We start from the raw sequence: 72,089 nt of genomic DNA on the forward strand, positions 1-72,089 counted from the left end.
GGTCTCGTTCAGCAGATTCTAGTCCAGTCCATGATAATGTTTTCCTCTCTTTTCCCTCAAGTGTCAGAAGGAACACCGGCATTCACTTCCTGGATCTGACATCATAGGATCTCACATCTCACGGGGTTTCGATCGACAGGGGCAGAACAGTTGTGTAGACCCCTGTGTGCATCCCTCTCCTCTGCGTACTCATTCAGGCTCCACTTTATCATTTGAATGAAGAGATGGGTAGTGTTCCTTTCCTTAGAGATTCATAACTCACGAGTAGCCGATTTTATTTTAATCCCTCTATCCCTCTTTGTACATTTTATTATCGATGATAAGGGTATTTTAATCCATTTGGATTGCATTGCAATGAGTATACATTTTAGGATATTGTTGTTACATTTCTAATATGCATATACCGTACTCATTATTAAAGATTGGTAAATGTTTTTGCGAATTTGGATCCGCAGCAGATCGATCGGCAGTTCGTTTGATCCGCAGATTTCAGCGGATCAATGTCAAAAATGGCGATTTGCATTTTGCAGATTTTTTTCTTTTATCACTCAGTGAATTCCACAACCCATGGACGGATTTATACTACAGTATATATTCTACAAACTGTTGTATCCAATGGTGTAATTTGATGAATCTGCGTAGATTGAAACCGCTCAAATCCGTATGGGGATTTTACACCGTGAAACTGATTTTGGGGGCAACATCAGCGAAAATCTGGGAAATGGATTTGGGCAGATTCGTCAGTTTCTACTCATTATTGACATATGCTAAGAGCCAAAATATATACCTAACATAATGTTTGTTTTTTTATACTGTCGATTCATCATAGAAACTTCAATTTTGTTTTAGATGTGTAAGGTTAACAGATAAATCTGTAATTATTATGGATGTAATTTTGATAACAGTATTTTTGGAATTTTAGCATTATATTAAATGTTAATTAAATAGATCTTTATCTAGAGCAGGGGTCTCCAAACTCAGTCCTCAAAAGCCGCCAACAGGCCGGCTTTTATGGATATCCCTATTTCAGCACAGGTGGCTCAATCATTGGCTCAGTCTGTGACTGATCCACCTGTGCTGAAACAGGGATATCCCTAAAAGTCGACCTGTTGGCGGCTCTTGAGGACTGAGTTTGGAGACCCCTGATCTAGAGGGTATTTAAGGATTTAAATAATTTTGTCCATGTTTGTTTTAATATATCGTTGTTTGTCGATATAAAGTGTATCTAAATTTTTAATATTCTCTTTTTTAAATGTTACAAGAGAGAGAGAGAGAGTTCTGCCAACATAATGCAAACCGCACGGATAAGTAAGCACATACAATACAATACAATACAAAAGTGCTTTTGCAATTTATAAGTTTGTAATTTTTGATACTTTACCAGTTGCATTGGAAGTTAATGTATTTATTTTCTTGGAAACAAATTTTACAGGCCTTACAATGGTCACATTCAGAAAAGCCTTTTAGTTTCTCTGGTAACCAAGATATCTCACAAGTGATGTCCATTCTCTTTAAGACACTCAACACCAGGCTATCTTTCAAATTATGTGCTTTTGTAAAAGCAACTTGTGGCATCTCTGGCAGAAAAGGCTGATTGCCTTGAAAAAGCCTGTAGCGAAACGTACGTCGACATTTGGCGACATCTCAACACGATGACGTCACTCAGGGAAGCAATTGAGGCTATGGCAGCTTGTGTGATGACTAGCTTACCCGATGAAACTATGCCTTCCGAAATGCCTTTTTAACCCGCTGATTTTAAAACCTCTATATTTCTCTTTTGGTTCGGGAGGCTCCCGGTTAGCTAGCTATATTGATATGACATTATATTACATAGAACTATACTTATAATTAGCTCCTGGGTACCTACTGCCTCTGAAATTAAAGCTGCGCTTAAAGTGCCCTCGACAGCGACGCAATGTCACATCAAAACAAATGCATTGCCGCCGTCTTGTGCGCTTATAGTAAGCGCGACGCAAGGGAGCGACTGTTTGGTCACGATCGCTGGAAGTCAGCTCAATTTGAATTTTCCAGTGACGCAGCCTGATGTCACCATTACCATCGTGTAATGGTGCCGGCACTATAAGCGTAGCCTAAGTCCGTTGCTTCGGCGGCACTTATAACTTTGCTGTGTGCACGCTCCTATTGCTCATCTGACGGCAGCTCAAATATTCAGAACCGGCATGGCGCTACATTGACTTATAAATGTTTCCACATTGAGTGTCTTATTGGCGCCACGGGATTCTAGCCCCCGTCGGCATACTTACCGGTGCCCTATCTCTAGCTGGAGGGATCCACCTGCCGCTGTATTAGGCTTTCCTTGGTCCTGTCCCAGACCCTAGGAAACACTAACAGATCGTGGTTTGGCTGTGTGCTACTACATCTAAAGGGACATAGAACCACCCTGGTATATGCATGTAGAAGCACCCAGATATATACCTATACAGCCATTACATAGAGGCTTACCACTCTACCATACAGTACATCTCCCATGATAAGTGGCATGCTGACATAGGAGCATTACTGATTGAATTTGCCAAACGCTGACCTTGCTACAAAGGTGTAATATATTGGCAACATTGACCACAAGATAGTATTAATATCAGCAGAGACCTCAGCAGTCGATACAATTATATCCTCTCAAAACCAAATACTATTGAGGTTGATACATTACATATGGAGTTACTCTGTCTGCTGTAGTTTGACTAGATCTACAGACATGTTTAATTTTTTTCGCTTGCAATTTATAAGGTTAATTTAGATGTTTTTTTTAAGGGTATTAACCCTTTCACTCATTCATTGCGTTGGTTCTTTGCGGTTTGCATGTACTACATTTTATTTTTCAAACACAACTCTCAATAAAGTTGTTTTATAATATTATTCATGCTACTTTACATCCTTTCATTAACCTAGAGGAATTGAGTGCTCTCATAAGTTGGGATTTATTTCCCTTTCAGTTCATGTCAAGGAGTGGGTTTTAACTGTGACATACTGTAGAATGGAGAATCAAAATGGAGTTCACTTGAAATGAGGCTTTGTAGCACGTAATGTAGCTATGCTGAGACAAGCAAGAAAAAGCTGAAGTGCAACAAATGTCCCATTCAGAAAATTGAATATTGAAAATCCCTAAAGATGGCAAATGAAGTGTAGGTTGTGAGTAACCAGCTAGTAAAGTTATTAAAAGATGAGAAATACACTATGTCATTCCTGGAAAAAGTACATTTGGGGCACCATGACTATGAGTCATAATGTAGTGCACCCAGAACTGAGAGGTTGAAAAGTGACAAAATCGTAGTGGGACAACTCAGCTTTACCAGAAAATGTTTGCCTAAATGTCAGAGGGACTGAGTTGCTTGCCAGAGAAATAAAAAAGGCAAGAGTGCAGAAATGTAGCAAGGTGCTGAGTGGTGCAAAAGTTACAGTAGAAGAAATTCCAATAAATGGAAAAAATGCCAGCGAACTGCTTTCTCAAAAAAGGAAATGCTGGGACATACTGCACCGACACACTTTATTCGAGCAAATACCCAATATGTACCTGGCAGATACCTGAAATGCGCCGCTCCTCACCTCTGAAAAGCCCCGTTGCATTTGCCTTCCCAGCCTGGGTTCATGCCTGGCTGATGGGCGGCTGATCTGTTAAATGATAATGATTAGGATTTAATAGGCTGCAATGCTTCGCGTGTCTACCATATGGCATAAATTCATGAATTGTAATGCAGTATATATATATATATACTGTGCAGTATTGCAGCCAGCGGGAATAAAATGCTTCAATCCCTGCCTGGAAAATACCTCAATGCACTCGGGCAGAAAACAGTCACAAACCTCAATACACCCGGGCATACCCGAATTCGTGGGACTAGCCGAGCTCGAATAAAGTGTGTCGCCAGTGTAATGACCAAAAAATGTATTTGTTAAAAAACATAACACAAAGTACTGACACAGGCACACTTACACGTTTCACATGCTGGGTTGGGTGTTTATTCAACTTCGCCTGGAAGCACGCACAGTAGGAGATGGTCCAGCGGTTCCGTGAGTTTTACACAGCTATCAACATTATTGTGCTTTAAGTTTAGCCAGTTGCTGCTGTTACTTTGATTACTAGAGACTCTAATCGCAGGGTGACGGGGATGTATCAGGTTGCTGTGCCACAGGACTTCACGCACCCCTCTTTCACCAGACGTGAGTAACTCAAACATTGAGAGTTGTGTACACACTGAGACCGCTTATATACAGTATGGACTGTATTATGTTTCTACATTCCTCCTACTGACATCTCCAGAAGAATTTCATTACTATTGCTTTGGTATCTACACTATTCACATACACGAGGAGTTCTCTACAGCACCAGATTGGGAGCTTCTAATTGCTCGATTTGTTCAATATAGTGTGAAAATTAGAGCCATGCCCCTTAGACACTACCATGACAGTCTAATGAAGAAGGAACAAATTAGTTGCACCTATGGGTTTGGGGAGGGACAAAGTATCAAACACTCCCTGTCATGTGTGAAGTAACAGATTGAAGCAATGCATGTGAGACCAGTAATTTCAGCAAAACTTTTAGACTGGGACCAGTGCTGGAGAATCGTAGTCATGTTGTCTCATTATCACAAATTTGTGCTTTGTGCATTATGTCGGTGGCCAAACTGATTGAACTATCCCGGCTGCTATGACATCCTACTGTATCTCTCAATCGCTTGTTTTGTGCTTCTTGGGAAAATAGTTTGTACAGGCCATCTGTAACACCTGTGGGAGACCTGGCTGAGAGCTTATATGGTCAGCCCGCTGCCTCGTTGCAAGACTAAGCATCTACAGCCTATGTGGTCTGAGAGCAGAGTTTCAGCCTACTATGTTTTGTATTCCCTGGGACTGTGGAGGAGAAGGACATCTATGCTCAGTAGAAGACTACTGCTTCCCCTGGGACTGCAGAGGAGATGATCATCTTTGCCTAAGGGCTTGAGTTTAGTGATGGGCAAGAGCTGAACACCCCACCTGAGATTGTGGAGGGTGCCGTTACTGTGCTTCCTGAGGCGGAGATCAGGATTGCAGTCCCTGGATTGGGAACCTTCATGAGACAAGGACCTAATTGATCTGGTGGTGGAGGAAGAAATCAGTGACATCATGACTAAGGAATGGCAGTCATCCTTTACACCTCAGTCTTGATCCTTTACACCTCAGTCTTGCTCTATATGAATCGGTTGTGTCCTCAGTAGAATTTTGGAATATATCTCATCTGCTGGGACATCCTCCACTCTGCCAGCATCTCTAAATGCCAAAGAAGAGGAAAGATACTGTAAAGGGATCACCGTCTATCTAAGGTGAGAACCAGCTCCTTGCATTGAGGTCGGGAGCACACCCGGTTGTGGCAGTTGCACCTGGTTGGAAATCCCGTAAGGGGTCTCCAGCATTTGAATACTCTGGGCCCCTACTTTGGTATGATAAACCATTCACCAAGTGGGTGCCTCATTTGAATATGACCAAGATAGTCATCACTATGGACGATCGGCTGTACTTAAGAAAAACATGTTATATCATGTAATTCGTGTATTTACATGCTAAATATTCATGCTCTAATTTGTGGTTTCAAAGCACTGGTTCATGTACTGTATAGCCTGTGACCTCTTTACGCACAGATACAGAGAAAAAAAAGGAGAGTCCCCTGTCAGGGATACGTTAGAGCCCCAAACTTCCAGTATCAGCATAGGCTCAAAGATATTGCCATGCCCTGAAGAACTATAATAGTGGGTGACAGGTTGTGGTGCTGGTAGAGTTATGCAGCAGAGTACTCTAGTCCTAATCACAAAGTATGCTGCATCAACATAACAATTTCTATGGTTTTAGAATAATCCGATATAATAATTTGCCACAGTTCACTTAGTTACAGAGAAGCTATAAGTAGGAATCATGTGTGTCCTGAACAGTGAGACAACTGCTATATGCCCAGATTTGATATGGTACATTAGTTATCAGATAGGTTATATGATGGTACCTAATATGTACACAGTACTACATTCAGATAATATTAGTACAGTACTTACACTAACAATATATGTGCTTAGTGGAAAAAAAATGTACACAGGTTTTCTGAATGTATTGTATTTTGCAATGTACTGTATACTGTACCATGTTATAATATATCCAAATATATCCCTGGTATAGGCCCAAGATGTTAGTGACAAAATCTATACTCTGGGATAGTGTAACCCCCCTCTAGGACTGCCATATGCAGTTAGGGGGTTTAAGGGCCTAAAAATATGAACTACAGAGTAAAGCCCCTTCTATAGCATATTGCAAAGTAATTAGGAAGGGGCCTGATTACACCTTTTCTTCTGGAAGGTGTTGAGTTGGCCACCTGGTCCAGGGTGACTCAGGAAAGACTAAGCTTTGCCCCTTTCCTTCCTGGGGACAGGGAAGGAGATGAGAGGCTATAAATAAGATGTGGAAAGTGCAAGACCCTCAGATACCTGTAGGAGACACAGCAGAGTGGTCTCAACTTGTGTATATTAATGTAAATAAGTAGCACAGGGTCTACTGTATATCCCTTTCTTTGTTTTATTGGTAGGAACATGCCCTTTGATGTTAGGCTGCCTAGTATGAAGGAAACAGAGAAGTAAAGGCTCCCAGATGGGAGGCCTGTGTCCCCTAGAGGTTACTATTTCTACGAAATGTAAATAAAGACAATTCTGTTAAAAACTATAAAGTTCCTGGCGTCCATCCTTTCTACAGCATTACACAGTCACACGAAACAAGCACCCTGCCAAGAAAACACACTGAGTAAACCCATAGCGAATACTTTCGGTTATAAACTCCCTGGGAGCCAGGAAGGAAGGGTTACATACAGAATACAAATGATATAAAAACATAATAATAATGTGGTTGCAATACAATTCTGATTGACTGGCTGGATCTGGACTGTGGATTTGACAAATTGACCTGCCAGTGGTACCATACCACCCATTGCAGATATCACCGGGGGCCTAATGGGGATGTCTGGCCTAGTGTATGAGACACTGTCTCCTTACACATACTCACCCTCCCCTGTCTGTGACCCAGCTCCAACTGACTCGCATGGTCTGTGCACAACAATGTATCTTTCTCCAGCAGGAGAATCTTGCATTGTCTGCTGTGGCATCAGGTGTATCTCTGCCTCTAAGTTTCCTGGGACTTGTAGTCCAGTGCAGACCTCTTTTACATTTGGGTCGCATGCGCGATCGCTACTGCACATGTGCGATCCTGTAATTGCCGCCACTGCACTCCTCTGCACAGGCTCTATCTTTAATGGCCGCTGCTGACGCTTGAAATCCTGCGCATGCTCGAACACTTGTGCCAACCTCAATATGGTCGCCTTAACTCCTGGGGCTGTACTGCGTGTGCGCGAGCTCCTGCGCAACACACTATACATGGCGGTGCCCTGTTGTATATGCCACCGGGAGCCCCAGGTGATGCGATCGCCCCTGCAGCTCCCCGACATACCACAGGGTCCCCGTTCTCCTGCGGAGGTAATGGGGGCCAGAGGGAAGCCTGCTACATATGTAATTGTCTTTTTTTGTTTTTTTATTGTATTTATTTATTTTTATGTTTTTGATTGCCCATTTACTGCTAATGTATTAATCGGTTCCCCTTTAGGGTACAGGTACAGGCAGTGCATTTTTTGGCAAATGCTTGTTTACAATTGATTGTTATTTTTTCTATTTCTGTTTATTGTTTTCACTAAATTGTTTGGTATTTGGATGGCTTGTTTTAATTACATTTAGTATAACATAATTCTTATTCTTTTCCGGTTTTGGTGTTAGAATAATTTTATTGATTGGTAGTTGAGGCGTTGTAGTTATTTTATTGTTTTGGTGTATACTGTAGGTGCTTGTGTATTTCTTTAATTGTTGTATATTTTTCGCTACATGATTTTTTGTACAGCTTGGTCATCGACTGCTATAGTGGCTTATCGTGCCCAAATTATATGGTATGATGTACCACTGTGCCAATCAATGGGTAGAGGGTGGGGGTACTTGTGCCAGGGTGGGTGGTTAGGCCTCCCAGGTGGGAAGTGGGTGAGGGTGGGTTAATCCCTTAATTACTATAGCGGATATTAACTGCTAAAGTGATTAAGGGGTTAGGGGCCATTAGATTATATTTTTTTCTTGTACTCTTGCTGCCAATGGAGGACATGGACCTGGAGTATGGGGATGAGGACTCCCTTCATGATGGCAGGGGTAAGTAGAAGTTGTATTTACTTTATTTATGCTGGCTGGCTAATGTTTGATTTTGAATGGGCAAATGAGCTATTATCCATATGTGAATAATAGTAATGTTGCCCATTACTGTACTGTACAGTATTATTTATTTATTTATTTATAAAATATTTTACAAGGAAGTAATACATTGAGAGTTACCTCTCGTTTTCAAGTATGTCCTGGGCACAGAGTAAAACAAATAATACATGGTTACAAGTACAGTTACATAAATGAGCAGGGTATATATTATATACAAGACATTGCGTGCACAGTTAAAGAAAATATATATGGGGGCGTGGCCAGGACACTGAGCTGAGTAGACGCAGGTCTGATCAGCTCCATTACAAAGGGACACAATTAGGTGTTATTACCCCCTAAAAGAACACCCCTAGCAGCAGCAACACCAACAAAGTGGAGGAGAACTACCCACTGGATTGACCGTCCGATTCTCGGTCTTCCCTGCAACCGGCTCGCTGTTCGGTGGGACACGGGACAGCCAGCATCTGCCGAAACCCCCTTGAGGCTTCCAAGATGGCCGCCATCCGATAGAGTGACGGATCCTGAAAGCGCCCTGCAGAGCCTCAAAAAACAGCCTAAACGGGGGGAAAGTGCTACACAGGAGGGGGAGACTCACCGCGCACCCCGTGAAGTCTCTAGGAGGCGCGTAATAGCACCGGAGCCCCAGACCCACCCCCCCAGGAGTGAGGCGAGCGCCGTGCAGGAGAACTCCCCACCGGGTAAGCCTGCAGAGACATCCAGCCCGGCCCCGTGCTGCGGGAGGGCTGCAGCTGGTGTGGGGTCCCGGCGGTGTGTTGTGGGAGCCGCCGGCAGCGGCGGGAGAGCCCGATCACCGAAGGCTCTGTAGGAGCGGCCACGTGGGGAGCTGGGAGAAGAGCAGGTGGCCATCTTGCCACTGCAGCGTTCTGAGGCCCTGAAAAGTTAGGGGGGAATCGGGCCACAGTAGCAGCATAATAACGACCCCCTCTCCTCCCCTCCCCTCTACACAAGCTCACTGGGAGGGGTGTGGAAAAATCAGGGTTAAATAAAGCAACCAAATAAAGCAACCAGATCTCTGCATCCCCCCCCCCCCCCCCCCAGTACACCAAACTGCTGGCTCGGGGCTGCTGCAGAGAGGGGATAACCTGCAAACATCCCCTTGGCCAGCTGGCCTGACCCTCTGCTACAGGGTGCGGCGCAGGAACCACGAGTCACCCCTTCACCCCCAAAGGAGCCGTCCCTCAGCAGTGCGAGGTGGGGAGGTGCTGGACAGGAGAGGCTGTGGTCAGACTCCTGAAGGACAGCATAGAAGATCAGGAGAACCGGGACCGGAGGCAGAACCTCAGGATTCAGAATGTCCCGGAAACGGTTCCCCCTGAAGCAATAAAATCTTACGTGACTGACCTCATTAACACCCTGTGCAAGGACCTGGATAAAAGAGATCTAGAAATAGATCGCGCGCACCGCGCACTGGGCCCCCGCTCGAATGATCCAAAATGAAGGCGGGACATTATAGTACGCCTCCATGGCTACTCCACGAAGGAGAAGGTTATGGCGGCGAGCAGAGAGGCGAACAATTTAACTTTTCAAAATGAGCCGGTACAAATATTCAGTGACCTCGCCAAGATCACAATTGAGCGCCGCAGAGAACTCAAACCACTCACCCAAATACTGCGGGAAAACAACATACCCTACCGATGGGATTTCCATTCCGGCTTGTCGTAAGCAGAGGCGGGAAGCAGAGATCCATCAGACTGCCAGAAGAGATGCAGGGATTCGCCCGCGAACTAGGCCTGGCGCTGCCGCATGCACGGAACACCGCGCGGAGGGTCTCGCGTGAAGCAAGCCAGGAACGAAGACTCACAAGAGCATCGGAGAGATTGGCCGGCCAGCAGGAACAACAGACCAGATCGCCCAGAGGAGCAGCCCTGCGACCCAGAGCCCTTACCTCCCGATGGGAGACCATGGAGAAAACCAGCGTGTCTACGCAGTCCCGTTAGTTGTTGTTCTACCAACCAGTTGACCAAAGAGTCCCCAGCACACCATGGCTCGGTTTGTTGGAGCCAAGATGTGCACCCCCACAAGCAGCATAGGCGAGTTGAGAAGCGCGGAGGCAGGAGAGGGGAAACCTGATCCACCTGGTGGCCTTGACGGCCAAGCCCCGCTGGGAACTCCTCGACCTACCCGTGGACATCACCCAGACCAGGTTTGATTGCCCCCACTCCAGATAAATGTTATATCTGGTCCCGGTGAGAAATAGCTGCCCCCCCCCAATCAGACTGATACAGAACCCGTTACCCCTGTTGAGACTGTTAAGCGCTTTTTCCTGTGCTGCGGAACTTACCCTCCCCCCCCACCTTGTTTATGTGCAGCTTACATCCCTGTTGAAACCCAAGTTGTAGCTATGTTATAAAGCCCCTTAATGTCAACTACAATAGCCTATACGATGGAACAACACCCCCCCCTTCACCATCACCCCCTCCCCCCCCCTCACCATCACCCCCCCCCCCGTGCCCCCTCCCTCATCTTCATCCCACCCCCCCCCTTATTTGTCCTCCCTTCCCCCCCCCCTAACCCTCCCCCCCCAACTCGCGACGGCGAGCGCACAACAGAACACCTACCTATTACAATCTACACAACACCCCCAGTATCAAACAGCCAATCCCACACTGCTCCGGGTGTCCACTAGAGAGTCCCCTACCCCCCTCCCCCCCGCTTGCCCCCCCCCCCGCCCGCGATCTCTACAACAGTGGTTTCGCAATAATCCCCCAACGGACCTAACCACAATCACCCCTCCCCCCCCCCCATTACCCCACCCACCCCCCACACCCCTTCCCCAGCCTCCCCACCCCCGGATAGAACGAGGGGTTTGAACGTCACCAACAAGGCTCCCCACCTCACTGCACGCAAATAGAGCTGAGACCGTCACTTCATAACTGTCAATACGATTTACCAGCGTAAATAACGGTACACTTACCATACAAGTGACGCACAGCATTACACCAAAATACCTCCACTTGCCTCTTCCCCCCCTCCCCTTTCCCACAATCCCCATCACCCCTCCCCCCCGGATACCAAACCAAATACCCCCCCCCCACCCTATACCCTGACCCATCCCTCTCCCCTGCCCCCCCCCGGATATGATGAACCCCGGCCCCACCATAAAGGTTCCCAACCTCGCCGCAAGCAACTAAAGCTGAGACCACCCTGATGTAACGGTCTATTTGTATTGCCAATGTGTTCTACCAATGTGAATATCTGTGTATCTAATGTACATGTATATATGTATAGGTATATGTGATTCAAAGCTAGCTGCCAAAACACTCACCGCAACCTCACCCTGATGCCACCTATTCCACCTCCCCCACGTACCCCTTCCCCTCCCCCCTAAACCCCCCCCCCCTACAGAACCACCCAGCACCAAGATCACCTTACCTGTTACTCCGGAATCCCAAGACGCCACTCCCCTTACGACGTCACAATGAAAACAGCGAGCGGAACAGCACCCCGAGTTGGCCGCATAACCTCGAGAAACCGCTACGCAGCTCGCACTGAGCAAACCAATCCGCAGACCCTAAGGTGTGCACTTGCAGCCCTATAGAAACCCCACCATGACCCTACCCCTAACTACTCCCACCCATCCCCTCATACCACCTCTCCCCTCCCCCCCCCAGACACCATAGTGAACACGCACCCCTCCACTAAACCCCCCCCCCCCATATACAACCAAGACGCAGCTTATTATGGTTTAACTGTCCACATGGCCTATTTACATAATTAACTGACCACCTATTGTACAAACGATTACTGTATGTATAACCTACTGAAGTGAAGAATTGTATAACTACTGTGCAGGTGAACCAAACATAAGCAAGGCGCCACAATGCCTACCACTCTCCTTTCCATCGTCATCCCTCCCCCCCTCCACCCTCTCTCCCCACCCCCATCCTTTCCTCTCTCCTTTCCTCCCCACCCATATCACCCCTCCCCCCTCCCTCACCCCCCTCTTTTTCTCTCTCCCCCAAATCTCGTGCGCTCATAGCCCCTACAATATACAGAGGTACCAATTTACACACAGAAGAATCACCCCAAGTCCTATACGTTGCACAAAGAATACCAGCTCCCGATAATAAAGAACACTGATACATAAAAGACGGCATGATAATCTAATGTCAATAGCTACCTACATGCAGGGAATATACCCCCACATGTGACGCGGAAATGCGCTCTAGAATCTCTCTTCTGTCTGGCCCTCCTCCCCCCCCCTAAATCACCTTCTCCTCCCCCTCCCCCCCCTGCCCCCCCCACTTACAGCCTCCCCCTCCCCCTCTCCCCCCACCCCTTCCCGTATGAGAACAAAGGGAGTGAATGAGAATTCTGGAGGGGAAAAAAACACAAAGAACCAGAGGGTTCAGCCCCCCACCCCACACTGCCCACCAGATGCTGACACCGAAGTCCACCTCGATGGGCATTATCGCCCAAAAGCCGGTCGCCCAAGGACCAGGCAAATACCTGTTAGGTTCGTGCACGAACCTCATCTTCCTGCTCTCTCTACCGCTGATTCTGTCCCAGCGGTCCTACCCCCCATCCCCCCCACCCCCCCTTACCCCCCCTCCTCGGACCATTCAGTAAACCTTTCAAAACTACAAGCTACCTTACAATGTTTGCAAGGGCTAAGAACACTCTTGAGCCATAGAATCAGGGCCCCCCCAGATGGGAAGGGAGGGTTCTTAACTACCACAACCACAAAAGTCACATATGGCTTCTAACGCCCCAGTGAAGATAGTGTCGCTCAACGTCAAATGACTTCAAAATAATAGAAAAAGGAGGCTTGCCCTCCAAGACATGAAGCAGGCAGGGGGAGACATCGTATTCTTACAGGAAACCCACTTCACATCTCAAGACCCCCCAAATTTGTACAAAAAAGTGTTTCCAACATGCTTTTTCGCATCATTTAGTAGTAAAAAGCGGGGAGTGGCTATACTAATCAGACAAGGAACTCCATTCAATCATGTCAAAACGACCATGGATCCAGAGGGTAGATTCCTCGTGGTATATGGCTCCTTAGCGGGCTCGGCAATCGCTCTAATCAATGTATATGCCCCAAACAAAAATCAAACAGAATTTCTGAAAACAGTGCTTGAGGGCATAGACCCGGGATATCTGTCATCGATGATAGTGGGAGGAGACCTAAACATGGTTTTAACCCCACCGAGGACAGATCAACCACAGGGGGTCACCCCTGTTTTGGAACTTACTGATAACATCCTTAAACTTGAGCGATCCCATAAAGCTAACCCTGCAAAAAAAATCTATAAAGCCTTAACAATAGCCAGACAAAAGCTCAAGCAGACCCAACTGGAAAAAGTTGAAAAAGCCCTTAAATGGACTAATCAACATTATTATGATAAGTGTAACAAGGCGGACAAGCTTTTGGCCAGCAGATTAAGAGGCAACCAAAAAAGGTCCCAAATAACAGCGATTAAGAATGGGTCTGGCGAAACGCAATATAGCGACAAAAAAATAGCGGCGGAGTTCACAAAATATTATACAGAACTTTATCATTTACGACCTAAAAATGGTCGATCAGCACCAAAAGCATCAGAAGCGATCAAAAAATACTTAGATAAATGTCAACTCCCCACCCTGACTGAAGAGGACAATGAGGTCCTCAATGCAGAGATCACGAAAGAAGAATTGGAAGAAGCGGTAAAAGCACTAAAGATCTCCAAGTCTCCTGGCCCTGATGGCTTCACAAATGTCTATTATAAGAGATTCTTGCCCATACTATCCACGCATCTACTAAAAATGTTCAATCATTTTATGGAGGGAAATTCGATCCCCACCTCCATGTCCCTAGCCAACCTAGCCATAATTCATAAGGAAGGCAGAGACCCGATGCAATGTGGAAGCTACCGTCCAATCTCCCTTCTCAACAGTGACCTCAAATTATATAGCAAAATTTTGGCCAACAGATTAAACCCCATTCTACCGAGACTGATTAACATCGACCAAGTCGGATTTGTGGCAGGTCGACAAGCCTCGGACAACACACGTAAAATAATTAATATTATCGAGCATATCCACCTTACAGGCACCAAAGCAATATTACTCAGCCTAGACGCAGAGAAGGCGTTCGATAGAATTGACTGGCAATTTTTAGACCATACCATGCGTAAATTTGGCTTTCGAGATGCATATTTAGAAGGGGTCCGCAGACTTTACCAAGATCCATCCGCAACGGTAAAACTACCAGGAGGTAATGCCCAGAGCTTTGGCATTCAAAACGGCACGAGACAGGGGTGCCCCCTGTCCCCTCTCCTTTTCGCACTAACTATAGAACCCCTGGTGGCTACAATTCGAAACAACGTAGATATTCAAGGGATAGAAATTGGGCGTACGCATTACAAAATATCCCTCTTCGCGGATGATATAATACTAACGCTCTCAAGACCCCACATTTCCCTCCCAAACTTACAAAAAGAGCTTCTAGACTTCGGAGCTATATCAGGTTATAAAATTAATAACGATAAGTCCGAAGCCCTGAACCTCAACCTGCCAGAGCCAGAGATGAAACTCCTTAAACTAAATTTTAACTACCGATGGTGCTCCTCCCATATCAAATATCTGGGAGTAAAGATATCGGGGAACTACCATTCGCTATACCATCACAATTATCCGGCCCTATTTCGGAAAATAAAATTAGACCTAGAAAAATGGGGGGCATACCAAATTTCATGGATCGGGAGAATGATCTCGGTGAAAATAAACATACTCCCCAGATTACTATATCACTTCCAGACACTCCCGATCCACATCCCTGGCACAGAATTGAAAAATATCCAGAAACAAATTCTCCATTTCATCTGGCAGGGGAAAAAACCAAGAGTCGCAAGATCAGTTCTACTTGCTTCGAGGGGGAGAGGGGGCCTGGGGGTCCCCGACATTATGCGGTACTACCAGGCCACCCAGTTAAGGCAGGTAGTAGTATGGAACGCGGAACCCGGCCAATATTGCTGGCTAGACATAGAAATGCAATACGCCGGCACGCCTTCTCTGCCAGCATGCCTTTGGTCCCTGAGTAGGGAAGATTTGCAGAAAAACAAATTCCAATTAGGACCAATGAGACATACATGGGAGACCTGGACGAAATGCAAATTGAAATTCAAGCTCAACTCATACCAATTATCCAAAATCCCAAATTCGCACCAGGATGTGAGCCCAGGCAATTTGAGCAATTTACAACCAAAAACATAAGGGCGATTGCTGACTTCCTGAGCTTTGGGGAATTCCTGAGCTATCAAAGGCTACAAAGCAAATATGAAATACGGGGATTGAATGTCTTCAAATATCTCCAAATTCGGCACTATGTCCAATCAATATCACCAACGTTGGAATTTCCCCCTCTCACGAACTTCGAAAGACTGTGCACAGAGACAGCGCATCAAAAAGGTCTGATAACGCAAATATACTCAGAACTAGAAAGAGCAACAGATGCTCCAGTTCATGACTACATGTTCCATTGGGCAGCAGAATTGGGCATAGTAAAAGACCAAGAGGATTGGGAAAGTATTTAGGAATCAGCCTCAGGAACTTCCATATGTACCACAATCAAAGAAAATATTTACAAAATACTGTTTCGCTGGTATCTCACCCCAGTTAGAATAAATCAAATCTACCCTCTGGCTTCAGACCTATGTTGGAGAGGCTGCGGACAAAAGGGTGACATGGCCCACATATGGTGGTCATGTCCAGAAATTCAGAAATACTGGGAAACCATACAGACTTTAATCACAGAGGTCACAGACCTCACAATACCCATTGATCCGCTGACCTACTTGCTGGCCAGGCCAATCGAGAACATTGACCGCCCAACAAGTAAATTGATCTCCTTCATTCTCACGGCGGCTAGATGTGCGGTGGCGGCCTCGTGGAAGAAGGTGTCTCCCCCCCCTAGGCAAACTGTTAAAAACAGAATACAGGAAGTTATGTTAATGGAAAAGCTCTCGGCTTTTCTAAAAAGGAAAACGGAGCACTTTTACAATACATGGGAACCGTGGCTGTCCCGTATGACAGATTAGTGACGACCATCTCCCACATTAGAAGACAGCAGTAGTGGAAGAGTACAGTACAATGGTCAGAGGAGGAAGGGTCCTCCCTTCCCCAGACCCTGCCCCCTCCCTCCTCATTTCTCCATCACTACTTCTCCCCCTCCCCACCCTTTCTCTGTTTCAACCCTCACGCCAACCCTGCCGACCCACACTTGAAGGTCAGGGGAGCGTTGAGTCTTTCCCTCTTTCTGTCAATAAAACAAGAAAAACCTGTATTAGGCAAAATATTCTTTATTCTGTATACAATGTATTTCATACGATGCCTAATAAAAACTTTTGGAAAAAAAAAAAAGAAAATATATATTATGAGCATATGAAACAGTTACAGACCAGGTTAAAATGTGAGACAGCCTTAGATTTGAAAGAACTTAAACTGGTGGTGGATGTGAGAGTCTCTGGTAGGTTGTACCAGTTTTGGGGTGCACGGAAGGAGAAGGAGGAACGTCTGGATACTTTGTTGAGCCTTGGGACCATGAATAGTCTTTTGGAGTCTGATCTCAAGTGATAAGTGCTGTAAGTGGTAGGGGTGAGGAGCTTGTTCAGGTAGCTGGGTAGCTTGCCCGTGAAGAATTTAAAGGCAAGACCGGAAAGGTGAACTTTGCGCCTAGACTCTAGTGTTGACCAATCTAGTTCTTTGAGCATTTCGCAGTGATGTGTGTTGTAGTTGCATTGGAGAACAAAACGACAAATTGAATTGTAGAGGGTGTCAAGTTTGCTAAGGTGGGTTTGAGGAGCCGAGCCATATACTATGTCTCCATAGTCAATAATTGGCATTAGCATCTGCTGTGCAATACGCTTTCTCACCAGGAGACTTAGGGAGGATTTGTTCCTGTAAAGTACCCCTAGTTTGGCATAGGTCTTGGTTGTCAGGGTATCAATGTGCATCCCGAATGTTAAGTGGGAGTCAAACCATAAGCCCAGGTATTTAAAACTAGTGACAGGTGTTAGGGTGGTGTTAGCGTTCGTTCTAATCAGGAGCTCAGTCACTGGAAGCTTTACAAATTTAGTCTTGGTCCCAAATACCATTGTTACAGTCTTGTCAGTGTTTAAAAACAGTTTGTTTTGGGAAATCCAGTTTTCGAGACTCAAAAAGTCAGGCTGAAGTATGTGTGGAAGGTCAGAGAGGCTATGGCTGTGTGCATATAGGATTGTGTCATCTGCAAACATGTGTATTGAGGCTTCCTTACAAGCTGTGGGAAGATCATTAATGAACACTGAGAAGAGTAGGGGCCCCAGAACAGAGCCGTGCGGGACACCACAGGTGATATCCAGGGGGTTTGAGTTAGAGCCTGAGATGGACACATGTTGGGATCTTCCTGATAGGTAGGACTGAAACCAGTTTAAAGCATGTTTCCCTATTCCAGAGCTCTGGAGTTTGTTAAGCAGGATAGCATGATCAACTGTGTCAAAAGCCTTTGCAAAATCTAGGAATACTGCACCAGTGAGTTATCCCCGTTCCATTCCACACTGGATTTCATTGCAAACTTTTAGCAGGGTAGTTACGGTGGAGTGTTTGGGACGAAACCCAGATTGGAATTGGCTAGGGAAATTTGTTTTGGTATAGAAATCGCTTAATTGGGAGTGGACACATTTTTCCATAACTTTGGATAGAATTGGGAGAAGTGAGATTGGCCTGCAGTTTGAGACAGTGTTTTTGTCCCCACTTTTGAAGATTGGGACAACTCTGGCAGTTTTCCAGGTCTTAGGGATATGGCCTGCAGACAGGATAGAGTTGACTATGGACGCAATTGGTTTGGCAATGGCTGGAGCACCAAGTCGTAGGAACCTAGATTGTAGTAAGTCGGGTCCACCTTGGCTGCTTAGTTTTAATTTGAGGAGCGCTTGTATAATCTCCTCTTCAGGTACTCGGCCAAATTGAAAATTGTGGGCAGTGTTGGGAGGGGGTGGGACTGTAGGGGTACTCCCAGGATGAGATTCAGGTTTGTGGTTTGGGCTGCGTTTCGCTAATTAGTTAGTGGCACACCCCACAAAGTAATCATTGAATGCATTTGCAATGTCAGTGGGGTTTGTCAGAGTAATATCCCCCTTAGTGATATTACTTGGTTGTTGATGGTTAGGAGCCTGGAATATATTGTTGATAACCTTCCAGAAGTTTGCTGGGTTTGATGTATTCTGGTGGAGATTGTCAGAGTAATATTGTGCTTTTGCATGTCTTGTTTGCCTTGTGCACATGTTCCGCATGCATCTGTAGTGATTGAGATCCTTGGTAGTGCCAGTTACTTTGTAGCTTTTCCACAAGGCATCCCTGAACTGGTAGAGTGCTATAAGGTCAGGTGTAACCCATGGAAGGTGGGCCCCCCGTACCCTTATTTTGCGTAGTGGAGCATGGGTATCGCAGAGTTTTAAGAACTCGGATTGGAAATAGTCGAGCGCAGAATCAGGGTCGGGAATTAAATCGATTCTGTGCCATGGGCAGTTGGTAAGGTCATCCAGAAACTGTTGTGGGTTAAAGTTTTTAAATGTTCTAGTGAGGAGAACTTTAGGGCTTGAATGGGGCGGTTTAATTTTTCTTACACAGTACACGATTGCATGGTCACTGAAAATATCAGGAAAGATACCAGAGGATTGGATTCTGCTGGGGTTTGAGGAGAGAATCCAGTCTAGCAAGGAATGTTTGTGCTATTTCAGGTTTATCCGTGTGGGTTGGGAAATGAGTTGCGATAGGTTAAGTGACTTGAGTTGTATCTGGATTTTGTGGTTTTTAGGGTCAAGCCAATTGAAGTTGAAATTCCCAAGAACTAGCAGCTCACTTTTCTCATTCAGAGAGGAAATGGAGCCAAGAAATTGGGTGATATCAGTCAGGGATTGTAGAGGGGCTTTAGGGGGGCTGTAGATTCAAGCAAGATGGGCTTAGAAAAGGGGAGGCAGATTTTGCCAACTAGAATTTCAAAAGAGGGTGGGCTTGGTGGGCAATTTAACAGTGTAAATTGTAATGTGTCTGCAATATAAAATAACACCCCTCCTCCTCTCTTTGACTTATCTCTCCTAAAAATGGAGTATCCCTGAATGGCAATATTTGCATCACGGGTTTTAGGGGATAGCCATGTTTCTGTAAGAACGATGGCTTTGGGTTTATGCATAAGGCACCATACCCTTAGTTCGTCCAGTTTGGGCAGCAGGCTCCGGATGTTTATATGGGCGACATATAGCCCTTTTTGGAATTTAAAGGTGGAATTCTCAGGGGCATGGGACAGAGCTGAAGTGGGAGGACCTGGGTTAGGTTCAATATCACCTGCTAAAGAGAGTAACAGTATGAGTAGAAATTTGGGTAGTTGTTTGCAAGTTGTAAATTTGTGGTGTTTGCCATTTGAGTGAGCAGTGGTTGGTGTGCTGGTTTTTAGAGTTCTCCACCAACAAGATAGTGCAAGGCTTCTGAGTAGTCCACGGTGTATGGTGATGTTGGGTGTGGGTCCGGATGGAGGAGTTTGTAGTGGGTAGAGGGAGTAACATCTCCATGAGGCCAGGAGAAAGAAAAAAGTTAAAATACATAGCAGGTTCATGATGCCAGAGGTAGGCAGTGCTGCAAGGAGCTGTTGTGAGCAGAGTGAGTGTGACCAGACTAAACAGCAGGTGTGTGCCTGTTCCTTGTCAAATGTTTAGCTGAATTGCAATGCTAGAGTTAGTTCAGGGTTTCAGTGTATTGTGCAGTCAGTTTTGGGAGAGACTGCAATAAATAAGTTGTAAAGGGGTGGGGGGTTGAAATAGGCAGGTTAGCAAACATGGGATCATAGTGTGATCTGAATAGCTTACCGTTTGTTGTCTTGAGTAAAAGAGTTTGCAGTAGATCCAGTCCCCAGTCACCTCTAGTCAAACTATAGTCTAACTGTATTTATCACTTAAAAAGCTCACTTTAAATGCCTCACTGTCTAATGCCTAATGCAGTTCCTCCAAAGATGCAGTATGTGTTGGGGGTTTTGTTGGGGGTAGAGGAGGTTGGTACAGTGGCGACACACTTTATTCTAACTTGGCTAGCTCCGCGAATTTCAGATTATCCCGGTTATGTGCGGTTTTGTGTCGTTTTCGCCCGGAGTGTATTGCGTTATTTTTGCGGCTGTGATTTAAGCATTTTATTCCCGCTGTCTGCCATACTGCAATGTCGTGTAAAAACTCATGGGGGCATTTGCGAGCTGTTGTCTTTGAAGCCGAGAAGCCGTCCCCTGGTGAGATGTGTTTGCAGCAGAGAGAGATCCGCTGCTCTCTCTGCGCAAACATCGGCACATAAAAATGATTTAAAATACATTTTTATTCATAGTGTAGATGTGCAGGGGGTCTCCGGAGCTGAACCGCATTGGTTTCAGGTCCGGGGACCCCCTGCTTCCCGAGATACAGGCCCCTTTATGGGGTTCCGGTATCCCTCTGCATTTAAAGGTCCCGATCACGTAACCGCGGAATGTAAACAAAGCAGAGGGATACCGGCACCCCCTAAATGGGCCTGTATCTTGGGAAGAAGGGGGTCCCCGGACCTAAAACAAAAGCGTTTCCGCTCCGGAGACCCTCTGCACATCTACAGTATGAATAAAACACCCATATCAATAAACACTCGTTCCTTACCTTTGCGGCTATGTGCTATGGTAACGAAGCAGCATGAATGTATTTTTAATACTATTGTACAGTGAGCAGGGGGTTCCCTGAGCCACAAATCAAAGCTCAGGGGACCCCCATGCTCCTGCACAATATTATTAAAATACAGAAATGCTGCTTCATTACCATAGCTGATAGCCGCTAAGGCAATGAAGGGGTTAACCCACCATGCCCACTTTATTGTGGGTAGCAGGGGTGTGTGAAGGGGGTATTTGGCCCTTGGTGTGGGTTTAGGACTTGCGGGGGGGTTGCGGGTGCACTTAACCCCTTCACGACCGTAGCAGTTAATACTGCTACGGTCATGAAGGAGTTAACCCCTCACGCTACCCCCCGCAAGCCCTAAACAACCACCGTTGGGGCTAATACCCCCTTCACCCACCCCCGCTACCCACAATAAAAAAAATTCACACACAGCAGCCCCACAATAAATAAATAAATCTAAATAAATAAATAAATACATGAATATAAATATATATATATATATATATATATATATATATATATATATATATATATATATTGTGACAAACGCCCCTCTTTTGTAGCGCTGACGTCTGTCTGGGTTCTTCCCAACACAGTCTTCTAGGGTTATTTATACAAAAAACAGGATCATGTAAAGTATTACATTGCTTAACTCAGGCTTCTGCCTGCTTTATTTTCATCCCAGTAAGGGACTGCAGCTTTAACATGTGTAGGTTAGAGGCACTCAGATATTTTCATTCAGCGGTTTACTCATATCAGTGTTATAACATTTCACACAGTGTCACTTTTAAGAAATAAAAACCAAATCATATAAAGAAATCCTATCCCTTTCAGGGATCTAACTACACATCAGAATCAGCCTCTAACTGCTGCTGGTCCAACTAATCTGGTTCCCCAGCTTAAAACAATGCCCTCTCATTTAGGGTCACTAGATACCGCATAGTCTTTTAGAAACAGCAATAAACATTTGTTTGTCTTATCGGTTCGTGTTGAGAACTCGGTCCCAAGTGTCCAGGCAAATCCTCTGGTATTGTGATACTTGGAGGGGCCGTCCACCCCGAACTGGGTTCAGGGAAGCAGCGACACCCCCAGCCCCCAGGCTCTAAGGGGAGAGAGTGAAATGCAAACCTCTCTGCTCTAAATACCTGTGCAAGTGATTAGAAGAGCAGGTGAGGGAGAACTAGACCCATTGTAATCTGTGGTCTGGATTTTCCATCCAGCAGCCTGAGTTAATGTGAAGCTGTGGAACGGATCATTTTGAACTATTCCTGCACTTTCTGACCTAAAATGGGGCAGAAAGCTGCCTAACATCTTTGGACTATGTCACATATCCCCCTCCCCAGCTCACACCTACTAGGGTGAGTGGCCATGGACCTCACTGGGGTGAGCGTCCTACCTGAAATACTTAAGCTAACTCCCCAGTACAATATTAAGCATTCACATGACACGAATATTAACTTTTTTTTTTCACTGTAATTATGGACAATAGTTTCGTCATAAGAGACTATACTTGGCAAACATGTTTTGTTGCTCTCTATTAGGGAACTATTTTGAAAAATAAATGTCTATCACACATTCTTATAACCCAGGATATTCTAAATATATTCACAAAACCAGACAGTTTCTATTACCTCCCTGGGTTTTTCTACTCTAGAATATGAACCTCATATATTTACCAACAAAAAGGGCCATCAACCCTATATAGTAATTTGTAGTTTAGCTACATTTTCAACACAGAGAACCAATATAACATTGCAATATTGCCAAAATGCTTATTCTAGAGGCCTAATATAGCATAACTACACTATCTTATTTGCAAAGTTAAGTGTCCGTGACATAGTCACACGTGTAATAACAAAAAAATATCGGTCAATTCCCCAAACATTTTTTTTTCTTTGACTTCCAGTCCATTACATCCCCTGACTTTATTTCATAGCCCGCTGCAACCTGCAAATGACTGGACTGTTTCTTTAGCTTCTGACGGAACTCTGGGGCCGGATAGTCTTGTCTTTATATTGTGGCCCAGGTTGGCGAGATCCGGAAAAATTCAAGGCCAGCGTTGACCTTCGTCGCTTTTGCTTTGCAACCTTTGAACCTTAATGGTACTTCTTACTGAGATGTCTCCTCTCATCAGAAATCTTTGATTTCCCTTTTCGAGTCATTACCAGGCCTTTGGGTTTTGGAGACCTAATTGCCTCTGTATAAGCGTAGTCCATATTAACAATGTCATCAGGATTTTTCATCAAGTTTGTGTTTTCAGGAACTGCCACCCACTTGGCTAAAACATCTTCTGTGGCGGCCTGGGTGTGTTCACTAGTTTGATAATCTTCTGGACAACATAAATGAAATTGAGGATCTGGATTTTTGAATCCCAGATCAGGGAGTATATTCTCAGTATTCTCAGGAGGGTGCCTATCTGTTTCTGGAATAACAGCAGCACAATCAAAGTCAATTCTTTCTCCTTCCTCTTTGTCATCAGTGGGGGCATCGAGTTTACTTTCCCTGGTCTCCTTTTGTGACCGTGTCTCTTTTAGCCTTGGAATCTCTTTCTCCAACTTCATCTTTATAGCAAATCGTAATATTGCAACAGCATGGAAGATATGCGTATAGGAACGTACAGCTTGCTTGGTTAGGAGGTAGGATTGATATCCCGACTGAACCACTCTAGCGGCTTCTAATTCAACTTCTTTGGAGTTGAGTCACGATTCCATATCTGTCATCTGTTTCAGCGCAAGGTTTAACTCTGTTTCCTTTTCTCTATTCTTGACCTGCAGCTGCAGGTGCTCCTCCCGGGTCTTGTCCAGCTCCAGCAGCAGCCGGGCCCCCTCATTTGCCGTGTGGTCCAGCTGCTTGTGGATTTCGGCCATCTCGCTTTCATAGCGCAATGTCAGGCAGACCACCTGACAGACGGACACCTCCTCCCTTTCGGCGCACTGTATCTCGCGCTCAGCCATCCGCTTCTGCAGCTCTTCCTGTATTTCTAACGTTTCCTGGATCAATTGCTTCTCCACTTTTCCTGCTTGGTGAAGCTTCTTATCACCTTCACTGATCTGGTCAGTCAAGTCTGAATTTTTCTGTGTCAGAATTACATTCTCTCTCTTTACAGTCTCTAAATTACTCAGGGCATTCTCACAGGTTTCTTTCAATATTCCCAGCTCTGTGTTCAGACCGTGGCCCTCCAGGCGTAAGTGTTGAACCTCTGTGCTGAGCGCGTGAACCTCTTGTAGAGCCTTCCCGTATTTCTGTTTTAGGATAGCAATCAATTTGTCAGACTTAATCTGTTTATCATCCATGGTGGCAATTACGGTGTTGGCCTTTTCCAGACTAGTCGTCACCTCTTCCAGCTCACTCCGTAAGAGAGACTCTGTTTTCTTCAAAGCCTCGTGCTCTTGTAAAGCTGGGAGTATACACCTCTGTAACTCGGCGTTCGCTTCTCGCTCCTTATTGTTAGCTTCTTGCTCCTTCTTCCAACATTCTCGCTCCTTCATCAATCCCTGCCGCAGGACTTCATAATCATGGCGGGCAGCTTGGAGTGCAGAAACCAAAGCCTCTTTATCCTGGATCAAGGATTCAGATTCCCTTTGCTCCTCCTTTTCCTTTGCCACTGTTCCCGTGACAATTCTGCCGGTCATTCCGGTCTGCAGCACATCTCGGCGCCTTTCTGACGTATGTCCTGACAGCGCAGGTTCAAGTGGCTCGGGCACTTCCCCTGTAAATTGAGGAACAGTTTTCTTTTTTTTCTTCTTTCTCTTTGCTTTATTAGCTCCAGAGATATAAGTGGTACTGGGCAAACACTCACTGGTAGCTTCCACATTTTGCTTGCACTCACAGGGCGTTGCTTGCTTTTGCAGTTGTTTGTCTTTGAAAATTTTGGGGCACACATCTTTCATGTGACCTACTTCACGACAGGCCCAGCATACTAAATTCATCTGTTGGTACGGCTCTCCATGGGCCACATACGAGTCGTCGTCATGATCATCGTATGGCCTCAAGGGACACTGTTTTTCATGATTACGTGCATTACAAAACAAACATTTCACGTCGGCCATTTTAGAAACCCGGCAGGGACAATTTGCTAGCTGCAATTTCACTCACTTCAGCAACTTACATACAGCACTTGCTAGCTGCAAATTCACTCACTTCAGCAAAAGGCATTAGTTTTACAAACAGCACTTGCTAGATGCAATTTTTTTTTCTTCAGCAAAACATTTTGGTTTTCTGTTTGGGTTCAGGGTGCTATTGCATCCACACTTTGCACATTCCCTGTGTATGCTAGAAGCACAACTGATATACACAGTGGGACAAACTTCACTCATAGCATCTGTACTTTAGTTCAGCTGGGCGGCCATTTTAAAGCCCCGCATTTATTTGCAAACCCACAGACTTTTTAGTGTCGACCCGCATTCTCCACCATATGTGTATGTGTAAAGGGGCCTGTATCTCGGGAAGCAGGGGGTCCCCGGACCTGAAACCAATGCGGTTCAGCTCCGGAGACCCCCTGCACATCTACATTATGAATAAAAATGTATTTTAAATAATTTTTAATGTGCCGATGTTTGCGCAGAGAGAGCAGCGGATCTCTCTCTGCTGCAAACCTATCTCGCCCCCGCCGGCCTATAGTATCATTGATGTGCATATACAGTACTGTATGTGTATGTTAAGGGTTATAGGGGTTGTTGTTATACAGTTTATATATATACTGCATTACAATTCATGAATTTCTGCCATCAGGCGGACACGCGAAGCATTGCAGCCTATTAAATCCTGAACCATTATCAATTAACACATCAACCGCACGTCAGCCGGGCATGACCCGTGGCTGGGAACGCAATAGGAACGCGGCATGCCCCGGGTGAACAGCGTTGCATTCCAGGAACAAGCCAGGGAAAAAACGGTGATTTTTTAGAATAAAGTCTGCCGCATCAGTAGTAGGGTTGTTGTGTTTTTGAATGTTTATTGTTGGTAGCGGGGATGGATAAAGTTGGCATTGGCCCTTGATGGGTGGGTTTTGATACCTACCGGGTGGATAGTGGTTGGGGTTAACCCCTTTATTATCATAATTAAGGTAATGAATGGGTTAACTCCCGCAACTCCCCGCAAGGCCTAAACAACCACCAATGGCCAAATGCTACCTTCACCCACCCCGCTACCCAAAATAAACATGGCACCAGTAGTTAACCCTTCATTGCCTCCGTGGTTAGCCGCTAAGGTAATGAAGTTGCCTTTAAATAAATTTTTCATGCATCTAATTCATGCTAGGGCCTTCGGTGCTGTATTCATGTGCATCAGCTCCGGGGATGCCCGGCATCAATCCGATGCAGGAAATATGCATTTTTTTCATAAGTCCCTCTCTCGCATCCACCTCAGAAATTTCTCACCAGCTTCACACCAATTTTTTTTGGCTAGAGGAATTTAGGAGGAAATCGCCATTCTAGAGCTGTGACTAGCCTTGATAAGCTTATTGAGGCTACTAGAATTGCATTAATTTCAAAACTGGTGATAAGGAGCTTATCGTGATTCACCTGGCAATGTGTTTTGGATGAGAGACAAACATGGCGATTCAGCCCACTTATCGAGGCTTTCTGAATCGCTTGAGGCATTTTTAGCTGATAACAGCTAATTATTATTTTATCTGGGACTTTAAGTTGAGCCCAGAATTGTATGTGTTTGTTTGATTGTGAGGTTCCCTTCATGTGGTACCTTAAAAATCTCCAGATTTTTACGTTTAAATTGTTGCATTTTACATGATATAGAATATTATAATTTTATTGATTAACTTTGGTGGCATTATGATGAATGAACAGGTACACTATCTGTTTCTTCAAAATAGAGATAATAGAATGGGATTGTTAAACTCGGTTTTTAATGAGGAAGTTTATTCATTACCAGAACCTGAAAATATTGGTCTACACACCTGGTCTATTAAATTAGAAAGATTATTCAAAGTGGAAATACAAGCATGGTGGGATATGATTAGTATACAAAATTATCTTAAAATGGAAAGACTACCCAGAGGCTTACAAATACTGTAAGTAGCTCAGGAACCCACCTATCTGATAGATAATAATACATTTATCCAGGAAGGTCATCGCTTGCAGGATAACTGCTCGTTCCACCTAATGCGGTTGTTTATACAAGAAACATAGAAAGATGTTCTGTTATTGAAAAAAGAAATCAATGACCTACAATTTCTAATTATGACAGAATGTAAAAAAGATACAGAATTACAAGAATTAGATAAAATCCTGGATAAAAATATCACTAAATATGAGCAGGAAATAATTGAGGTCAAGCAAAATAAGTTTATGAGGGATAAAATGGATTAAAAACATAATACACAAAGGACTTGGAATATACGTGGATCTAATATGATGGGAAATGAAAGAAATTTGTCAGCTAATAGATCTCACGGAAATATTACAAATCCCCAAGAGAAAAGACATAATATATGGGAGCACAAAGGGATAGATCTTATCAATAAAGATTTAATACAAATTAAAGAGAAGGACATAATAAGAATAAAGAATATAATTATTGTGGGCATGGTTTACAGTACCACAGTGAAAATCAATTGTTAGAGGGGGTGGTAGGCAGTTGCACTGAGGAGGTTGGTTTGGCCTCCCGGGTGGGTAGTGGGAGAGGGGGGTTAACGCCTTAATTACCATATCAGTTAATAACCACTAAGGTGATTATGGGGTTAGTGGCCAGTAGTTAGTTTTTTTATTTTAAGGTTGCTGCCCACAGAGGCCATGGAGGACAGTGATGAGGACGAGGATGGCCTTCATCCTGGCAGGGTAAGAACAACTTTAATTTACTTTATGCTGGCTGGGTAATGTTTTATTTTTAATGGGCAAATGCTCTATTATCCTGATATGGATAATAGGAATTTTGCCCATTATTGTACTGTATGTGTTGTGCGGAGGGGGAGGGGGGTTGGGAGTAAAGGGGGTGGGTAGTAGGGTTGTTGTCTTTTAATTTTTCTTGATGTTAGAGGGGTGAGTGAAGGGGGTAGTTGCCCCAGAGTGGGCAGCAGGAGGGGTTAACCCCTTGATTACCATACCGGTTACCATCGCTATGGTAGTGAAGGGGTTAACTCCTCCGGAAACCTTCCCAGTAGGCATAACCACCCACCCTGGAGAAACGACCCCCTTCACCCACCCCCTCTATCCTCAAAAAAACAGGTACTCTGTCTAACCTATTCATTAACTGAGCAGCTAGCGCTAAGGTAATTAAGCTGTTTTTATTTGATTTTAATAACATAATAATGAAGCAGGGGGTTTCCGGAGCTGAACCACATTAAATTCAGCGTCGGGGAACTCATGCTTCACGAGTTACAGGCCCCGTTATGGGGTGCTGGTATCTTCCTGCATTGTTTAAATCTCCCGCGTCATGTGACCAGGAGATTTAAACTTTGCTGGGATACTGGCACCCCATACCGGGGCTTATAACTCAGGAAGCAGGGAGTCCCCAGACCTGAAATTAAGTGGTTTAGCTCCATAGACCCCCTGCTTCAATACTGTGTTATCGAAATCAAATTAAAACAGTGTGATCGCCTGTTTGAGCTTTGCAGGGAGATTCAGCTCTCTTTATGAAGTTCTTACAGACTGCAGGTGATTGCATGGGCAGAAGTTAGAAAAAGGCTGAGATAAGGACACTGTATCCCAAGCAGTACTGGCATTTTCCTACCTCATCGTTTCAAACCTGTGATAATTCTTTCTGAATACATTGACAACACAAATATCAGACGGTGAGGTGGGGTCATGCAAAACCATTCGATTTGGCATTGATAGCATTGAAGCTACTAGAATAAGCACCAAATTATTAGAGAAGAAAAAAAAGTGTCCTCTGGCGCAGTGACTCAGGTATAGTTGTTGAGGATAGTACAGATAAATGCAAAAAAATATAGTAATAAAGGTTATATACCTACTAAAGTACTTATAATAAAGTGCTTGCACTTACAAATTAAATGTGGCTTGTACTAGCAAGGGTTAAACAGGAAATGCTAGGAAACTTATACTGTATATGGCCTGTACTGATGATTTTCTTTCCATCCGGAGTAGCAGGGGATTATCAGGAAAGGCTAGGTCTCCAATATATTCAGAGTCTGCAATGAAAGAAGAGAAAAAGAGAGAAAAGATCATGGCACAATACATTTATTAATAAGAGATTTGTTAGAACAATATTGCACTTACAGCCAATATGTATTAAAACAGCATTATAGATAGCTTCCCAGTGTGTGGTAGTTGGCTTCTCCACTTTGATGGTAGGCCTGCTCACACCAGATCTTACAAAGTCCACGACCCACTTCAGTGATGTGTGTAAGGAATCCACTACTGGCTTTGACTATAGCCTTGCAGACTTTTGCAGTTGCAAGCTTCCTCTGGCAATCTATGGCACATGTGCTGCTTCTCATTGCAGCTTCTGCCCTGTGCTTCAGCATTGGAGGAATACTCGCACACCCTCCTCCTGTGATTGGATCTCCGCCCTTTATATCCTGGGCATTGGTACTGAACCAGTGCCGAGCATAACTCCTACATGGGACGTTACTGTCTCTGCCACAAACCTCCCCAGGCCTCTCTCCTAGCGTTCTTACCTTCCAAGTTCCTGAGTATCCAGAGGCCTGTTCCTGTCTCCTGTGCTGAAGCGTTGTTGCCAGCACTGGTATCTGCTGCATTCACTCCTAGCAGTGGTTACCCCTATTTCCTGGTACCTGCTGCATTCACTCCTAGCAGTGGCTACCCCTAGTTTCCTGCGGCCTGCTGCTATCTCTATGCAGTGGCCTGCCTTGGATTTCTGCGCTGAAGCGTTGGTTTCCCCGACGCTGCCCTGCGGTGTACTTCGGCCAGCCTGCTTTCTCCCCCTGCTGAGACCGGCGTCATGGGCCGAGGCCGCTCCTCGCGCAGAGGCCACTCCCGCGCTCACGCTCCTAAGCTGAAGCAGGGAACTCCTGTCTGCCTGTTGCCAATTCCTTGCTACGACTACGACCACCCGGATGTCTTCTATCCTGACCCTGCTTCGGCCATCGATTGTCCTGTCTTCTCCTACTCCGACTTTGGCTTCAATAACGACGATGCTGCCTTCTCCAATCCTGACCCTGCGATGTACGACTACGAACTGCGCACTCCAGATCAGTCTGCGCAGACTAAGGTCGGTGATTATATAACCCCACCTCAGCCCCGCGGTCCGGTCCCAGTTTGTGGCGAGCATCGGCGTAACAATGTGTCAGCCGTATCCGTCACCTCACAACCTGGCTACCCTGGGTCTTTTGCCCTGCCAAATGAAATTGAAGAATCTGTTTTGGATGTTCTTTAGTTCAGAACCAGGAACGTGGACCGGGAGAATGTTCATCTTTATCGAAATCATTCTTCCGATCCAAGAAATCTGGTAACCTTCCCATTTATCCAGGTCTCTCTTGATTTTGCCAAACAGAGCCGGGTAGTTATACTGATATAAGGATTGGTAGTTCTTTGATACATTCACTCCCAAATATTTAATGTATGAAGAACTCCATCTATAACTAAAGTTCAATTTGAGCAATTTCACTTCTGATTCTGAAAGACTCAGGTTAAGGGCTTCAGACTTGTCACTATTTATCTTGTATCCAGATATTTTGCCGAAATCTCCTAGTTCCCTTTGAAGGTTAGGAAGGGAAGCTTGGGGTCTGGATAATGACAAGATAATATCGTCCGCAAAAAGCAAGATCTTGTAATTTGTTTTTCCTATTTCTATTCCTTGGATATTTATATTGTTTCTTATTTTTGATGCCAGATTCTCGATAGTGAGTGCAAAAGGAGGGGGGATAGTGGGCATCCCTGTCTCGTACCATTTTTGATTTGGAATCTTTCGGTGTTCCCACCTGGCAATCTTACGAGGACCGATGGATTTTGGTATAGGGTGCGGACCCCTGTTAAATAGGATTCGTTAAAGCCAAATGTTTCCATTGTGGTATTGAGAAATAGCCAATCAATTCTATCAAAAGCCTTCTCTGCATCTAAGCTCAGAAGCATTGCCTTGGTGCCTGTGAGGTGTACATGATCAATTATATTGATTATTTTGCGGGTATTGTCCGAGGCTTGACGCCCCGAGACAAACCCCACTTGGTCCAGATTTATAAACCTAGGTAATATTGGATTTAGCCTGTTAGTCAGGATCTTGCTATAAAGTTTAAGATCGTTATTCAGGAGGGAAATTGGTCTATAACTCCCACATTGCATAGGGTCTTTCCCTTCCTTATGAATAATAGCAATGTTTGCCAGTGACATTGACGAGGGAATTGGGTTTCCCTCCATGAATGAGTTAAACATATTCAGTAGGTGTGTGGACAGTATGGGTAAAAACTTCTTATAATAGGCATTAGTGAACCCGTCTGGGCTGGGGGCTTTGGAAGTTTTCAGTGTTGTCACCACTGCTGTCAACTCTGCTTTTGAGATTTTGGAGTTAAAGGCGGAGTTTTCTTCGTCTGTTAGTGTGGGAAGGTTGCAGTCATCAAGGTACAGTAGCGGCAGCTTTTATTCTTACATTTGCCGGCAGCAGGCCGGGATTTACTCCGGCTGGTGCCGGTTGTAGACCGCGCGCCGCCACATATACCTCCGCACACCCCCCTCCACCCCCCGCACATTTCTAACCCCCTTCCCGACACCGAACCCTGCTCCTGCTCTGTCCCTCTTCTTCCCCGCACCACCGCTTACCTCACTTTACACTCCAGGGGTGTCGGGGAAGCCGGGGAAACCGGGGAAGCCAGGCGCGGACGTGACAGTGACATCACAGTGACGCCGCGACAAGCCGCGTCACCACGCTTCCCGCACGCATCCTGCCGTGCGGGAAATGTGAGAATAAAAGCTGCCGCTGCTGTAGTTTGTGATTACCTCTAATTTATTGGGCTCTGGGTCGCTACTCTGTGTCCTTAGATTATATAATTTGGTGTAGAATTTGGTGAATTCTTCGGCTATTTTTATTTCGTTATATATTACCTCACCAGACGTATTCTTGATCGCTGTTATTTGGGATCTTTTTTGTACTCCTCTTAGCTTGCTAGCCAGAAGTTTATCGGCCTTGTTGCCTGTATCATAATATTTTTGGTTAGTCCATTTAAGGGCTTTTTCTACATTTTCCAATTGAATTTGTTTAAGCTCAGTTCTATTAGTAGTCAGATGTTTATATATTTTTTTTGAGGGGTTCGCTTTATGTTGTTTTTCCAAATCGAGAATTTTGTCTGTTAATAATTTTATCCTCTCCATTTTAACTTTCTTTTTGTGGGAGGCAATTGAGATTATTTTACCTCTGATTGTGGCCTTATGGGCTTCCCACAAAATTTTTGGGGATGACACCGAACCACAGTTAATATTGAAATACTCCTTGAGGGCTTTTTTGATATCTTTCTCTACTTTGATATCATTTAATAGGGAGTCATTCAGTTTCCAATTGTAAGTGACCGTTTTTGTAAATGGTATTGAAAGTAACTGGGGCATGGTCCGACCAAGTTATCGGTCCGATGTCCGAGTTAATGGCGGATTCTAGAATGTTCCTGGTTGGCAAGAAAATAGTCGATACAAGAGTACGTCTGGTGAGGGTGGGAGTAAAAGGTGAAGTCCTTCTGTCCTTGGTGGTGGATTCTTCATATATCCATGAGGGAGAACTCTTTAATTATCTCTTTCATTTTTTTCCCAGTTCTATGTGATTGGGCGGAGGGCAAGCAGCCCGGTTGAATGATTTATCTTCCATGGGGTTTAATACCATATTTAGGTCTCCTCCTAATATTATTGAGGACAAGTATTCAGGGTCCACTCCTTCTAGTACTTTTTTTAAGGATTCGTTTTGGTTTTCATTTGGCGTGTATTTTGATCAGATCGATCGGAGAGCCAGCCAGAGACCCATACACCACTAGAAATCTACCATCTGGGTCCCTTGTTATTTTTGTCAGATTGTATGGAGTGCCTTGGCGAATTAAAATTTCAACTCCTTGCTTCTTACTAGTAAATGACGAGTAATAACTCATTGGGAACGTGTTTTGGAAAGTTTTGGGCGGATCCTGGGATGTGAAGTGCGTCTCCTGAAGGAAAACAATGTCACCCTTTAAACTCTTCAATTCTTGCAGATCTAACCTCCTCTTTCGATTATTTTGTAAACCTTTTACGTTCAGAGAAACCAGTTTAATAGCTGATTGGTTAGCCATTGGGTTTATTTCTACTGTGTTTGTCTGTACTTAGGAAGGGTGTTGGTATTGTCAAGACTCTCATGGAAGCAGTTCTCTCTTAACCGACCAGGGTCGGGGGGGGCGAGTGGAAGAGAGGGGGGGGAAGGAAGGGGAGGGACCTGCTGGGACAGTACCAGCAGGTGATAGAGAGAGTAAACTAGGCCTTGATGTGGCCTGAAAAATTACAACCGGTGTAACTTTTAACCGGCTTTTGGGCTGGAGGCCCGTGCGGGGGGGGGGGGGGGGTAAGTCCGGTGATGACAACCACGTGGGCCCCTAACTATAGATTACATAACTTTGCACCCCTCTGGGGTTGTCAACTGTAAAACTTGTGTATAGGAAGCCAGGGAGGGAAGGGGGAGGGGGAAATATGCCTAATACCTTTCAAAGTAACAGGATAGGATGAAGAAATACATTTGTACATTCAGTGTTAACAATTGGTTTCCACCATATATCGTCCTATTTTGTGGGTGCGAACGGCGTATGATCAGCAACCTGCAGCTTTGAGAAACTGCTGCGCTTTCGTGTCCATAGCAGGGTGCAGTAGTTAGTGGGTCCATAGTGGCATTCTTATGGTTTTAATCCTGGGGGGGTAGGGGGAGGGAGGTAAGGGAGGGGGGGAAAGAAGGGGATGAGGCTTGGAAGGGCTCATTCTAGGGTTTAAGGTCTGGGAAACGGGATTCGCATATCTTTTTTCAACCTTTTAGGACTCTTTTTCATAACCCCTTTCAACATATTTGGTTACAATAATACAAAAGCATTTATACACCCATTGTTAGCAGTCGGACATCACATTATATCTTCGTGTTTTATGGTGCACTTGAAGTTAATGAGAAGCTAGGAGGGGGGGAGGAGGGGGGAATTGGGCAGCTACATATTTTAAATAGGAGCCCTTGAGTATCAATTGGGATGACCCACCCCCCCTGATTGTTTGGGGTCTAAGGTGTCTACTGCGGTTCAGCTTTGGTGGGCCTAGAGTGGGGGGGGGGGGAGATCGCAGAATGCAGGCGGTGAGGCCCAGGCAATAACGGACCCTTTTCCCCTAACCCCTCCCACCAACCCCACAAACCCTGCTGTACGTCCATTTCTGTGACTGTCGGTCTGACTCTGCTCACTCACAGGTGGTGATAGGTGATATGGTCCACGAATGCAGACCCGACTTCTAGGTAAAGTTTTCGCACCAGCAGGCCCTCCACCCACCTCCCCAAAAACAAAACCCAACTGTGGGGGCCCAACGGGGCTCCCACTTCTAATTACGGGCGTGCTGGTGTGGGTGGTTGCAGGATCCAGGAACGAGTATCCTCCTCTGCGATCAGTCGGGCGACTGCTGCTGTGAAGAGGCGTGTGTGCTGCATCCTTGTAGCTTGTGAGTCGGAGGGAACCAGAGCAGCTAAGCAGGTGTGGGCAGCTCCATTTTTTTTCCACAGGTTAAATCTCAGCAGGGTCCTCGGGTGGCTCTCTGTTTTGACTCTGTTTGTGGGCAGCTGTTCTCGCTGATGCTCGCTCTGTGCGTCCTCTGTTTCCACTGGGGCCGTGGTTCGGCAGTTCTGTCGACCATGATGGAGGGGGGGTCAGGCCCAGCGCACGGGCAAACGGGTCCATATCCTCTGGATGGCGTATGGTCAGGAATCTTCCCCCCTTGCTGGCAATCAATTTAAACGGAAACCCCCAGCGGTATTTTATTGATTTCTCCCGTATTAGAGTCGTAAGGGGCTTCAGTTCTTTGCGGCGGATGATGGTTAGCCGCGAGAGATCGTTGAACATCAGCAGGGTTTCATCTTGGAATATTATAGATTCCCTCTCTCTGCAGGTCGCTATGATCCGCTCTTTGGCTGAATAGCTATGCATCCTCACGATGATATCGCGCCTGCATTTTGGATCATCCGATTTCGGCCCCAGGGCCCGGTGGGCTCTGTCTATTTCCAGATCCTTTTCATCCAAATCACCGCAGAGCATAGTGAAAAGTTCGGTTAGGTACGCTCTGATGTTTTCTGGTGATATTGTTTCAGGGACATTACGGACGCGCAAATTCTGCCATCTGTCTCTGTTTTCTTGGTCTTCTAGACCTTCTTTGAGGGATAGTATCTCCTCTCCTAACTTTATGATTTCTTCCTCTGCCGCAGACTACCTTGTGAGGGACTCCTCCATTTTATTCTCCGTCTCCATTGCTCTTGTTGTCAGGCTTGCAATATCTTGCCTGAAATCCCTGACTGCCTCTTTGATGTCCGCTTGCAGGGATGTGTGCAGTTTCAAGTGCATTGCGCTAAAGAGCTACTCCAGATATGCTCTGGTTTCTGGTTCCTCAGACCTCGGGCTTGCCTCAATTGTTGCCGGTTGTCTGCCGTCGGCGCTGTCTCTCATGCTCCGGCACCATCCTGTTTTTCTCCTGAGTCCTCCGCTCTCCTCCGAGGTGGCGAAAAGTATTTTGTGACCCGTTGGGCTGCCGTTTTTTTAACATTAGACATTCCTGGTCGTTTCGTCTTCAGTTTGTGCCAAGTTTGGTATAGATTTTCGGGCCAGAAGGGGGTTTTCCTATCGTTAGATGCTGGCGGGGCTTCGGACCTCCACGCTTACCCAGTCATATTCGGTGAGATCACCCAGAATAAACATTTTTAATGTGTTGAGGACAGACACTCTCCCCTCATTCTGTTGATTTGTCTCTTTAAATGGTGGGGTCAAAAAGGGGGGGGGGGCAGATTCTGGGTGGTCCCCAGGGACTGCAGGCAGAGCTCAGCTGGGGGGGTGCAAAGGAGTTTTTCCTCGTGTTTCTCCCAGGTGGCGCCAAGGCCCCAATAGCCAGAGATGGATGGCCACCCCTCCTCACCCTGCAGCCTCTCCAGTAGATCTATAAGGTGCTGGTACGCTTCCCCCCTTCCCTGTAGGATTTATGCCCTCTCAGGGCAGCACTGCGCCCCTTCTCCTGGGATCCGGTGTCAGATCTCTCCCTCTTGTTTCTAGGGCTGATGCGCGGGCCCAGCGGCCATTTTAGAGGGGGGGTGGGCAACACTGCTCAAAGCTGCAGGGCCCAATTTCCTCTATACCTCCATTTTGCTGCAGCCGGAGGGGCTCACCGACGGGGGGGCGGGGGAGATTCCCTCGTCCGCCTCTGCCGCCCGAACCCGCCCAGTGATCCGCCGTTTGGCCCGCCTCCTAGATGAACCGCACGGCTCCGGCGGCCATGTTGGGATCAGGGACGCAGGGGAATCAGACTCCGGTGGCAGTGGACCACCGGGCGCTCATCAGAGCAGCAAACACTCTGCGGTGAGTGGGCAAGCTGACTGGACCGCCAGGCCACTATGTGTTTTTATTTTGGGGGAGTTTTAGAGGGGTATTCCCCATCTACCTTTGACCTCAAGACGGAGCCGATCTAACTTGCGGCTTCCCTGCTCCATGTCCTGGCCACGCCCCCTCCATCTTTCTTTTTTTTAACGAAGAAATACCCTGTGCCCGCAGCGGAAGTAGATTTATGAATTAATACCCGTTTGAGGTTCCCCTGAATGTACTTCTTCATGGAGCTGTTTTCTGGAGGTGAAAGTGGATAATAAGCTTCCCGGGGAGGCACCGACCCGGGCAAAAGATTGATTGGACTGTAAAACGACCGGTGCGGCAGCAGTTCGCGGACTGAACTTTATCAAATACATCCTGAAAGTTGGAGTAGATATTAGGAAGGTTGGATTTGCATCCACTGGTATTGATACCCCAGCCCACGTTTGTGATGGAACAGAACAGTTCTTAAGACAACGAGAGCTCCGATGTCTGAGTTGAGATGAAGCCCAATCTACTACAGGGTTATGGAGTTGAAGCCACGGTATGCCCAGAATTACATCAATAGTATGTGTGTGAATTATGTCAAGTTGAATCATTTGCGCATGATCCATACCTGTCTCCAACTATTGCAGAGTTGACACCAATGAAATATAGGCGGCTGTACTTGTCTGCCATCGACCGTCTCCAATCTTACCGGAGATTTTCGTTGTATGAACGGAATGCCGTGTTTCTATGCGAAAGCCTGGTTGATACCCTGAGCTGCATTGCTTCATCTGGATCCAGGGAATTCTCGGTAACGGGAATCGTTGGAAGATTAAGAAAAAGAACGTGAACCTTCTCAGCGCCGGGACCTTTCCACTCTTCTCTCCCCTGAAGACTCTGATCCATGTGGATACATAGGATGATGAGATCCTCTAAATAATTAGGATGTTCCAGCGCAGCGAGGTCATCCTTTAGATTCTCCATAAGGCCTTGACAAAAAAACTGCTGCTAGTGCTTCGTCGTTCCATCCGTTCTCTGCTGTGAGGGTCCGAAATTCGACTGCGTGGTGGGCCACCATCCAGGTGCCTTGAGAGATATGCAGGAAGGAAGAAGAGGCCATTACTCCTCGTGTCGAAAACCTTTCAGAGCTCCTGAGTTAAGAGAGGCTACTCGTGAGATTCATCTCTCCCAGATAGGAGATGCCCAAGCCAGGGCTTCATCAGTTATCAGCGATATGATATAGGTGACTTTAGAACGCTGAGACACAAAAAGCGAGAGGGAGAAAGTTCAAATCGAATGAAACATTGGTGTAGAAACTCACGACAGCTGCAGAGATCTCCGCCATAGCGATTTGGTGTAGGGAGATGGGGCTCACAGGTGGCGTGAGTAGCTTGGACAGTGTCGGGACATCCGTGACTAGGGGAGTAGGTTTATCCGCTGCATGCGGTGCCAGATCTGCAGTTGGTAGTGCCGCGTGGTGGATTTGCTCCAAACGGTTGTTAATATGCTCTAGGTACTGCAGCATTTGTACAAGCGTGTCGGCGTGCAGGGTCAGAACTAGACCCACTTCAGCGGGGTCCATGTTTGTGGGGCAGAGCATACTGTAACGGATACCTGCCACAAACTGGATTGAACTGTGAGGCTGAGGTGGAGATACAGAAACACCGACCTGAGGCCAGGAGGTCACGTTCGGAATGCAGAGTCGGGGTTAGCCGCTAATGTAATGATTGCCTGTAAATGCATTTTTATTCCATGGTATTCATGTTGAGGATCTCCGGTGCTTATTTTAAAAAGTATCTCCGGTGCTGATATTAATGGGTATCAGCTCCGGAGACTCTCGGCATCAATCCAATGCAGGAAAAAAGCATTTTTTTCTAAGTCTCTCGTCTCCTTCTCTGCAGGTTCTCCTCAGCCTCACACCATCTTTTCCTGGCGTGAAGATTTTGGGAGAAACTCACCATTCTAGAGCTGCGATTCGCCTCAATAAATTAATCGAGGCTACTAGAATTGCACTAGTTTCAGAACCAGCCGTTAAATGGCTTATCGCAGCACACCTGGCAATTTATTTTGGATGGCTGAAAAAATTGGCAATTCATGCCTTTATCGCCTTCATATTGAGGCTTACAGAATAGCAGTAGACATTTTGGGTGAATAGGCCTCGATAAGTGGGTTATTACGGCTTATAAAATAGGCCCCTGTATCTATGTAACCCTCTTGGTACATCTCTATCTCTCCTTTTGCTCTCTCTTTCTTTTTACAATGCAGTCTTTCTTATTGCAAACACAAAATAGAGGATAAGCATAAGAAAACAAAACAACCCATGTGCACAATAAAATAAAGTAGTAAAAAAGTGCAGTTTCTTTTTTGGCAGAAATGTACAAAATCAAATATAACTGTATTTTCTCTTTGCTGTCTCCATCTGCAGTAGCTCCTCTTCTTCTATGACATCTAACTCTAACTGTGACTGTAGGAGGTAACCAGGCTCTCAAATAAAGGTTAAGCCCGTTTTGGTTACCCCTGATCTGTGTATAAGGGTCTAAGGGCCTCATGCAGTAAGCGTCGATTAAGTGAAATCGGCAAGTTTACCGATTAGTCATGTTAATGGCGATTTTTCCTCTCCGTATGCAGTAAGTGGCGAATACATTCAAAATCAACCCGAAAACAAATCCGCCCACTCTCACGATGATTATCCGATCACACACAGGTGTATCGGCGTGCGTGGCGGGGTGCTGATAGGTTGCCCAATCACAAATCTTGCTGAATCAGGCGAAACAAGCATGTATTGGATTGCGCGCCATATTTAAAGGCAACGTGTACTGCTAATCATTCTCTGTGTTGTTGGGAGTGAGAGAGAGAGAGACGCACAGAGCTGGCTGATTGAACATTTGCATATTGACGGAGAGACTTGTTGTGTATTGGGTGAGCTTTGTCCATTGTTGTTTTGTTTACATCTTTGTCTTGTTTTATATGTGGAAGTGTTTCGTGTGATTGGCTGTACATTAGTTGTCTGTTTTTTGTGAGTGCTGGAAGTATGCCCGCAAAGCATGGGAAGAGTGATGCTGGTGGGAGTGGGAGTGCTACTCGTGCGAGTACGCGTCGGAGTGAATGTACTGTTCAGGGGAGTGATGTTGCTGGTGTACCGAGTGGTGTTGCTGGGAGTGGGAGTGCTGGTGCTGGGAGTGGGAGTGCTGTTGCTGGGAGTGGGAGTGCTGTTGCTGGGAGTGCTGTTGCTGTGAGTGGGAGTGCTGTTGCTGTGAGTGGGAGTGTTGTTGCTGGGAGTGGGAGTGCTGTTGCTGGGAGTGGGAGTGCTGTTGCTAGGAGTGGGAGTGCTGGTGCTAGGAGTGGGAGTGCTGGTGCTAGGAGTGGGAGTGCTGGTGCTGTGAGTGCTGCTGGTGGCGCAGTTGCTGATGGGGTGGATGGTGGTGGCGTGCTTGCTGGTGGGCAGCTTTTGGAGGCTCTTCCATTGGAAGAAGGAGAGTCCAGTCAGCACCAGCCAAGCTCTGACCCTAAACCTGCTCGGAAGAAACGTGTGGAGAAGCCACGTAATCCTCGCTTCAATGACCAGGAAAATACAGCTCTTGTCACTGGCATTCTGGAGCACAATGACAGTATATATGGACATTTACTAGGTAAGTGTACCTTTACATTTATTATTCAAATACATGTGATCCTAGGTCATCTGAGTTTTGTTCATATGCAAATATGGGTTCAGAATATCTTTCTATGTTAATTAGTCTGGAAACACAGCTTTTTATCATGCCTTACAAGGACAACTAAACACAGGCGGTCAATTTGCCATAACTGCATACAATATGAATGCAACCTTGCTTACATGTATAGGTTTAGTAGTGAATGCTCATGTGCTTCACATATTACACATAAAACAGCATATTTGCTATCTCTTGGAACAGCTAGCAGTGTAGGAAACTGGTGCTTCTATTATTAATCATTTACCTCATATATTTTATATGTTTTTCAAGGGCGGACAAGTTCAGTAAGCAGAAAAGAAATGTGGGACACAATAGTCATTGGTGTCAATGCGTGTGGGAATCATGTGAGGGACAAGCGGAATTGTCACAAGAGATTTGATGATATTAGGTCCAAATTGAAAAAGAAAATACAACACCAACGCGTGCATGCTACTGGCACTGGAGGTGGGCCGACACCACAACGTCTCATATTAAGTCCATTGGAGGAGCTGCTTCGGGCAAAATTACTTCCCGTCGTCGTGGAAGGCTTACCTGGTGACCGTGATATAGGAATTTACCCCTCACAATTTCCACCAGGTGAGAAATATTACTGTACTAGGCGTGTCGTTGCTTACAGTTATTTTGCATAGTTACACTGCTTTTTATACTGTCTTCACAATATAAGCATACCTGCATCTATATATGTATATGTCTGATTCTGTATATATATATATCTCAAAATAGACATATATGTTGTAGTCCTACTAAAAGCAGTAACTAATATAGCACGTGCCATTGCGTGCTCATTTACATGTGAATTCCCAAAATGCATTGCTGCAGTGGAAGCAATTGATGGTGGGCGAAGATGGGGAACAACAGGGTAGTACACATGTGTAACACATGTTAATGAGAAATTATTACTAGCTACAGGTACAGAACAGAAATATGTATAATATTATTGTGTATTTTATTTATTTTACTCCGACAAACATGACATTACTGCCTATTTTAAGCATTCATCAAATATATTGCATGCAACGGCCTACAAACATCACTTGCACTAACACATCTATAGTTGTTTATGAAAAGGTCCATTTTTGCTTTAAGTCATATACAGACAGCATAATGAGGCACACGTATCATATTTTATGTCATTGTTTTCATAACTTAAAAACTGCACACGACTATTTAGCTCATCTACCATTGTGTTAAAGCAGCTGCAATTAATATCTCATCACAGCATACACTTCAACAGAGGGGGTGGGGTTCAGCACACACACTAATTACAGCCTCATTTTAGGGTCAACTTAGTTCACACCATTTTCACCTGTTTCAAGTAATTGAAAGGTGTGGCTGATTAGGCTTTTTGGGGAAGGGAATACCGTTCTTACAACCTGACTAGCACAACTGAAGTTAATCACACTCATTTGAAAGCTTCACTTTAGCTACTAAATGCCCCAACAACTCATTACTTATCAAAGCGTACCTCACACATTAGTTCACTCATATCTATAGTTGAACTACTACTATCAACGACACATTATCACACACTGCATGTGTTGTCTTGTTGAGTCACAGCCACATTCAGGTGTGCCACATCTTATATTAATGTACCACACATATCCTCTACCAAAAACAACACTTTTTGCAATATGACCACCTTCATGATAACCATTGTGAATGGTCATCTCATGATAGTTATGTACATTATGAAACTGATATCACTACACAACATATGATTTTTATGTACAAATTTTATCTATTTATCCTCACGCATTACTGCAGGAACATAGTATGTTTTATGTTAGGGAACTCAAAAGTTCTAAGTACACAGGCATGTACATTGTTATTACAACTATTTATGTTCACTTTCACACACACATTTTGGGTTAAGGAAATGATGCTGTTAGGTACTCATAAATACAGAACATACAATAACTGTTTGTTCAATATTTACACATGTAAATGTAAAACTTATGTTATTGTTATATATAGTTGCCCCTGAAGGACATGTGTCACCTGAGACTGAACAAGTGTCTTCACCTGGGTCAGCCAGCTCAACACACCTAGAAGGTGAGTGTATCAGTTGGTGGCCATATAATATGTGCTCTTCTATATGTTATGTTGTCATGTTCATTATTTGTTTTGCACATCTTCTTTAAATAGGATTACTTAGTGTCAGTGAAAATGAAGTGTAAGGCAACTTGTATTGTGTTAGTGATGTTAACTATCATGTAGGAGTTGTGAGTTTACAGCAAGTTTTCATTCACTCATATTTCATACTGAGTCCAAACATTATTCTTAAGTCAAGGTAGTTTTTAATGTGAGGTTATAAAACGTATGGAAACATGTTAGTTGTTACTTATGACACAGTACAATTACATAGTAACACAGCAGAGATTAACATGCCATTTAATAATGTGTACATTTATTTGTAGAACATGATGAAGAGGATTTTGATGATGATGATGATGATGATGATGATGCCGCCGCCGCCGCCATAGACACACAAATACAAGCAAGTGACCATGAAGAGGTTCCAATTGAAACTGTTTTACCGCCAAAACGTCCAGCAAATACCACATATGATGCAATTGTAGCTTCTGAGGGAAAAATTGTGGAAGCAGAAAATCGTCGCCATTCTGACCTGATGACAGTGCTGGAAAGGATGATTGCACTGCAGGAAGAAACAGTTTCACAATTGGCACATCTCCACAGAGTCTTCATTGAAGTGCCTAAACAGTTGCAAAAAATCAACACCTCATTCGAAGCATTAGTTGTTCAGCAAACACAAGCTAATTACTGGAGAATGACTAATGTACCACAATTCAACACCTCCCAGCCAGGATCTGTTCATGCAGGTCAGTTTTCACCACATTCATCTGATATTCATTCACCAGGCCCAAATGTTACCGGTCAAGTAGCAGACATTGCTGTGCAGGTTCCTGATGACATCCTACCGCTGCCATCTGTACAAATTCAGCAGCAGACACCTACAAAGGAGGCGACAAAAACAAAACAAGACACACATGAAACAGACCAACCATCACTTGTGCAGTGTCTACCAACTTGCTCACATGTGTCAGTGGGCACATGCCCTGTCCGTGAACAGTCACTACCCAAAAGCCCTGTAGGTGAGTCACTGGCCAAAAGCCCTGTAGGTGAATTGCTGCCCAAAAGCCCTGTAGATGAATCGCTGCCCAAAAGCCCTGTAGGTGAATCGCTGCCCAAAAGCCCTGTAGGTGAATCGCTGCCCAAAAGCCCTGTAGGTGAATCGCTGCCCAAAAGCCCTGTAGGTGAATCGTTGCCCAAAAGCCCTGTAGGTGAATCACTGCCCAAAAGCCCTGTAGGTGAGTCACTGGCCACAAGCCCTGTAGGTGAGTCACTGGCCACAAGCCCCGTAGGTGAACAGTCACTGGCCACAAGCCCTGCCCGTGAAGTGCCAGAGGCCACTCAAAGTGGCTCTGTTGTGCCTAAAGTTGGTGGCAAAAGAAAAAGGAAAATTCAAGAGACAACAAGCAGGCCTGTTACTCGCTCGCAAAAGGAACAAAAAAAATAAATGTTATAATTCAGAAAATATGTCTTTGGCCTTGTTTTGTTGACTTCAGATTATCTAATTACTATTGTATGTATGCTGAAGACTGTGTTGTTTCCAAACTTTCAAGTATGTTCTTGTACACGTGAAGTTTTGGAAATGTTAACACTCCTAATTAATGAATAGTGTTATAAATATTTATGTTTTAATCGTCTGTTCAGTAATGGTCCACCAGGAGCCAGTTGCTAAGTTTAGAGAAGCTGCCATTGACTTTGCAGCAAAACATTGCATTTGGGTGTGTTAATTGATGTAATCATTGCATGTGCATATTATTTTCATGCAATTATAAAAGCACCTATTTAACTGCAAACATCTTTCTTGTACGTGTACAGCAGGATTTTGTGTTAAATATTACTTACCTTTGGTGGCCATTGTAATGTTGTCCTTTAATCATTTATGTGTTCTTGTTTCAAGAACATCTCTGAATTGATACTAATATATATGTAGTATGTATTGATATATGCACACACACACACACAGACACACACTGTGTGTGTGTGTGTGTGTGTATATATATTACTATCTAAACTGGTATAGATGTATTTACAAAAAACATACACTTCATGCTTCCTTGTGAAAACACACTATTTTAATAATACAGGCCTAATGTTTGACAACTATACTAAGTGTGAGCCTCTAACATTATTGGGTGCAAACAAATGTTTATTACTTAATTCACTCATGTTTATCACCATTTAAATAGGTTTCATACAAGGCCTACTTACTGCCATCAATATGTTGTGTGTACTCCTGCAATATAAAAAAAAAAAAAAAGATACATTATATATATATATATATATATATATATATATATATATATATATATATATATATACATATACATATATACACACACACACACACACACACACACTATACATATAGTACAATATACACTATATATATATATATATATATATTTTTTTATGAGAGAGATATATTTATATATATATAGATACACACGTATTTAAACTCATGCAGACAGGTAGTTAACCAGAATTTCAAATACACACAGAAATGTATGTGGGAAAAAAACATTTCATTTTGCAGGTGTGTGTATTTACTGATATGGCTGTCTAAGCACTATTTTCACACAGTGCTCTTTGTTATTTTTCTAGAAAACTCAATGTTACTGAAATAAGTGTAGGAATGTTTTCACAAATGAGATAAAAAAATGATACATGTTTTTCCCACATTCGCCTATCACTAACCACAAAACTTAAACCAATTAAAAGGACACATCCAATTGGCGTTTGAAATAAGGAGTAAAAGTAGTTACTTTTGTTGACCTTGAAAACGAAACACAGGAATTTGTTAGCCATTGAGCAGAATCATTTTGATGAGCAAAGAAGACAGAACTGCACACATCTTTTGTGCTACTCTGACATGGCTGATGAATTCGTTAACAATATGAATCCCCTCTTAGGTTATAAGTACATGGTTTCAGAAGCAATTTTAAACAGTCGCGGACACAAAGCAAGCACACGCCAAATCTATGATTTGATTCGAGCTAAATATCCTTATTACCAAGACCGTAGGCATGCGCGGAATTTTAATTCCTCAATAAGATTCACTTTATCAACTAATGACTTTTTTGAACGTGTGCAGGATAAGCTAGAACACACCTATGGTTTCTGGAAGATTGCAAAGGAAAAGCATTTTACCCTGAAAGAGGGCACATATATTGTTGTGAAAGGCATATTTATTCCTAATGCCAATAGCAATGGATCCGCTACTACTGTTCCGTGTGAATCGATACCTGCTGCAATATCTGCACCCTCCATTCCTGAAACCCACATTGTACAACAACAAAACTACTATGATTATGTACCAAGCCTTTCAGCTGAAAATGCATTGGAATGGGAACCAGAAGAAATGAACCTACCTCCCGACCAATTGTTTGAAGAAAGCAGTGGCGATTCCTATGAGCGCTTCATGGAGGAGATGTGTGTCATACTGGATTCAGCGGGTGGGTCAAGCGTGGATGAAAATGCCTTGCATTTCTGGAGCGACCAGTTGCAGCCAGACGAACAGTTAATTCTAGAAGAATGGTAAATATAACAACCGTTATGCGTTGACTGTGCGTTTAAATGTTTTTTTTTTTTTAACCACCATTTTCCCTTTCAATGCGTGGATACAGCGTAACATTGCAGACTGCATAACATGTAGCGATCACAAAGAAATTGTTGCCGAATACAATATAGTATAACCTGAAAGAGTAGTACACATTGCTGACGGAATAAATATACGTACTTTCCTATCCCTTTAAGCATATTAGCAATATTTTAACATAACTCTAACACATACCTGTTTTGTTATCATGCAACATTTAAAAGCGGGTCCACCACGTATAACGTGGGACCCTTGTCATGGGCCAAGGCGTCCTTAAAAAGGATTACGGATGTAAGTCCCGCCCCCAAGCGACGTGCGCGCCTCAAAGCCTATTGGCTGTCATGTTTTGTTATAGTAACGGTAACTGCAGTGTGTCATGTGTGCGGCTCAGTGTTTGTAGGCGCCAACTGGGCGTTAGCTGAATGTTAATTGAGTGGGAGGAGTGTTAGCGTGCGTTTCACGCTGGTTTAACATGACGTCACACGTATTGCATTTGCGCATTGTGTTATCGGCCGTCCTTTCTGTCCAAACACGTCTGTTTAAAAAGAATACAGATGTACTCGTTTAGAACGAATGTAGTTTCGTATTCATTGTATTTGAAATAAAGATTTTATGTTTAATGGTATTTTCAAGATGTATTGAACGCACAACGTACGCTTTGTTTTGCGCATGCGCTAACAGTTAGTGCAGCCAAGCGTGAAGTGCGTGCGCACACTAAGATGTGCGCGCACATTTTTCAGTATACAGGCAACGTTCACATCATATACATAGTTATGCCTGCTACAAATTTAAAGAAACATTACATACTGATGTACAGTACACTTGTACTTCTAACATATAAGTGAGTGACGTGTGTATGTACACAATCATATAGAGCTGTGTAATGCGTTGTCACGGATACATATATAGTAAGGTGCCATATTTGACCATCATGTGTTTGCTGTATTTCAGAGATGTCGGGGAAGATACAATCGGATCAATGTATGGTTTCAGAAGAGTCTACCTTTATATGAGATGATTGTGAGGAGGAGTCACCGACTACTATACTACATATGGAACTAATTTTATATTGCTTGCAGCGCTTATTAACAAACAATTAAAAATGTGATACCCTTATGCCTATATTGCATAAGCACTTAATTAACATAATGATGTTGCAAAATAGTGCCTCATGAATTTTTATTGAGTGTTCTTTAATGACTACTATCATTTTATGGCATGGTGTGTTTTATATATAACAACCATTCCCACTCTGCTAACACATTTGTGTATTCTATTGTGTAATGGAACGTATGACTGTCGAAACTATGTAACAATAATAATAATAATAATAATAATTATAATATGAGCATGTTCATGTATAGCGCTGCTAGTTGTACACAGCGCTTTACAGACACATTTTTCAGGCTGAGGTCCCTGGCCCGTGGAACTTACAATTTATTTTTTGCCGCCTGAGGCACAGGGAGATAAAGTGACTTGCCCAAGGTCACAAGGAGCCGACACCGGGAATTGAACCAGACTCCCCTGCTTCAAACTCTCAGTGCCAGTGTGTGTCTTTACTCACTGAGCCACTCCTTCTCCCAATGTAAAGGACACTTACAACCAACTAGCCATTTATTGTTAAAAATCTCTTGTTACATGGGTATGTTGATAAAATGGTTTGGGACTGTAGCAAATAATGTTATTGGCCAGATGTTGTGGTCCCCTACAATGCATGAAGTTCTGAATATGACATCAACATCATGTAATGAAGTACGTTTCTGTGTATATTTCATTAACCTAACTAACTATAGTTTACTGTGTTTATTAAACGTTCTAAAAAGACATAGTATAGTCAATATGATGATATAAGCTACCATAATAAAGCTGGTGTTATCATTTGTCGGTGTTATACATGGATCCTACACAAATTGATACAGACACAAACAGTTGTCTTACAAAGTGTGTCTATGCTAATGTGCACGTGATTGACGTTACAATTGTGAAAATACTTGATAATTATCATCATGATAATGATGAAGTGACGTGATTTATATTCCAAAAATATTACCAACATTGTCATATTGGTAAATTATAAATGCTAAATGACAGTAACATTAGCGACAAATTTGTCTTCTCTGTTAACAGTTTAACACTTGGTACATGTAGGACACATCCACACACGTGTGACTTATACATACACATGTCACAAATTTAAATTAATGTTGACTATTAATTCCTAGCATTACAAAACACCAACATTGCTAAATATAAGATGTAGTACGCATTGTTGTGATTGCAGGCATTCATGCATGGAGTTTTATGATCAGTCAATTTCATCCTTGATGAATGATCTCCCGTAAGTAAAGAAATAACTACAGTTATCCCCTTGTCTCCAAACACCTCTATATTACATTAATGGAATTTATAAGGAAACATACATAAAATGTGATGAAATGGGAGTAATCATTTTCTAATACAATGCACATGAAAGCTCAAGAGTAGCTAAATGCATATACATGATACAGAAAGTACATATATGTAACATTTGTGTTTAAACCAATATGTTGGGTTTTTACTTCAAATAATTATAGGAAGATTGATGTAGGCACATCTTATGAGAGATGTCAGCAAATATACATACCATGATCAGTCATACTGGAGATATACCTATAATGCAAAGGAACAATATATAAATTGCAAACATTGACATGCCATCTTCAGTACCGTAAACAACACAGCAAAGTGTGTATTTGGTGTTAAATGTGCAACACCATGTATATTTCATGACATTCAAAATGTAAATCAGGCTGGTGTACACATCATATGGATGTACATGTTACACTGCACCAATAACATTGTATGTAAGCATACTAGAAGCATGAATGAGTATGGGCATAATATGTGTATTGTGTTAGCATAAGGAACAACACAATGCTAAAATATTAGTGCTTTGTTACCCCAGTTGTATTCACATACACACAACTAAAGTAAAATTGAAGAGGGATTATATAACCTGTGCAACAATAACATACCGGTGCCACATCCCTTTGTGCACACAGCAGAGAGAAGAAAGGTGTGCAACCCATATTCATCTGTGTCCTACCAGAAGGGTATATAAAAAAACATTATTGTTAAGATAACATAATGTAAGTATAAAAGTATAACTTGGAACATATATGTTTTTACTTACAAGAAAAAAATGAATTGATGAGATTCTGGCGTGTCTGGCCACCACTGGCTGTTTGTTCATTTTCAGCAGCTACATGGGTGGGATGCTCGTCTACCACAGGCTCAGCTAGGTCTGACTGTACATTGTGCCTGAGTGCAACATTGTGCAAAATGCAACAGGCAAGGATAATATCAGACACTTTTTGAGGCTTGTATAGAAGAGCCCCACCAGTTCTGTCCAGACACCTAAATCTGGTCTTGAGTAGGCCAAATGTCCTCTCTATAACAGATCTTGTAGATATATGGGCTGCATTGTACCTGTCCTCTGCTTCAGTTTGAGGGTTTAGCACCGGAGTCAAGAGCCACGGCCTAATTCCGTATCCTGAGTCACCTATAATGAATGTAGCACACATAAGCTGACATTAGTGATCAAATTGTACAATGCCAACATTCCTAAATAAAAATGTGTTTTGTGTTATAACATGTAAATGTGTACTCACCCAGCAGCCAACCATGTTCAAAATGTCCCTCTTCGAACGCATGGAAGACTGAAGAGTTCCTCAGGATGGAGGAATCGTGACTGGAACCAGGGAATTTGGGTACCACATGCATTATCCTCATCGTGGCATCACATACCACCTGTACATTGAGTGAATGGTAGTGCTTACGATTGCGGTACACATGCTCACTCTGACTAGGTGCAATCAAAGCAACATGTGTGCAATCGATTGCACCCAGCACACATGGTATCCCTGCTATATTATAAAAGCCAGTCCTGACTTCCAGCCACTCTGTCGCCTCTGTAGGAAAATGAATATAATTCCTAGCGCGTCTATTGAGTGCATAGAGAAACTGGGTCAAGGCCCGCGAGAATGTAGATTGCGAGACCCCGCCCACTATGCCCACAGTTGTCTGGTATGACGCGGAAGCAAAATAATGTAATGAGCACAGCATTTTAACAAGCCCAGGGACTGCACGACCTCTGGCTGTGAAAAAATCTAAATCTCCCCTTATCTCCTGATAAAGAGCTAAGATTGCTGCTGAACTCAAACGATAGCGACTTACAATCTCCTCCTCACTCATCCCATCTAACAGGGTTCTCTCCCTGTACAGACGCGGACGAGGCACAACTTGTCTCCTCTGTCTTCTCCTCTGATCTCCTGTCCCTCTCCCTGTCTCTGTCGTATCCGCGTGACTGTCCCTGTCACTGTCACTGTCCCTCGGTGTGTCCCTCCCTTGCCCTATATGATTGTCTTCATCATCAAGCATGTCATAGAAAAGAATGTTCCTCCGTCTCCTAAACAATCTCAACATTTGAAATGAGTAGCTGTGAATGATCAGGTAATGGGCGTCCTTTAAATAGGTATGTGATGATGTCAGGTGACATAGTAAAATGCAAGGTGTTACATTAACATAATAAAGTACTTCTGTGGCAAGCTGTGTGCAGTTCTTGTTATAAGTATTTGTTGTGTGTATTCTGCAGGGAATGATGATATTTGGCAATGATGTGACGTGAACCTTTGTAGAAACATTGCTTGCAAATAAATAGTTGCATGTGCAATGCATGTAACACTTGTGAACGCAACAGTCAGTCATATAATTAGGCAAAAAGGCTGAGATTGACGTGGGAAAAGTTTTGTGTAACATGTGTAATTAGGCATGTTATTGTGACATGTTGACAACAATGAATAGTCGTGTGCATATGCATGCATTTCTGTAAGGAGGATAGTTGGTATAGAATGAGTTAACAAGGTGTCCCAATGCTGAATTACTGTACATGTGTGTATAAGTTAGGTTGAAGTGCTTGTAATGCTACGGTTACAATGTAAACATGCAATGTGATTGAGCGTCCAATAAGTGACGTCATGAAAATAGGGAGGACCCAAAACTATATGTAAACATGAGAAGACAGATGTACATGAACGTTTAAAGATGCGTGTCACATTACAAGCATTGTGTAATGTAAAGGAAGATGAATATACTGTGTATGTGTGACATGTGTGACATGTGTAACATCATGTAAATAATTGTCGCTCAGTTCAGTAAAATGTGTGATATGATGTGAGGTTCTCCTTTAAGAGTTGAGGATAGTATTTTCCCTTGGCACATCATCACATGATGAGTAATGTGACCCGCAAATGCTGCAAACATGTAAAAGTATAATGTTATGCAAATAATACACGTCAGCTGTGACACAATGCAGGGAATGCCCCCACACTGTAATGCAAATGACGTTTGTATTGTGAGCAATGAAACGTAAACAGTACTATACTGTTATACGTCCCCGCTCCATTGACTCCATTGATGTACAGAAGTTTTTTTTTTCTAAGTGCCGTTGCGGCAGCCTTAGCGATCGTTCTCCCCTCCAAACTGCCAACTTTAGTTGGCGGGAGAAATTGGCCATAACATCTCAATTTCGTAGTGCCGATCAGGCCCGATAAGCTGTTTTTTTTTGTTGAATCCAGCCGATTTAAAAAAGTGGCGATAAGTGGCGAAAACAGGCTTATCGGCAGCCGACTGGCCATAACAAAATAATCGGCTCCGAAACCTGGCGAAATCAAGCACTTATCGGCGCTTACTGAATCTCAAACCCAATTTTGCCTATAAAATGGCGATAATTCCCTTATCAACGCTTACTGCATGAGGCCCTAAGAGAGTTAGCTCTTTGGCTCAGTAACATTGTATGATTCCAATGTACTTAGCATGAAAGGTGAATGAGGCACAGGGATGAATAGGTATCCCTGTAGCTGAGGGAATCCATGGGTTATGGGGGGTACACCTGCTAGTGCCAAGGTAGCCCAGAACCAGTGTAGGGTTTGTGTGTGCCCCAACCATATATAAGATTGAGGGGGGGACTCTGAGTGTTTCTTAGTATGTCTCCTACACACAGAGACTCAGAAAGTATATTAGAACAGATACCCTGTGTATTAAAACACACATTATTAATTTACTGTATGTAATTTTACATTCGGAACCCATGTCCAGCCAGGCTGCCTGAGCTAACCCATAGGCGCCAGTAAGTCTGCTGGATATAGGAGTTCAAAGCAGTCAGGTGATGCCATAGGTGTGAAGAGAAATTGGGCAGTGGGGAAGGGCTCAATTAACAAGGTCTGGGGAATAATGGCAGTCTTCCGGACTGCCATTTGTTCTTTTAGACCTGGTGGAGCCTGCCCAAGTGGGTGGCATTGACATACTGCACCGACACACTTTATTAGAGCAAATACCCAGTATGTACCTGGCAAATACCTGGAATGCGCCGCTCCTCACCTCTGACAAGCCCCTTTGCGTTTGCCTTCCCAGCCGGGGATCATGCCTGGCTGACGGGCGGCTGATCTGTTAAATGATAATGATTAGGATTTAATAGGCTGCAATGCTTCGCGTGTCTACCAGATGGCATAAATTCATGAATTGTAATGCAGTATATATATATATATACTGTGCAGTATTGCAGCCAGCGGGAATAAAATGCTTCAATCCCTGCCTGGAAAATAACCCAATGCACTCGGGCAGAAAACAGTCACAAACCTCAATACACCCGGGTATACCCGAATTCGTGGGACTAGCCGAGCTCGAATAAAGTGTGTCGCCTGTGTAGCCAGGGACGGAGGTAGCAAACTTGCACATGTCCCTTGGCAATTTCAGATTTCCCGCTGGCCTGGCTTTTCTAGTCGGCTTGGCTCTGATTGGCTGCTGGGAATTTTCCCACACAATGATTGGTTGCTGAATTTCATGAATGAAACTCAGAATACTATAAAGAACATGTGATCCAATGAGATTCGAGTTCTCTGGTAGAGAGAGCGCGGGCGGACTTATCAAAGTTGCACTTGTGTGAATAGCAGAGCAACCGGCTTTGATTTAAAGCCAGAAAAGCCTGCTTGCCAGAATCTAAGTCGCGACTTTTGTGCCCAAGTTCTCAAAATCGAACGTAGTGGACGTGGCTGGGATTTCATGCTGATTTGAGTTTCAGAGGGTCGGTGGTAGCTTGCGGTCAAGAAAGTCCAAGTTCTCAGAAGAGAATTGAGCGGTGGCGTGTGGAACTTCACGCTGATTTGGGAACCAGGAGATTCCGGGCTAAGATCCGGTCAGGGTAAAACTCTTATTTAGATTTCCCTGCACCTATGAAAGTCTAGTTTTTAACACCAGACCCCCCCGTAAGTGTGTTTTTAAGTCTGTATTTTGTGTTCCATTGTGTGTAAGCGAATTTGTTTATATACATTTCAATTTATTTCATTACCTTGTTTTGCTCAGTGAATGATCCTGGTAAAAAGGTGTAAATTGCCGGGTCTCCCGGGACAAACTTGTTACACCTTTTTACAAAATTCTTGAAGGTGTCCATCCAATCAAGCCATCAATATATACTTCTGTGTTTGCAAGGTTTGGTACATGTTTATATATCCATCCACATAAGCCAGGCAGCAATTGTACTCCAGTTAAGTTTATGATCCACTTCAGCTTCACAATTACTGGTTTACCTGTGAGGCCATTGAGAAAGGGTTTAGGGTTCAATGGTAAACTCATACAGCTGCTGCTGAGCTCTAGTCTGGATCAACTGCCTTCATACAAGCAAAAACTTCCTGCCTGGAGAGTGTGCTCATATGACTCCTGGCCCTTGCTTAATTTTTTGGGAAACATTGCTTATCACTGGTTACGCGACATTTTGCTGTCAAGTTCTGGAAATCTCATATGCTGCTGTTTCACTCACTGTCTAGTGATATTTAGCTCAAAGCTTACTTATTAGCCTTTTGGGCTGGGTGCAATGTTTTGCAAGGAAGGAAAATGGAAAAAAATTTTTTTTAAATGTTTTGACTGCATTTTTGTTAGTTTCGAAGATTTCTGATCACTGAGGTTATCATTTTTGGTTAATTTTAGAGTGAATGCATTTTTAACTGTTGAGATGTGTTTTAAGGGTAGCTTAAGAGTATGTGAAAATTAGAGCTGTTTATTTTGGGCTCTTTAAGTAATAGAGCATGGTTAGAAGTCCACTGCTAATTCTTTATGGCATTGGGCAAGTCTCTTTACTTTCCTATTGCTGAAATTCTAAAATAAATGGGTTCTAAGATATTGAGGAAACAAAAAAATCAATGTGCATTTATTATTCACTATGTGCAATGTAGTAAACACAGATTACATAAAATTAATTAAAAAAGGTTATATAAGGAGAGAAAAATCCTGTACCAGAGAGAATGGCACACTGGCCCCTGAGATTTTGCTCCAAATCGAGTCTATGCCAGATGTACAGAAAGTGTTTGCTGAGTCTATGCATAATTTAGCACAGATAGGAAAATGCACTGTTGTGCAATAAAACCCACGTAAGCACAATAAAGTATTTAAAGAAATATATTACTTCCCTTAAAACACCTCATATTTGAATGGTTTGAAAAATGAAATCGAATCAAAAACCGGGTCATTCTCCTCAGTGCTAAAAATGTTTTGCATTAACAAAAAATACTGGTTCTCTTTGCAGTAGAATTTTTTAAGGTTGTTAACTTTCCAAACCACAAGAGTGGAACTGTATTCAGATGTATTTAAAACATATTTTAGAAATAAAACAGAATAGATACATAATATTTTTATTTGTATATACATTTTGAAAAAGGTTAAAAATCTCTTTGCAGTAGAATTTTTTAAGGTTGTTAACTTTCCAAACCACAAGAGTGGAACTGTATTCAGATGTATTTAAAACATATTTTAGAAATAAAACAGAATAGATACATAATATTTTTATTTGTATATACATTTTGAAAAAGGTTAAAAATCAATAGAATTTCCCTGGCAAAGAAAATGGAGATCATTTTACAAATGCATAACACTTGTACATTACTATATGTATACAATACACCTAGAATCTACAAATACTACAAGAAAACAATAAATACAATAAACAAGTACAAGTACAATATGTAACTTTTTTATCTCTCCTGTTTCCCCCATAATGTACCATAACTGGAGATTAATTTTAGCTACAGAAAGTGGAATCTAAATCTGTATGCCATATTAGCACATGCACAATATATTCAATATAAACTCAAAGAGTATTGCCTATTGCAAAACAAGGAAAAGGGGTCTTTCAGCATGGCATTTTTCTTGACTATACATTTACCCAGTGGACAATGAGTGATCAGAGGATCAAGGGCTTTGGGTCAAATGAGTATACCACACTGCAGGCCACTGATAGCATTCTAAGATATAGAAATCCTTAAAAAGGATCTGGGGCTCAAAAGGGTGCAAAGAAAAAAAGAGGGATGGTTTCTTCCATTTTTCTTTCTTTATGTTAGTCTCCTATTATCAGGAGATGTACACTTGCAAAGTGTCCATAAACCATATATACATTTTGGGGCTAGTTATTGAATGAGGGTGGTGCATACCTTGCTCTTTCTCTATGAGAATATGCAGTAGCAAGGCACACAAAATAATTTTCAAGATTTCCTCTATAACTCCAATGATTTGCAAACTTAGCCTATTATTATGAGTAAATACTCAAAAAGAAACTTTTTTGGTAGCTATTATTTGTTGGATTGCTTTACTTTTTTTTTTTTTAAATGATTAGCATCAATACTTTATTGGATTGATTCTGAGAGGCTTCAGCCCGGAGGATGAGGACAACCTTCATCCAGGGTGGGGTACTGTAAGTAACCCCATTTTTATTACAGGTCACCAATGATTGTCAATGTGTATATATACAGGCCCCCATTGAGAGGACATAGGTAGCCACAGTAGCAATCAGTTTATGCTTAAAATGTATTTTTGTATTATTTGTCTAGAGGGGAGGTTAGTTTTGTTTGAGAGGGTGAGGGTAGAGTGGGTGGTTGATGGGGGTAGTTTCCCAAGGAAGGGTGGTTAGGCCCCAGAGGGGGTGGTAAGGATTAACCACTTGTTTTCCTTAGTGCCTAGTAGAGCATTACATTGTTTGGCTTGTGTGTTTTGATCTGTTTGACTGGAATACTGTTTGATCTCAAATGCTGTTTGTATCAAGTGTAACCCTTGTCCGTCCGTCAGTCCGCCCCCCCACCACCCCTACTCCCTATCTCATCCATGGTTTCTTTTGGAAAACTGCTCTGGTTACTACTCTTTTTGTGGTGCTAGCATACCTGCTGGTTCCAGGAGGGCTAAGTAGCCGCAGTGGTAAAGGGCATAGGACGAGTTTAAGGACAGTATTCTTGGTTTGACCTCCAGTATTCAGCGCCTCCAGCTGTGACAGGATCCCAGGCTGTGGGATGTCAGCTCCCATCACTGCACCCTTTAATCCTCCTGCCCAGCAACTGACACCCAGGTCTGATGAATAAGCAGCTTTTATTGTCACTCTCTCTCTACACTTCTCCTCTTAGTCTCCCGCAGAGCAGGACATTTTGGATGGTGCAGGCTCCATCTCTTGGGGCACTCCATCTGGATATTGTCAAAGCCAGCTGGCTTAGAATGACATGCTTGCCCGCAATGGGGAAAGCTCATAGCCCTCTTACTCCCCTTAGGGAGAAGAGCCAGACTTCATTCTTTCCCTCACCTTCACACCCTCTCCCTTTGGAGGGTAGAGCAAGAATTCTGCTTCCTCTCTCTTCAGAGGATAGCTCACAACTTCTGCTTCCTCTCTCTTCAGAGGATAGCTCAAGACTAAATTTAGATCCTCTCCAGAAGAATCTAGAAGAGGCAGGCTCATGTACTGTACCCACCTTCAAGGGGCTGTACACAAGGCCATGAGACACCACCTTCCTTCCTCTTCTAGGAAAGAAATGGTGGGGTGGGTGGATTAACTTAACCCACTACTGCCTGGAACTATCAGAGCTTACGTAGTAGTTATCCTATGTGGGAAAAAACAGGTAAGATAGGACATACCCTATTACATCCTCCCCTGCGTGAAAATCCAAACGACCCGGCTTGGGTCTGAATTTGTTGCACCATCTGTCATACTGACACCTACAGAATGACTGAATACAAATACATTCACAATAAGACACAATGATAGTACATACAATGATAGTATAAATATCAGAACGTACCATCCACTGTAACAGTGATGATAGACAATTAACACAGTATACCCAATAACTAATTATAGTAATGGGGATCCGGCTTCCTAACTGGTCTGCTGTCATGATCTTTTACCCATACAGAGTAAACTTTAGGAACACCCGACTCCTGGCATATCTCCAACCTATCCATGAAGATACACATACCTATCATCCACTGACACATAATGGAGCAGTTACGAGATTCAGTTATAAACGCCTTATGACTGGTCTTCCTTTCTAAATAGGCTGTCGCTTCTAATCTTAGCCACTCCTGCCTATGCTCCTCTATCTGTTGAAAAATTGGCTCTGGAACGATGGGGAAATGATAACCATGGGACTTCCGGAACCTGATTCTAATAGACAGGTCAGCCCTACTTAACTTTACTACCCCATATTGTCCTGCTTGTCCAGGTTATACCCAGAACCCAGGGTAACTTGGATTAGCATTGCGGTTGAGACTAGGGGAACCCTTAGGGATACGTACCTCCATTTTAATCTCATAATGTTTTCATAAAATAATATATGTTTCTTCCAGGAGTCACATTGTTTCGATATGCACTGTTCTGTTTTACACTTTTGTATTCTGTTGTATTTTTATTATATAATTAGGTGCCTTATATAAAATTTGTTGGTGATACAAACATTAATACCTCCTTCAGGGGCGATGAGGATTTTAACCAGGGGGAGAATGTAGCACCCTTTTTATTTCTCTAGCCTGGCATATAAGTCCTGGTAATTGCAGGAAGTGCTAGGGTTAATAAGTCACAAGCTGGTGATATCACATCCCATCCTGTCTCAATATTGCAGCAACTTAAAGACACATGTCTGGGCCTGTGCGCTGCTGGGACCACATGACAGGATGAGGGCCTTGCTAAATTTCAATCTGCCCAGTAAATCGGAAAGAATAGCTTGACCCCTCCTAAAGATGTGGGTTCCTCTAAATTATCTGAGAGTTCAGTTCTGCTCCTTAGGGAGTGGGCTAGTCCTGCCTTACCCCTTAGGGGCTGCGGGGAGTTCCAGTCTTCCCCAATGGGGAAGTATATACAGTTCCAGATAGGAGCTGATCAGACCACGCTGGCTGAATACTGAAAACCCTTCTGGCCTTGGATAACGGATAGGGTGAGATTCCAGAGGTGCAGGGGGCTAGGAGACCAATAGGAGACCACTCTTGCGGGGGAGGGTGGTGTACCAGGCTCCCTTGTTCAATGCAAAGCTTGATGTGGACTAGAGACTTACATCTGCATGGAACTCCTATCTGGAGGGGGAGTGGTTACTCATGCTTAAGGCTATGTCCTCCTTTTCTAAGAGGTGCTATCTTATGATGTTTCATTTATTATTTGCAACTGGAAGATTTTGATTTCCTGACATATATTTCAGTACTTGACAGACAGTGCTAAATCCAGAAAGTACCCTCTGGTCTCTTAAGAGAAATGAAAATATCTTATCTTTAAATAAAGATAATTTCCTTCTGTCAAGATTATGGATCTTATCTGAGCACATTGCATTATCGCAGAGCTAACTAATCTGTTTTGTGTGCTACGTGGCAAATCTGTTTCATATAAAACAAAGGAATCACTGTCTTTACTATTTTGCATTCTTGAGCAACACATTTTGTTCACCTTCTTAGTTGTATATGTATTTTGTTTAGAGTAGGAATATATGTACATACACTACTGTAAACGTATTGCTTTCTTAACGCATTCAAAACTTGATCCAACTACAATGTTTGTACTGAAAGAAAGCAAGAGATGCTTGTTATGCATATTTAATATCTAATCACACTTGGCCATAAGCTTCAATTTTTCCAACATTTGGCTTGTTTAACTATTTCTGTGTAATTTTTTTCCTAATGCATTTATATGCCTCTTACAGTACCAGTCATAAAATAAGACAAGATTTCTTGTCGAAATGGTGAGCGCATATAAAAGAAAAGGTAAGATAAATACTTTATATATATATAATCCACTGAGTGGAACAAGCATACACACAGGGAATGGGTATTGAATATATCAAAATGGCTATGCCAGATCTTACTCACACGGACAAGTGTGAGACAATCTTGTCAAGGTTTCTTTTGGAGAAATCCACTTCAAGGGATAGTACCCATGGCTGATGTGGGGGTTCCTAGTAAAAGCAGTTCACTCCCTCTGGTATGCTCCAAACAGGGGTGAAAATGCTCGGTGAGTAAAAGGTAATTGATTGAAACAACAAGAAAGTTTACCGAGCTTACATGCAAGTACAACACTTCCGGCACCCATCTCCGTCGTAACAGCTCATGCAGGGGCTCCCTTGCTGCGTGTCCGGTCGCAGGGCCTGCAAATGAGTTTTTCCTTCGAGAGGTACGGTGGCCATCAGTGATTCCTAACAGAACAACTATGCCGACACAGGGCTATGCGTTTCGCGAGTATCTCTTGCTTCATCAGGTCCTGTCGGCAGGGTGGAGGTGGGCTGACTAAATACCTGATAATCAGGTGTATCAAATTCACAGTTAATTCATAATTATATAAACTTTGCAATCAAAGTGGAGATCTTATTACCATTACTTTTCTTTTCACTTTTCTATAAAATAAGACAAGTTAGAGACTGAAAGAGCCGTGTCTTCCCAACACACAGTAACATCGCAAAAATGGGTGTAGTTAGAGACAGTGAAAGTACTCCTACATGTCATATTACCTTGCTTATAAACCAACTAAAGTATTTTTAAAATTGATATCTGTTAGGGAAAAAAAAAATATCTCAGACTTAGTTGCTTAAATATGTTACTTCCATTTGTTCATTTTGCAGAATGACTGCAACTTTCTAGGAGCAGTGATATTTCTCCTATTACTTCAAATGAATGTGTCAGTCGAATATATGGAAGTCAGAATGGTGTGTGCCCAAGTTTGCAAACCATGAGAAATTTTTTTCCTTTTCTCACCAAAGGGATACTTGCCAAGTTCAGAGAGATCACAAGTAGTTTGCCCAGCAAAAGACAAACTCGATTCCTTAATCTGAAGTGTGTTTTTTGCAAGTGAGAAAGCCATATTTCAGGGTATGGATGTTGTTATAGATTAGCTGGTGAAATTCGTCACTTTCACTAGATTTCAGACAAATGTGAGCCAATTTAACAGTTGTCTGTGATATGCTTTGTTTTGTTCTTTTGTCTCCATTCCTGAGATGCAGATCTGGATCAAGGACCTGGCTGAATGACTACAGAATTCTTTAATGTTTGTGATTTATGCACAAACCTCAAGACAGACAAAGGGCCTCATGCAGAGAGCATAGAATTTTAAAAATGGCGAATTTCATAAAAAGTAGCTTTTTTGGAGAGTTTTATTCTCCATATGCAGAAAAGTGCGAATTCTGCTATGTTTAACATGGATGCGTGTGGCGAGTTTAAATTGGCGAGATGCGCGCTTCAGAAACATGTAAAAACAAAATCGCGCCTTTTTTTTCCCCTTTACTATAGGCGGCGAGCGCCATCTTGCCATATTTTCGTGGCGCGGCAAAAATGCGAGAATCGCGCCTTTTTTTGGCGCGAACAGCCGCTACTTGCCGTTCGCACCTCTCTGCATTCGGAGAGTTTTAAAAATGGCGCGATTGAGGTTCTCGCCAGCCGCGAGGCGAGTTTTAAACATAGAAATAAAAAAAAGGCGCGTTTTTCGCAACTCGCCATTTTATGCCGTTTTCTGAGGGAAATTGAACAAAAAATGGCGAGTTTTGAAATAACGATGCTCTCTGCATGAGGCCCAAAGTATGAGTGTAAATTGCATCGGTTTATCCAGAGAAGTGGTGAGATATATAAGAAAGTATTACCCTGCAGTATACTGTATGTTCTCTTTTTTTCTTGTTTTGAAATATCATCTGGATCAACACCTTGCACCCAAGAGAACCTATGTCCAGCACTGTTCTATTTAAGTTTGTCTTTTTTTAGATAAACCTTTTTTTTTAGGCTGCAGGACATTGTTTCAACTAAGAGACTCATTTTGTTGGACATTTATTCACCATTTTTATTATTGAATATCACCAATATAATTAATCAATATAGCGGGACTGAGTAGTGTTGGCACTTTTTGTATGCTATCCCTTTCCTGTTAATCAAGTGTCTCACATGCGATGCAAAGCAATAGCCATAACAGTTTGCACTAACAAGCATTTGTTTTAGGCAAATAAGGAAAAAGATTGAGAATTTAACCTCTTATGGGCACTTTAGAAGTACAGCATACATCATTGTGCGAGCATTAGGGTGTAGATATAGAACCTTCATCTGCTGTCGAGTCTAAAGGCCAACATAAGTGTGATGATGGTGGTAATGCACAATTTGTGCTTTACAGTTTCTGAAAATAAGGCACAGTACTCATGGAGAAGGTGCTAGAGAATGACCTGGAAAACTGGCAGCAAGAACAAAAATGTCTTTTAAAATTGGAATATAGGAGAATATTTGATTTAGTGTCAGCAGTCTGGAAGTGACACGGAAAAACCGCAAACAAATAATTTCCTACCCAAAATGCAGAGTAAAGGAGAAAGCTGCAGAATCCTAGACATCCAGCTGGCACTGGAGGTTGCATAACGGAAGTCATTGAGATGACCCCAATGGGTGAAAGACTCATCGGAATCCTTCACCTGAATGCTATAGAACCACAGAACCATAAGCTCTTCCACTCGGATGAGATTCTAGACAAAATGATTAAAACCAGGGTTGAACTAAACCTATGTCTAGCAGATAAAGCTGAGCACGCTATGAGAGGGACGTGTCAAAAATTATGTAATAGAAGGAACAAAGCTGATACTATGCTGGCCAGAAAGCTTAGAGGTTTAAACAAAAACAATAATATCAGCCTTTAAAAGCCAAGATCTCCATGGAGACAAGAGGACAGACCCACACTTGCTGCCTAATTCAAGTTGTACTACATTTTGAATGTCCTGCAATCTCACTACATTGAAACCAGAAAAAAATCTCAAACTTCTCAAAGAAATAGTCTTAGCAATTTATTTATTTATTTATTTTATTTATAAAATGTTTTACCAGGAAGTAATACATTGAGAGTTACCTCTCATTTTCAAGTATGTCCTGGACATAGTTAATATGACAAATAATACATGGTTAAAAATACAGTTACATAAATGAACAGGGTATACATTATATACTGTACAATACATTGCATGCACAGTTAGAGAAGATGTATATTATAGGCTTATGTAACAGTTACAGACCAGATTGAAATGTGAGACAGCCTTAGTTTTGAAAGAACTTAAACTGGTGGTGGATGTGAGAGTCTCCGGTAGGTTGTTCCAGTTTTGGGGTGCATGGTAAGAGAAGGAGGAGTGGCCTGATACTTTGTTGAGCCTTGGGACCATGAACAGTCTTTTGGAGTCTGATCTCAGATGATAAGTGCTGCATGTGGTAGGGGTGAGGAGCTTGTTCAGATAGATGGGTAGCTTGCCCAGAAAGTATTTGAAGGCAAGACAGGAAAGGTGAACTTTGCGCCTAGACTCGAGAGATGACCAATCTAGTTTTTTGAGCATTTAGCAGTGATGTGTGTTGTAGTTGCATTGGAGAACGAAACGACAAATTGAATTGTAGAGGGTGACAAGTTTGCTAAGATGGGTTTGGGGTGCCGAGCCATATAATATATCTCCATAGTCTATAATTGGCATTAGCATCTGCTGTGCGATACGCTTTCTGACCAGCAGGCTTAGGGAGGATTTATTCCTGTAAAGTACACCTAGTTTGGCATAGGTTTTGGATGTCAGGGTATCAATGTGAATTCTGAATGTTAAGTGGGAGTCAAACAATATGCCCAGGTATTTAAAACTAGTAACAGAGTTAGGGTGGTGTTAGCGTTGGTTCTGATTTGGAGCTCAGTCACTGGAAGCTTTAAAAATTTAGTCTTGGTCCCAAATACCATTGTTACAGTCTTGTCAGTGTTTAAAAACAGTTTGTTTTGGGAAATCCAGTTTTCGAGTCTGAAAACTTCAGACTGAAGTATGTGTTGAAGGTTGAGAGGCTATGGCTGGGTGCATATAGGATTGTGTCATCTGCATACATGTGTATTGAAGCTTCCTTACAAGCTGGAAGATCATTGATGAACACTGAGAAGAGTAGGGGCCCCAGAACAGAGCCTTGCGTGACGCTACAGGTTATATCCAGGGGTTTGGAGTTAGAGCCTGAGATGGACACATGTTGGGATCTACTTGATAGGTAGGACTGAAACCAGTTGAAAGCATGCTTACCTATTCCAGAACTCTGGAGTTTGTTAAGCAGGATAGCATGATCAACAGTATCAAAAGCCTTTGCAAAATCTGGGAATATTGCACCAGTGTGCTGACCCCGTTCCATTCCACACTGGATTTCATTGCAAACTTTTAGCAGGGTAGTTAAAGAACTTTAAAATCTAAAATCCACTGGCCATGATGGTTTCACCAACATATACTATAAAAACATTCTCTGTAATCCTAACCCCCTAATTTTTTGATCCTATTCAATAAATTCTCAGATGGTGTAGCTGTGAAAATCTACTTTCATAAAACCTTAAAGGGTGACCTCATATAGTTTGTACTACCTTAGGGATGAATACAGTAGTTATTTTGAAATATCCTTGTATTGACCCAAATATATTTGTATAAAGTTATTATATTCCCTCTTAGAAGCATTCATGTGCAACACCTTTCCTAAATGCAAAACCTTACAAGAATCTGTTTTAAACTTCATCTGTAGTAGTAGAAAATCAGGGAGCACAGAGAACCGGTGTACATGGGGAAAATAAAAAAGAAAGAAACACACAAATAGTGCAAACCTGTCGTAAAGGTAGGGAATATAGACACAGCTCCTAATGGTTGAACGCTAACAATCCAACAGGGCACACATACATTGTGTCTCACAGAGCCTGTTGTCCAATGATTTAGAATATGGAGCCCACAGGTGTAAAATAAACTTGCAGCCCAAATACAAGGAGATGTAGAATTGATGTAGTAGATGAAAATATATTCTAAATGACACAAAGGTAGGCAATGCAACTTACAGGGAAGCCCCATGGAAGGGCATTGTATGAAAAAACGTGGAATAGTGTCCCGTGATTGAGGCTCGTAAAACGCCGGTTGAGGAGCTCCTGCATGAGAGCCAGTGCGCTTGCGGCTCCCTGCCCTGTTCGCCAGGTCCCGCACGCAATGACGTCAGTCCTCGGGCACCTCCTCCAGATTCCCGCCAAACTTGGAGAGGAGGTGCCCGGGTGTTTGGACTGACGTCATTGCGTGCGGACATCACCCACATGCGGCATCAGAACGCGGAAGTGCGAGACCCTGTATTGAAGGTTCTTTATCAGTATACATTTTTATTTATTTGTATTGATCTACTAGATCTGCACTAATTGAGCAGCATTGTGCACTGTTATGTGGTGTTGAGCATATTTAGTATTTACACACCTTGACGGGAGCACCGGGTGAATATTTGTCTTTAGTTAAACTTCATCTCCATTTAAAAAAAAAAAAGAAAGGAAACTGGATCAGTTAAGGGATCCTGCTCTACTAGAGACAATTCAAATAATCAAAAATATATTTTCGAATCTAAGAGTGCTGCTAACAAGAAACTAAATATATATGCAAAAACACAAAAAGATTTTTGATTCAGAACTTTGCAGAGTGCCATCAGATCGCGTGGGTTGGTTTCTCCCCCCAGAAAAAAGATAAGGTGCAAAACAGCGCTAATAATATTGATTGAAATTAAATAAATGTTCAGGCAGCCAGGTGGATGACTGGTAGTACAACCAGTCAGGGAAGCAAATGAGAAAAAAGGTTAAACCGGCGCCAAAGGGGGGTAAATACCAGACCAGTGGAGGGTGTGACAGTCCAAATACAGTCCTTGGGATGCTGAATAGTGATGATTTTCAACTAGAATGCTGGAAGGGTACAGGCAATGATCTGGTGCGTGCAGCTGGGCTCTCAAGATGGCGACCGGAGCACTTGGGCTGGCGTCTACACGTGACTGGGATGCCAGGCTGGTGACTCAGATGACGGGACCTCTGGGCGGACGTGACGTCACCTCCGTTGTAATTTCTCCACCGGCTCACAGGTCTCCAGTCCTCCAGTCCTCCTCAGCAGCCGCAATGTCGCCGCACCTCGGTTTAAAACACTTTTCAGAGACTGCAGATTTCTCCTTAGGAACTGCAGACTTCTTCCACACAGTGAAACACTCTAAAAACTTGGAACTTCCCAACGCGTTTCCCTTGAAAAAGTACGCGCATGCGTACGAAACGCGTTGGGAAGTTCCAAGTTTTTAGAGTGTTTCACTGTGTGGAAGAAGTCTGCAGTTCCTAAAGAGAAATCTGCAGTCTCTGAAAAGTGTTTTAAACCGAGGTGCGGCGACATTGCGGCTGCTGAGGAGGACTGGAGGACTGGAGACCTGTGAGCCGGTGGAGAAATTACAACGGAGGTGACGTCACGTCCGCCCAGAGGTCCCGTCATCTGAGTCACCAGCCTGGCATCCCAGTCACGTGTAGACGCCAGCCCAAGTGCTCCGGTCGCCATCTTGAGAGCCCAGCTGCACGCACCAGATCATTGCCTGTACCCTTCCAGCATTCTAGTTGAAAATCATCACTATTCAGCATCCCAAGGACTGTATTTGGACTGTCACACCCTCCACTGGTCTGGTATTTACCCCCCTTTGGCGCCGGTTTAACCTTTTTTCTCATTGGTTTCTCCCCCCGCCCCTTGGACCACTAACCGTATCCTCCATCGAATAGGGGGGAACACGCAGCAACCTCCCTGGTCAGTGTGAACTGCAACTTGCGGGCGGAAACGGCGCAAGACCACCTTAGTTGTCCCCATACTCTAAGATGGCTGCCATAGGCCTCTAAATCGGTGCAGGTCAGCGCAGTATATACAAAGACGCCACAGAAGCATCTGAAGGATGAGAACCCCCTCATCAACATATTTCCAGCCCCAAATAAATTTATAAAGAGCTCTGGGGGTGCTTACTGGAGCAGCTGGATGCGGGAGGGAGATGCCTGATGCCCCTAAAAACCTGCAATACAATTTTCACACAACCTAAGAGGCGCATGTGTGGCACCAGGCGCGATGGATGCGTGAAACAGAAGCCACAGTGAGGCACACAAAATGCAAAACAAATCCCAAATTGAAACGTAAATAATAAATACATGGTAAAAAAAAAAGCACGAACAGCCTAGATAAGCCTGTAACATGCCCCCAAAACCTGCTAAAACCCAGAAAACCACTGAAGTGGCAGGGTTCTTCCAGCGGCGTGGATCGCAGTGAGCAATGGCGGAGCAAAGCAAATTTCCCAGGGCTGGGATGTCAAAGAGTTTCTTGGAGTTACAGGAATCAGTAGAGGATCTGGAAAACAGAGAATGCAGACAGAATCTGCATATCAGAAACATACCACAGACTGTAGCCAGAGAAGAGCTTGAGGATTACCTTAAGAGACTTTTTAAATCACTCGTCCCAAACTCAACAGAGCAGGACATGCACATGGATAGAGTACACAGAGCCCTGGGTCCAAAGCAATATGATCCTGGGAAAAGAAGAGACATAATAATAAAATGCCACCATTTCACTACAAAAGAGCACATAATCAATGCAAGTAGAAACAAAGGAATAGTGGAGTTTGAAGAGACACAATTACAAATCTTTATTGATCTAGCAAGATCTACCATTTTAGAAAAAGGACGAGGCAACCTTTGACGAAACTGCTAAGGGTAAAGGGGATTAAATATAGAAGGGGATTTCCCTTCAAGCTATCAGTTCTCAAAGACAATAGACAGATACATATAAAATCAATGGAGGCAGTGGATCTATTCCTGAAGATGCTTGGCCTGAGCTGGTAACAACAGAACAGAGGATCAGGAGAAAGAGGAGGAAGGAATTCTGGTCCCCACTCACGAGTTGAAGATGGAGGGACCCCATCATTAGAATGCCAGCAGAAATAAATGTGGACACTGAGAATCAGTCTAGGGCCCCCTCCCCCCTTTGAAGATTTTAACATGGTTCAGAATCCAGATATTGATAAATCCAATTCACAGAGACAACTGCACCCCTTGCACCAAAGTAGCCAGAAAATTTAGAAATATGACGAAAGGATATCCTCTAATTGATGCATGGAGAGTACTAAATAATAACACCAGAGATTATACTTTCTATTCGCCTCCCCATGAGTCTTATTCAAGGATAGACTACTTTTTGTTAAGCCCCAAAATAATGGCTGATGTAGCTCAGACTACAATTTGACCTATTACATGATCAGACCATGCCCCAGTTTCAATAAATCTTAACATATCCCAAACGATTCCCAGGAAGATTTGTTGGAAATTCAACAATACAAAATACCAACTCAGAATATTTTAAAATAAATTCAGGTAATGTAACTTCTCCATTCACCTTGTGGGAGGCACATAAAGCAACACTTAGGGGGACTCTCACCTCCCACAGGAAAAAGGAAAAGATAAAGAAAACAGAGGAACTAAAGAAGACAATAAAATTGTTAGAACAAGCACATACAACTAATCCATCAAAGCAGATATGTAAAAGGTTACATAAAAACTGAAACAAATTAAAATCTATCTAAATAGAAGAAATCGCTTAAACGGACCAAGCCACTTTACTATTAAAAAGGCAATAAGGCTGATAGGATACTAACTAATAAACTGAAGGGAATTGGAAATGAATCCACCATCACAGCAATAAAATTGAAAAACAGACAAATAACCTATGACCCAAAATGAATAGCAAGCGAATTTAGAAATTTCTATAACACACTTCAGTATATAATCTAAATGTTAACAAACAAACCAGCCCAGAATGTCAAGAAAAAATAAACAGATATCTGCACAAATGCAACCTCTCAAAGCTTGACCAAGAGGAGCTTAAAACCTCAATGTAGCAATCACCAATACTGAGTTTACAGAGGTAGTCAGGTCCCTAAAAATCTCAAAATCACCAGGCCCTAATGGGTATACAAATTTACATGATAAAAAATACTTGGGAATTCTGGCACCGATAATGCTTCCAATGTTCACCTTATTTCTAGAGGGTGCCCAAATTCCAGATCAAGGGGCCTATGCACTAAGCATTCATAAGCCACTTATCGAGCACTTATCGCCCAAAATGCCTACTCCAATTTTGTAAGCATCTATAAGTGGGCGATGATATAATGAATCGGCAAAAATGTCAGCATTCAAAAAAAAATCTCAGAGTGAGCAGCAATAAGCCACTGTTCTGCAGGATCTGAAACTCGTGCAATTGTGGTAGCCGCGATTAAGTAATCGAGGCCTACCGCGACTCTAGAATGGTGAGTTTATCACGAAATCCTTACACCAGGAAAAGTCGGGTGAAGGTGGTGAGAAGCTGCTGAAAAGCGGCGAGATGGGACTTAGAAAAAAAATGCTTTTTTCTGTATCGGATTGATGCTGGTGGTCTCCAGAGCTGATACATATTAATATCAGCATTGGAGACCCCCGGCATGAATCCCATGCAAAAAAAATGCATTTACCGTCAACTTCATTAACTTAGTGGCTAACCGCTAAGGCAATAAAGGTGTTAACCCCTCCCGCTATACACCATGGGCCAAATACCCCCTTCACCCACCCCCACTACCCGCAATAAACACTAATACACACCTCCTCTACTCCCACATGATTGATACCAGAGGCAGCGGGTGTCCATGGGTCCTCAGGTTGTCCCCACGGGTATCTGTGGGCCTCCAGTTGTTCTCCGCATGTGTCCAGGGGTCCTCAGGTGGTCCCCACGGATGTCCAGGGTCCTCAGGTTGTCCCTGCAGGTGTCTGTGGGCCTCCAGGTGGACCCCGCAGGTGAAAGAAAAACTTTAAAAGGCGCTCCCCAGAGGAAGTAATGCCAGTGAAGTGATATACTAGTGAAAACAATGAACATTCAATTAATATATACAAAAATATGCACGTGACTGTGAATAAGTGCAAAAACTGATGATTTAGAGAAAGAAATCATCACGGGAATGAGAAAAAAGTTTTTTTCCAGGATGATGAGAATTATTCTAAAGGTGTCTATAAAAGTTGGAGTAAAAATAAATTTCAAAACTATGGTCAAGGAGATGGCCAACAGAAAAATGATGGGAGATTTAATACGAAACACACACCTAAATCAGAAAGAAGACATATTACTTCATACTGTATGCAAGCAAAACTGATGTAGGCAGAAGAGATTGACCAAAATCACCCTCAAGAACCGAAAAAGAGAAGGATTATAAATTACAAAGGTCACCTAACGAATCTAGGGGTGTTTCTAGGGAAGTGAGATTTGAGAATTCATATTTTGGAACGGGGAAGAACAAGAGTTAGATAACTTTCTCCTTTATTTTAATCATAATAACTGTAATTTGAATTTTACTACTAATAAAAGTAAAACAGAAATTGAATTTCTTGATTTGGTGATCTATGTAGAAGATGAACTCATCAAAACGAAAACCTTTTTTAAAAAAGTAGGTGGAAATAACTACATTGAAAATTCAAGTTGTCATCATCCGAGATGGATATCGAATATTCCCTATGGACAATTACGTAGAATAAAAATAAATTGGACTGACAACACCATCTATGAACAACAGTCAAAGATCCTGATCGAAAAATTCAAAGAGAAAAAATATAAGGAAACTACAATTAAAGAAGCGGTCATTAGGATGAGGAATTTAGACAGGAATTCTATAACGTACCCGAATATAGAGAATATCTACAGTAGCAATCTAAATTAAAAACAAAAATGGATTTTCAAAGTACTTTTATTACACAATACAAACGTGAAGCAAACAAGATAAGGAATGTCATAGCCAAACATTGACATATTTTAAAAAATTATCCTATTTTAGGGAGCGAAATTCCAGAATACCCTCAAGTTATTTTTAAAAGGTGGGCAATTTAAAAAGTAAGTTGGCACCAAGCACTTTTAATGAAATCACTTATGATGGAAAAGAAGGATGACTGTTGGCTAAAATCCCTGATAGGATGTCACAAATGTGGACAATGTAAAGCTTGTGAATTTGGTTCTAAAGAAAAACTTTGCTTTAATTCAAATGTGACAAAAGAGAAATTTGAAATGACACAATTTATTAATTGCAACATGGACCATACCTATAGCTGTACTGTCGCGGCCACCTTTATTCTAAAACTTACCTGGATAATTCTGATGCTTGTCTCAGTTGTATCTGAGTTTCCCGCGTGGCGGCGGCCGCATTCATAAGATAAGCGCTAATGGCGCTTATCATTGAAAGCACCCGCGGCGCGGGAAACCTAAAAAAGCCGCGTTTTAAACCGCCACTGTAGATTCATTTACTGCCTCCGTTGCCACGGACCAACAGGATTAAATATATGTCAGTCTGCGGTATCTGCAAGTAGTAAATTTTCCGCCCCAGGAGGATTAAATAGGTGTTAATCGTCTCTGACCCGACAGTGTGTAAGAGATGCTCAAAGGAGTCTCAGTGCAAAAAGCTGTCTCTCTGTGTTTTCCTGGGCAGCTCTAACAGTGATTAAATGTTCTAAGGTTTTTTTATACTGTATTGAAGCAGGGGGTCTATGGAAATAAACCCCATTCATTTGAAATCTGGGGACCATCTGCTTCCGGAGATATAGACCTCCATTGGGGATGCTGGCAGCCGCTCCGGCTGGGATTTAATGCTTCCTCAGCATGTCACACTGTCTATATCACCAGAATCAGGGAATTACGGAGTTTAAAATAATAGGATTCGGGTCCAGAGACACCTTGCTTCAATACATATATAAAAAAAATAAAACACAGTATAACCTTAAACATACATTGCCACCCTTCATTACCTTTGTGGCTAACCGCAAAGGTAATGAAGGGGTTAACTGATCCTGCTACCCCCCCAGGAAGGCTTACCCACTCTCCCCATCTAGGGCAACTACCCCCTTCTTTGTGATTATTCTGATGGGCGATTCCCCCTTACCAAGCTCTGTGCCGTGAACACAGGACTTTTGGTCTGCAATTATGACACTAGATGATATTCTTATCTTCTCTAATAACCTGTAGGGACACAGACACCATGTCCAGACAGTATTAGTGTAAGGATCTGGGAGTTACCCCACCCTCGGCGCGCTCCTGCCTTAAGTCCATCTACGATCAGGGCTTCCGCTCCCTGCAACGTTCCGCCCGCGTCCACCGCTGGCAGCACTACAAGCAAGAGCTCATCGAGCACACTACCTAATGCAGTATGGGAATGTCCGACCTCCAGGTTGCGCTTGCACGCATATGGTGTCGGCGCACGGCATGTGACACATGCACAGCGCACACAAGCTCCACGTCAACAGCCCCATCAGCAGTTTAACTAAACACCTGTCTCCTGCACCACTACCAAATCTCTGCTTGCGCTGAGTACACGCCTCCGCTCCGCCTCTCCTCCCATTAGTGCCTCTCCCTTTTATATGCTCAGCTGTGCCACTGTCACATGGCTGAGCATAATCATAGTTGTGTTGTGTTTACCTCTTCTCTGCCTCCACAATCTTGCTTGTCTTGCTGTTCCTCGCTCTGTGTATCGACCTGGCTTTGCTTTTGGACTCTGCTCTTCTGTACTCCTATCTATGACAATCGCACCTATCCAACCCTTACCTCAATTCTTGGACAACAACCATTCTCACCTCTCCAATCCAGGCCTCGGCTAATAGTACCTGCAAAGATCCGTACGTCTCCAACACAGACCCTGGCAAGTATATCGACTATCCGTACCTCTCCAACCTTAACCCGGCTACCTCGACTAACCTACACTCCGGACGCACACCCTTGTGGCTGTGGGTGGCATTTCTATCCATTCCCACCTCGACCCCGTGGTCCCACCTTGTTTGTGGTGAGCATACCGTGACAGTATGCTCATCCCTACAAACATAGGTGCTGCCAAGGGGGAGCAAGTCTTGACTTCGCACGTGAACATATTCACTAAACTAGAGAAGTGTCTAGAGCGGAATGACCGACAGATGGAGCTGCTACATCAGACCCTCATTTCTCTCCCTGTCCAGGCGCAAACTCCTTCTCCCATCTCCACTCCGTCAGTTTCTTCTGCTTCAGCTCCTACTCCTCTGTCTACTACCAATTCTTCTGAACCCCGACTCCCGACTCCCAACCGCTATTCTGGAGACCCTCACGGGTGCAGAGGGTTCTTAAACCAATGCTTCTTTAAGTTTGAGATGGTGCCTTCTCGCTTTCCTTCCCA

At 43.4% G+C, this 72,089-nt stretch overlaps 1 protein-coding gene across 1 annotated transcript; it reads left to right on the plus strand.

Moving 5' to 3' along the window:
- The first annotated feature begins 8,161 nt into the window (after positions 1 to 8,161).
- LOC142490647 (uncharacterized) lies at positions 8,162 to 58,800 on the plus strand. The gene is made up of 4 exons (XM_075593065.1): positions 8,162 to 8,207; positions 42,047 to 42,124; positions 42,490 to 43,185; positions 58,784 to 58,800. Exons 1-4 carry the CDS (start codon positions 8,162 to 8,164, stop codon positions 58,798 to 58,800), a joined length of 837 nt encoding a protein of 278 aa, XP_075449180.1.
- Positions 58,801 to 72,089: the final 13,289 nt, after the last annotated feature.

The sequence above is a fragment of the Ascaphus truei genome, chromosome 3, assembly GCF_040206685.1.
Source record: "Ascaphus truei isolate aAscTru1 chromosome 3, aAscTru1.hap1, whole genome shotgun sequence".
Lineage (NCBI taxonomy): Eukaryota > Metazoa > Chordata > Amphibia > Anura > Ascaphidae > Ascaphus > Ascaphus truei.

What these genes read in the sequence shown, in the direction of transcription:
- LOC142490647 (XM_075593065.1), top strand. Translation starts at nt 8,162, where the DNA reads ATGGACCTGGAGTATGGGGATGAGGACTCCCTTCATGATGGCAGGG. An exon ending in CTCCCTTCATGATGGCAGGG is followed by an intron (nt 8,208 to 42,046) that starts GTAAGTAGAAGT and finishes TGTTATATATAG; the next exon opens with TTGCCCCTGAAGGACATGTG. An exon ending in CAGCTCAACACACCTAGAAG is followed by an intron (nt 42,125 to 42,489) that starts GTGAGTGTATCA and finishes ATTTATTTGTAG; the next exon opens with AACATGATGAAGAGGATTTT.